The sequence below is a fragment of the Dromiciops gliroides genome, chromosome 2, assembly GCF_019393635.1.
Source record: "Dromiciops gliroides isolate mDroGli1 chromosome 2, mDroGli1.pri, whole genome shotgun sequence".
Taxonomy (NCBI): domain Eukaryota; kingdom Metazoa; phylum Chordata; class Mammalia; order Microbiotheria; family Microbiotheriidae; genus Dromiciops; species Dromiciops gliroides.
In genome coordinates, this window is record NC_057862.1 from 207,966,970 (window position 1) to 208,039,058 (window position 72,089).

The 72,089-nt window shown below is 37.0% G+C and overlaps 1 protein-coding gene and 1 pseudogene across 1 annotated transcript; one reads left to right on the forward strand and one right to left on the reverse strand.

Annotated features, from left to right (window-relative positions):
- Positions 1-31,250: 31,250 nt before the first annotated feature.
- On the reverse strand, positions 31,251-31,688 carry LOC122738119 (40S ribosomal protein S24). The gene has a single exon (XM_043980180.1). The coding sequence runs from the start codon at positions 31,685-31,687 to the stop codon at positions 31,289-31,291; it is 399 nt and encodes a 132-aa protein (XP_043836115.1). The 5' UTR covers position 31,688; the 3' UTR covers positions 31,251-31,288.
- A 1,203-nt stretch (positions 31,689-32,891) lies between these two features.
- Positions 32,892-34,276, forward strand: LOC122738118 (annotated as a pseudogene).
- Positions 34,277-72,089: the final 37,813 nt, after the last annotated feature.

Consider the following 72,089-nt stretch of genomic DNA (forward strand, 5'->3'; position numbering starts at 1 on the left):
ATGGGAAGAGTTAACTAGATGAAATGCAGTATGTCCAAAAGAAATATGGGTCAGATATCTAGTAGTCATTTTGAGAGGGATATTGAAAGTACTTAGAGTTCATATCTTAAGATATCCAACAGAAGATGAGATACCTGCAGAATAAGGGGGATAACCATTGATTATATTTCTTGCCTTGACTTGGGTTTCTACCAACATCAGATATTCCCAGTGGAGAAATTCCCTCCAGTAATGCAACTTCTTCCACTGTAACATCAGTTTGGAGAATTGCCTAAGAAGCCAAATGACTCATCTTAGTTACACAACTGGTGTGTGTCAGAAGGAGGACTTGAACATAGTTTTTTTCTGACTTGAGGTTCAGCTTTCCTTCATTATATTACTATAGAAGAGTTAATGTGAACTTGGTATACATTGAGGTCCATAGCTTTTAGGAAAAGGAAATGATAATTCACTGTAATTGTTCAGTCCTCTCCAACTCATCAAAAGTTATCTGGACTATTGTCTTAAGTTCCAGACACCTTGATTTAAGAAGAACTGGGGAGCATTCAAAGGATGTCACCAGGATGGTTAAGGGATTTGAGTCCATGACATATGAGGATCAGGTGAAGGAAATGGGAGAAAAGAAGACTCAGTGGAGATATGATCAGCTTTGTTAATTATTTGGTGGACTATCTTGTGGAGGGAGTGCTTTATAATTTTATAGGGCAGAATCAGGAATAATGGAGGGAAGTTGCAAAGAAGCAAATTTAGATATGTCAGGGCAATAAAGGAAAAAAATCTTCCTAAGCATTAGAGATGTCTAAAAGTAAAGTGTACTATCTCAAGAGGACTGGGTTCCCTCAACTTGGATGACTGAATAACCATTTTTGATGTATGGTAGAATGGGGATTCCTATTCGATTGAACTAGGTAACTGTTAAGGTCTTTTCAAACTCTCAACTTCTTTGATTCTGTGATCCCAAGCTACTCTTTGAAGCTTGTCTCTCAACTCCTTTTTAAGACCGGTTTTATTCTAGTGATGTCCTATGGCCATAGTTCATGGAACAACCTCAAAGATTCAATTGTGGATCATCCAATGGACAATGGAGAGACTTAGAATGGGTATAAATTGTTTGGCAAGCATGTTTTCTACCCTGTTATTCCTATTGCATTCTAAATTGGACCTCAAGAGACCATGGCTAGGAGGAGGCTGACGACACTCAGCTCTAAACTCCCGCGGGCCTAGATTCTTCAACTAAGCCATCTATTTTATCCCCCTTTTATAACTCTTCCTCTGAGAACTGTAATCGAATTAACTCTGCAGTTGCCTCGGGAAAGGGGTATGTCTATCAAATTCCCTATTGGAACTACTCACCATCTCTCTTTCTGCTTCTTCCCAGGCAAAACATCCTTCAGTTTTTCCTCCAATGGCCACCCCGTCTCTTATTTTTGCGGTTGTCCCCTATTAGAAGGTAGATACTGTGGCAGGCTAGGTGCACAGTGGATAAAGCACCGGCCCTGATTCAGGAGTACCTGAGTTCAAATGCGGTCTCAGACACTTGACACTTAACTAGCTGTGTGACCTGGGCAAGCCACTTAACCCTAATTGCCCTGACAAAAAAAGAAAAAAGAAGGTGTGATACTTAGGCCATGATCATCTTGCTTTTCTATTTGTATTCCCAGGGGTTTGTCAGTACTACGCCTTGTACATAAACAGTTATTAAATGATCATTCTTTCATTCATTCATTCATTCATATTACTAAAGAAAACTCTTCAAAATGTGGCATAAAAATATCATTCCAAATATGATAGATTTAGAGGTGAACAAGATCTTGGAGAGCATCTGGTCCAACTTTCTCATTTCATGGACACTGTAAATATAAGTAATTTGTTCAAGGTCACACAAGTAGTAAAAAACAAAGATAGGATTTAAACCTTGTACTTTTACTCTAAAGTAAGCGCTCTATACTGGGCTGCCCCTTAATATAAAGCATGTCTCAAAAGTCTTAGTGCAGTTTTAAACTTTAATAAATTTAGAAATAGAAATGCTACAAACTTACAAAAATATTTTAAAGTTTAATTATTTAAATTTCTTTCAGTCATTTAATTCTGTGAATTTGGGGTAAGAAAATTTTAGTTTAAACTTCAATAAGATGAGACATCCTGTCATTATGGATTGTTAGTGCAACAGTTTTTGCACCATACTTTCTCAGACCAGTCAATTAGTAGAGAAGCCTCCCCTGCCCCTTTGCTTGGCCACCTCAGACACCTGATCTGTCTCCCTTAGACTTTTTATTTTCAGATTACTTCAAAACTGTCATACATTAAATCTTGTTCTTTGGATAATATTAAGGTTACAATTACAAAGGCAATCCTTTCAGTCACTGAGCAGCAGCTAATTGAAATTTTTTTAACAAAGTTTAGAGAATCAAATAGAGTGAAATATAGCACCAGATGGTAGTGAGGATAAGAAATATGTGATATTTGGAAAATTTAAATAATTAACCTTTCAAACTGTTGTTTTCTATATGTTAGCAGATTTAAACTTCCAAAGTTATTAAAATTTAAAACAGCACTAAAAACTTTAGGGACATGTTATTTGGATAACCTAAGTGTTTGCATAAAATTCTGGACTTGGAATCAGGAAAAACTGAGTTTTAATCCTGCCTTAGACATTAGGTGTGTGACTCTGTGCAAGGCACCCAAAGTTTTCTCAGCTTCAATTTCCTCATCTATAAAATGAGAATAATAACAATAATAATACCTCTTTTAGGATTGTTGAACAGATTAATTGAGCTCTCATATGCAAAGTACTTTGGAACTCTGAAAATGCTCTATAAATTTTAGGCTATGTATTATTTTTTAAAAATTCAGAAGAAAAACTCTGGTATATCATGTGCAGTTCCTATGGAGGATTTCTGGGTGGGTGGGGGGACATAATAATCACTCAGGATGGACAGGAGGGGATGGATTCTGATCTGCAATGCTGGAGTGTATACCTTCAATAATAATGTCATAGATTCATTGAAGTGGTGAGGTATCAAAGTGTTATTCTTGTTTTCTCCTCATTATCCATATTACCTTCATGCAATCATGCTCCATAAATGTTTGTTGAATTGATGGATTAACCTACCTTTAAGCTATTGGTATGATAATCATTTCTCTGAGTCAGCACGCTATGATGGGATGATCATTGATCCAGGATCAAGACTGAGCCCAGCCCTACCACTAACCTATTGTATGAACTCATTTTCTCCCTTATGTATATCATTTTCCTCATTGATGTCATGAGGACATTGTACTAGATGAAATCAGGAATCCCTTCCATCTCTAAGATGCACTGATTCTAGAGTTTCTTACTAGTTATGACAGGGTCAGAGTTGGAAACTGCTTAAGGTTTACTTTTTTAATATCTGGAATTTATGAACTTCTTTCATGTTCCTTTGGATGTTCAGGGGAGAGAAAGTTCACTCAGAAATTTTATTCTCTTTTTAAAAAATTCAATAAGCCTAATCAAATGGCCTGACCTCAATCCCACAAAAAGTAATAGAACCAGACACATTTCAGCTCTAAATAAACCCTGTGCAAAGAAACTGATCTTCCAAATATTCACTTCTTGGAGATAAGAAAGTTTTTTTGTATTCAATTAATTGGAACTGTTGAACTAAATGCCTTCTCAAATAAATTCAAGTCCCTGCATCAATGAGTCACTTTCCAATGGCAAACTTGGCTGAAGAACTATAAACTTTTTAAACTAGTGATATACTTAATAGGGCTCTTGCCAGGTTTCATGCTTAATATATTCAAAATAAAGGTTTATCCCAAAACAAACAAAAAAAAGTGTTACAGAGTCTGGGGAAAACACAGCTGTTGATTCAGATTGTGGGAAAGCTTTGCACAGGTCTTCAATTAGAAAGCTAGTCCAGGATTTTATCTTTTGGTTATCATTGTCACTAAGAAGAGTTAGCTCAGTTGGCCACAGTATGTTGGGGAATTATGAATCTTTTGTGGATGAAGTCAGCAATGGACCCAAAGTAGGATGATTTGGATTAAGTTTTTACTTAAATCAGTGCAAGGGGCCTTGTTGTATAGAGGGTTCTATCCTAGAGGAGATAAGGTAAAGAGAAAGATGTTAGAACATAAGAACTAGAAAAGGGAGAATCTGAAAAGTATGAGTCAAAAATCAGTTCCAGGCAAAACCAGAAGTGGAAAGGTCAGTAATCAAGAGATTGGACTGGGATGTCCAAGCAAGGGGAAAGCTATGAATTAGGAAATAGGGAACCAGCTTGAAATATCTAACATAGAGAATCATTTCTAGCATGATTTCAGATACTTGTATTGTTGAATGCTTTTGTATGTCCAGGGTTTAGTTGGCAGTAGGCCATTTGAAAACACAACTTCTGTCCTTGTATAAGACTAAATTCCTTGGTTTAATTCCAGTAAAGCAAGGTAATTTTCATTACCTGGCCACTGAACATGCCCCTAACCAGCAGGTATGCAAATGTTTGCTATTAATCACAAAAAGCTTTTGGTTGAAATGGTGTGTAAGGAAGTTGTGATGTTCTGCTAAGAGTCAGTTGACAAGTATTTAAGTACCAAATACATGCCAGGCAATGTGCTAAGAAATTGAGGACACAAGTAAAAAAGCAAGGTTTTATCAAGGAGTACTATTCTTAAGGAGTTCACAGTCTAGTGAACCATCATGGAAAAAGATCTGGGTCTATAATTTATGATCTGTGAGACCGTGGAAAGTCAGTCACTCTCTCTGTGCCATCATTTTTCGCACCTATAAATTAGGGATAAAATATCTATATACCTCAAGGGTTGTTGGTGGGATCACATGGATAAGGTATGTAAAATACATTGAAAATTACCAAGTGCTATATATAGTAGTAAGTTTGTCAGTATTATAAGCTTGTCAGTATCAATCAAAATAGATTCATTAAGTTTCATATTATATGCAAAGTGCTATTTACTGGTTAGGGTAGGCAGGAAAGGAACACAACCTCTGTGTGTCTATTATATGTGGTATGTAAATACTAGGTAATTTGAGACCAGTGAGAGCATTAACAACTGCAGGAGATCAGGGAAAGCTTCCTGGAAGAGGTGGTGATTGAACTTATTCTTGAAAGAAAGCAAGGATTTGAAGAGGAAAGGGTACATGATAGGCATACTAGGTTTCTTGTGCAATTACATGCATGTATGAAAAAGCATTATTGATTACTATGTAAAAACATATTTCTAAGTGCTAGGGTATAAACAGAAAAGCCAGATAGTCTCTGTTGTCAAGGAACTCACATTCTAATAGGTGAGACATGGGCTCCAATTTGGCATTAATGTAGAAAGTGTGAACGACAACAATGTGTGGAAAGGCTACAGATGTCAGTGGAATTCAGATTGTGGTGGACTTTAGGTGCCAAGCTGGGGAATTTGTGTGGTTTTTATTGTGGAGGCAATAAGGAACCCCAGAAAATTATATGCTCAGACCTGTTCTTCAGGATGATTATTTTGATAATGTATATATAATATATAATAATGTATAACAGGATAAGCTATAAATGGGAGAGATTGGAAGCAAAAGTAAAATTAAGAGAGAATTATGGCAACCCCATGAAAGCTGATGAGGCTCTGTTCTACGGTAAGGACCATAAGAGAAGAGAGAGTGTGGCAAAGGTGAAAAAAAATTCTAGATTCAGAACCCAAATAACTAGTAAACTGGATGAATGTGATTGAATCAAGAAAGGTGAAAAGGGAAAGTGAAAAATCAGAGAAAATTCTTGCATTCCAAACCTGGATAATTGGAAATTGCCCTTGTTGGAAATAGGGAGAATTAGGAGAGGGTGAGTTTAATGGGGAAGATGAATACTATTTTAGATAGGAGTTTGAAGTGCCAACATTGCAGTCAATAGATAGAGCACAGTGGAATCAGTAAGATCTAGGTTTAAATCTGGCTCTATGTACTTATTAACTGTGTGACCCTGAGAAGTCACTTTACCTTCTTCAGCCTCAGTTTCCTCATATGTAAAATTAGACTAATAATAACACCTGCCTCCTAGGGTTGTTGTGAGGATTGAAACAACATTTTCAAAATGCTTAGCACATTTCCTGGCACTTAGTATGCACTTAATAAATATTTGTTCCATTTCTAAATGGACATATCTAGTAACAATCATATTTTAAAGACTGGAAAGATAGGAAGAGCTTTACATTTCAAAAAGCAAGTTTATGTTTGATTTATGAGATAATAGAGAGTCATTAGGATTTTTTTGTTTGTTTATTTTTTTTTTGTTTTGTTTTTTGGAGGCCAGTGACATTGTCAGATCTGTGCTTTGGTACCTATGTGGATGATTGGAGTGGTAGAAAAATGATTATAAGAAGGCCAGTTTTGAGACTATTTAAACGATCCAGATGATAAGGGATAAAACCCTGAACCAAAATGGTAGTTGTGTGGGTAATAAGTCATGAAAGTATGCAAGAGATGTAATGAAGTGACAAGATTTGGAAACAAAATGGATATGTGGGTAGAATAAGAGTGAAGAGTCACAACATCATGGTTGTAAAGATGAGAAATTGAAAGGATGGTGGTACGTGTCACAGGAATAGGGTGAAAAAGAAGATGAGTTCTTTTGGATATGTTGAATTTGAGATACCTGCAGAACATCTAGTTGAAGATTTCCAATTAGTGATGTAGGACTGGAGGTCAGAAAAGAGACTTAGGTTAGATACATAGATTTGGAAATCATCTACATAGAAATGATAATTGAGCCTGTGGGAGCTGATGAGCTTACCAACTGAGAGAAGAAAGAGAGTTCAGGATAAGCACTGGAGTAAGTTAGTTCACTGGATAATGAACCAACAAAGTAGACTGGGAAGCAGTCAGATAAGTAGGAAAAGAATCAAAACATAAGTGTAGTGCTAACAAAAATGCAAAGAGGAGAGAACAGCAGGAGGAAAGGGTAGTAATCTCTGATGCTGCAAAGAGGTTAAAAGGAATAGAAATAGGGGGAAGCTAGGTGGTGCAGTAGATAAAGCACCAGCCCTGGATTCAGGACGACCTGAGTTCAAATCCAGATTCAGACACTTGATACATTTTAGCTGTGTGACCCTGGGCAAGTCACTTAACCCTCATTGCCCCAGCCCCCCAAAATAGAAATAGATAAAATAAATTGATGTAGTATTTTGGTGATCAATGGTAATTTTAGAGAGAGTGGCTTCAGTTTGGGGATGAATTAAGATGCCAGAACATGAAGAAAAGAGTGAAAGGACAGGGAATAGAGGAACTGAATGTAATATTTTTTCAAGGTAGAAATGGAGTGCAGAAAGTTTATTATGGGCATGACGAATGGCATAAGTAAGAGCATAGAGATAGGAGAAGGCAGGGCAAGACTGGCAAATGAAAAGTAATCCAGTTTGATTGAACTTAGTATACCTGCAGAGTATGTAAAAGACTGGATAGACCAGCTAAACCTAAAGCATAAAGAGCTTTCAATGCCAGTATCAAATGATTTTTTTTTTTTTTGGTGAGGTAATTGGGGATGTGATTTGCCCAGGGTCACACAGCTAGCAAGTGTCAAATGTCTGAGGCCAGATTTGAACTCAGGTCCTCCTGACTCCAGGGACAGTTCTGTATCCACTGTGCCACCTAGCTGCCCCCAGATGATTTTTCTTTATTTTAATGAATGAATGAATAAAGCAGTTATTCAAGACTTGCTATGTGCAAATCATTGTGCTAAGTGATGAGGATATACATGAAGTAAGACAGTTCCTGCTCTCAGAGATCATATTCTAATGTGGGAGAAAACACATGGAAGGTTTCAGCTGTGAGTCTGATAGAAAAGTTCTATGGTCCCTATGGTTCAGTGACAAAGCCAATAGTAATGCCCCTTTCCATTTCTATTGATAAAATAACATCACTTTATGATATATAACCATCTAACAATGCTAAGGACTTTGGTGGTAAGAATTTTATTTTCTGAGTCTTTACTAGCTCTGGCCATATCATTTACTGGAACAGTTGTCAGGCTGAATGTCTCCATGGTTTGCCTCCCAGGACAATGACTGAGATCACTGGGATGAATCCAAAGCTCTTGAATTCAGAGTTTGGGGCTATTCTCATTAGCATCTGGGGGAGATGATGGTCAAGGCAGAGGTGGCTTTTTGATGTGCTTGGCACATACTGTTTCTTGTCTCTCTTTCAAAGTCATGTGCTGTTTCAACTGAGCTGTCTTGCCTGCATGGTGGGAGGCAGTTAATTGGCATTTGGTGGGGGATGGCAGACTCTTCATCACAGGAGTTGCTTCTCTGGATGATGGTTGGACTGGAAGCAGCACTAGTAGTCTGAAGGTCTTGCCATTGGCAGGACTTTTGTGCCTGTCTGCCTTGCCTGTTCATGGCAGTTGGTCAGCAGCACTTCACATGTAATAGGGAGGCACTAAAGATTTTTGAATAGCAGAGAGTTATGAAGATAGTCATGCACTTGAAAGATGGTAGATGGTTGTGCTCAGGATCCATGTAAGTTAAGTTCCTTGTCTCTGGAAAAAATGGTTATTAAGGAAGATAAAGGGAAGTGTCAGATATTACAAAAGGATTAAGTATTATGAAATGTCTCTATGCCACCAAGCAATCAATCCCCAAATATAAGGGAAGAATGAAATGAACATTGCGCTCTTACATTTGGCCCAAGAATATGGTAGATTTGATTAACTTTGTCAAGTATTTATTAAATCCCTATTATGTGTCACAAACTCTGTCATCAGTTCTGGTATACAAATTAAAAACAGTCTCAGGGAGCTTATATTCTAATAGGGGTAGGGGATAACACATGCACAGATAAAGAAATCGGAAATATGTATACAATAAAGGTCTATAGAAATTTATTTTTGGTGGGGCCATCCATACCTGGGGCATCAATAAACATATAAAGTATTCCTAAGAGGTAGCTAGGGGTTCAAAGAGGTGGAGGTGAGGAATAAAGAATGATAGTGTATACAAATGTAAAGTTAAGAGATGGAATGTCATGTACAAGTTTCAGCAAACTGGTCAGTTGACTGGAACACAGAATCCTTGGGGGAAAGGGAGGGAGAGAAATGTGCAATCAGCCTGGAAAGTTTAGCTGTATCCAAATTATGAGGGGCTTTAAATGACAGAAGAGTTTTGTATATTATCCTAGAGGTAATAGGAGGCCACTGAAGTTTCTTAAGCAGGGAGTAATATGACCTGTGCTTGGGGGCAGCTAGATGGCGCAGTGGATAAAGCACCAGCCCTGGATTCAGGAGGACCTGAGTTCAAATTCAGCCTCAGACACTTGACACTTACTAGCTGTATGATCCTGGGCAAGTCACTTAACCCTCATTACCTGGCCAAAAAACAAAAACAAAAACAAAAATATGACCTGTGCTTTAGGAATTTTAGTTTGGTAGCTTGTATGGACCAAGGTTTGGAACATTGCTGAGGCTAGAAGCAAGGGGACTAATAAGAGGACTTTGTCGTAATTTAGATAAGAGGTGATAAGCATCTGGATTCAGTAAAAATTGCCACAGCATAGTTCTATAGGAACAAGCTGGCAACTCACTCTGCCCAGCAGACATGAGGATAAAATGGCTCCAGGTTTGTTGGACTTAGCAGAACAACCCTATACTGTATAGAAAAGATAATTGATGTAGTTCTGCCAGTATAACTGAAACAAATGTGGGTGCTGAGGATTATTACAGTTCTGATGATGATAACTGTTCTCATGTATATAATACATTAAGGTTTGCGAAGCACTTTTCTCACAAAACCTCAGGGAGGAGGGGGGCATAGATCATGCAAAGATTAGTTTTTCCATTTTACATATGAGGAAACTGGGGTCCTAAGAGGTTAAGTGATTTATTTGTCGGTGGTCATATACAAGTAAGCATCAGAGCCAGGACTGGAACACAGTCCTACTGATGCCAGTTTTAGTGATTTTTCTACTCTAATTGAATATTATTATTATTATTAGTAGTAGTAGTAGTAGTAGTAGTAGTTGAAGCTGGATGGTATTATGTGTAGTGGTTGAAGAGATTTAGCTTACTTCTCTGTTAATTCAAAAACTGATAATTTTATATATATGGTATTACAAAAGTCAGTATAGTTTTAAGATATATACATACAGGGCAGCTAGGTGGTACAGTGGATAGAGTACTGGTCCTGGATTTAGGAGGACCTGAGTCCAAATCCAGCCTCAGACACTTAACACTTACTACCTATGTGACCCTGGGCAAGTCACTTAACCTCACACACACAATTGCCTCACACACACAAAAAGATATATATATATATATATATATATATATATATATATATATATATATGTATGTATGTATGTATGTATGTATGTATGTATGTATACACAATACATATACCCATACACAGGCATATGTACACATGCAAATATACATATATACACAATATAATATATTTATATGTACATATATCCTAATATATGTGTATATACACATGGATAATTACATACATGGATGTACTATATATCCATATGTATATATGTATACAAATGTTTGTAAAAAATATATATATAAGCATATACACAACCAAAATCCAGTTTTCTGACAATAAAATTATTATAATCTACTCAGCAGTAGGACCAATTCTGCTATGGTAAGTTAACTCCAAATTTAATCTGCTTTATAACAATAAGATAATATGCAGCTCGATTTTTTGACCTGCAGGCTGAAATCCAGCCTGGGAAGCCTGCTATAAATTTACATGGAGGTAAGAGACTTTGCTTCTATCTATCTCCTGTCACAGGCATAAAAGATGAAAAGTTTTCTCCCCAATGCTCTTCAAAGGGCAAATTGTTTTGCCCTGCAGAGCCTGAAGGAAGTAAGAAAAAGACACAAATAATAGAAGTTTAAAAAACAACCAACAACCAAACCTTTCCAAAGCAATTTTTTTCTAGACTGTAGAGTTTTAACTCCAAAAAAATTCAAAACCCAATCATAAGTTTTAGGGGCCCTCATGGCCCCTTAGAGCCTGGTTTCCTCCCCAATCCTATTACAATAAATAGTACATGGATTCTATCACTTCCAGGCCATTATGGACTTGAGTTTAAATCATGGGTTCTTTTCATGGTACTTTCCTATCTTGGCTCATTTGCCCCTAACCCAATTTGACAAATGGAAAGTTCTGAAATTAATTTAAGCTTATGTATTTAGTTGTTTACCATGCTAACAGTTGCAGATGAGGAGTAGCATTGGAAAAACAAACCATTTAATTTGGATGGAGATAAATAGACAATCAAAAATAATATGATCATATCCAACCTTCCACTTTCCACCAAAGTGGTCTGGGAAATTGGCTTCTTGAAAAGACTCATAGCCGGGTTAGAAAAACAGTTCAGGTCAGGTCCCTCTGCAGCCAGAGTCAGAGCTTGATGTTTCAAAAGAGTTCCTGTCAGTACTTCCTGTTGATCACAGCTTTCCTGGCTGCTCGTGGTCTGTAAGGTAGATTCAAACCTGGCTTAACTCAGACATTATTCCTTGCTTCCAGCTATAATCATCTTTGTCCAGGGAGTTCAGCTGGTCTCTCCCTCCTCTGGGTCACAAACTTACTGAAGAAACGTTCATTGTTAAACTTTGATCTTCCTGGTGCTGTTGCTGGTTACCATTGGACTTTGACAATTTCACCCAGAGGATGGGCAAGAGTGTGTCCTCAGTCCTCCTCAGTTACTGATGGGCAAGAGTGTGTCCTCAGTCCTCCTCAGTTACTGGTGGGAAACACACATATGCACACACATACACACAGAAACATATAAACTTTTTACACATGCCACTCCTAAATAGTGAACTTCACTCTTATCTGTCTCTTTAAGTCTCCTCTCCAGGCCTCTTAAATTGGAAGGGGAAGGAAGAGCTACATATAGCAAGCTTTGAGAGAGCTATTATACACACTAATGAAGCCATTCAATTGAGCAGCAGTGAATAGAGTACCAGGCTGAAGAGTCAGCAAAATCTGCATTCAAATGTGACCTCAGACACTAGCTGTGTAGCCCTGGGCAAGTCACTTAATCCTGTTTGCCTTAGTTTCCTCATCTGTAAAATGAGCAGGAAAAGGAAATGGCATTCTAGTATTTTTGCCAAGAAAACCCCAAATCAAGTCACTGAGAGTCAAGTATGACTGAAATGACTGAACAGCAACAACAAAAGAAACCACAGCAGCTGAACTGTGAGGGGGGTGAGCAGCACCTACAGGGCTGTAACAGTCTGTGACCCATTCTGAGTCTTCTTGTAGGCAATAGATAAAAACACAACTGGGCTGTTTTTTTAAGCCTGGCTCATTGAATTGCTTCTGATAGGGGTGGTTGGCCACAGAGGAAAGTAGTAATTCACATTTGTATATCTTTTGAAGGTTCACAAAGTATTTCCCCACCGCACCTCCCAACAATCCTGTGAGGTGGTAGAACAAACATTATATCATTTTTCATATAAGGAATCTGAGGCCAAGGAAGGAGAATTATCTTGCTGAGTATCATACAGTAAGTTTCAAAACTAGGTCTTCTGACCTGATCTATATCTAGTCCCAATGTTCTTTTTATTATACCAAAGTAAGAAGTAGGTAAAATCTCTTCCTATGGTGTTTCTAGATGGCTTTCCATGTGGGCTTGGATTGTATAACCTTCTGCTATGTATGTCAGAGAAATCTTTTGTGGTAGGTCATGCTATGAGCTGTGAGGTGCAAGCTTTCTGAGGTCTTAAGCATAGAAAACTCTAAAAGGTTAGGTGGTATTGACTATCACAAGGGCAGTGACAGCTACATCCTGGACAACATTCTCTGAGCCTTTCCCTTTACTCTCAGGTATCTGTGTTTTAGTTAATGGGGCTCTTTCAGTTAGAGGTCATGGATTTCTGTAATATCTCTCTCTCTCTTTTTATTTTTGTGAGGCAATTGGGGTTAAGTGACTTGCCCAGGGTCTGTAATATCTCTCTTGAGTCCCCAACCCCACCTCCTTAAAAAAAAGGGTGGGGGCTTCATTGAGCTTAGGACATTTCTCCAAGTCCCTTCCCCTGAAAAAGACTAGATTAGAACCGTAGTTAGTAGATATTGTCTTGGGAGATTTTCAACTATAATATTTCTAACTCCTTACCCTGATCCCAAAGAAAAATGTTATCCTTAGCCACTTCGATGTCTATCTATGCAGTAACATTTTGGTGATATCACCTTCCCTCTCTTCTTCTCCTCCCCTTCCCCAACCCCCAATAATTTTCTATTCTAGGTGAGGCACAAAAGCACCATCCCCCCTATGAATTATAGCAACAGAGACTCTCTATCAATATTCATGAGTTGCTACATACACTTCTGTACTGTGTAAGATATCATATATCTTCTGATAGCATCTATAAAAGGATATTAACTTTGTTAAGCCTCCCTAAGAACAAATCAACTAGATCAATTAATAGGAATTTATTAAGTACCTATAATGTGTCATTTTACTAGGCACCAAGGATACAAAAGTAAAACAGTTCATCCCCTCAAAAAGTGCACATTCTGTTGGAGAAAAACATGAATAGACATACAAAGTCCAAAATTAAACAATCTCTGCTCTTACTCCCCACTAGTTGGATGTAATAGGCCTTCTTAATTTTATTTTCATTTAAAAAAATAGATCTCCTTTTGAAGGAATATGCAAACCAAGTCCTCACATTCCAAGTTCAATACCCTTTTACTGACTTATTATGAGAAAAAAAGGGGAAAGTGACTATTTTAAACTATTGAAGTTATAGAAAGGTTGATCCCTTCACTGTAATTCCTTACATGAATCTAAGCTTTATGGTTTTTAAAGCATTTTTATACCCAAGGTGTCCCAAAAGTCATGGTGTAGTTTAAGCTTCAACAACCTGTATGTCTTTTTATTTGTTTCTCCCAACAATCCTGGAAAGTAAAGTTTTCCTTTGGTTTTTGTTTGTTTGTTTTTGTGTTTGTAGGACAATGAGGGTTAAGTGACTTGACTAGGGTCACACAGCTAGTAAGTGTCAACTGTCTGAGGCCAGATTTGAAAGCAGGTTCCCCTGAATCCAGGGTCAGTGCTTTATCCATTGCACCATCTAGCTGCACCCCCCCACCCCCCAGGAAGTAAAGTGGCAGGGTCTATGAAATTGGGAAGTGATGTGACATAGTATGGTGATGTATCCCATGTAGGAAATAGTAGCTTTTATCTCAACTCTCTTTCACATTGATAAGTTCAGTCTCATAGAGCAAGTCTATGCTAGGTATAGTCCTGAGGGACTGTAGGGTCCTTTTCTAATGCTTTTGGCTCAATCTCTGATTCCAGTGAATTTTCCCAAATATCATTGTCTAATGCCAGTTAATATCTTGTCCACATCATCCATATTTTTGACTGGCTCTACAGTATCATTTAACCAATTAACATCAGTTAGCTTTTACAAAGGGATATTTTTGGAAAAAATATAGCAAAAACAGAAGTACAAAATATTCCTCCCCCAATACTTGGGGCACACTCTCCCTAACACCACTCCAGTTCCCAGAAGAGTGGGTTCAAACTTTTTTTTTATTTTTGGTGGGGAAATGGCAGTTAAGTGACTTGCCCAGGGTCAGACAGCTAGTAAGTGTCAAGTGTCTGAGGCCAGATTTGAACTCATGTCCTCCTCAATCCAGGGCAGGTGCTTTATCCTGGGTTCAAATTTAATGTGTATGCTAGTAACATTTCCCCTACCAAGTTTTCTTCCAAATGGTGCATTGTCAATAGATAAAATTACTGCCTTGATTATAGGACTCAACATTTTGTAGTGGAGCCAGTCCACCACATGGGCTAAGTCCTGGTTGGTTTCTACTTGGTTCTGTGCTGACTTAACAAAAAATAGATCCTCAATAAATATTTATCAATTGATTGTTAACAAACTAGGCTCAGTTATTTACAAACCCTGGTGTGGGCACTAACTCCCAGACCTCTAGAAGCTCCCAAGATTTGTAGCCTCATCCATTCCATCCCAAATATTTCTTCCCCTGTGACAGAAAAGAATAGTCACACCATGGAGAGAAGCAGTATTATGTGCTCATGGCTTCATGTTGTCCTAGGAAAAGAGATAGACAGAGGGTAGGAGGAAGCCACTGCTAGCCCTTCTACTACTTCTCTCCGCAACAACAGAACATGCACTCTAAATTTCATGGATGAGAGCAGACTGGGGGCCTGTATCACATGTGGGGGCCCACAGCTTGTTTTTCTTGCTTACTACCAGGGAAGGCAAAGCGTAAATTGTTCTTTGATGCACAGAGAAGAGAAGGGAAAGTCAAGAATGTAGTGGAGGCATAGAGAAAGGGAAGACATGTCATGAACAAAAATGACAATCCTATCCTGATGATCTGAATTTAGATAGAAAATAGGAACAAGTATCAGAGCCAGGCCATTGTCATGGAGCTGGCATATTGAGTATTGATACTGCCATCTCAGTAAACAGCTTGATCTCTAGGGCACTAAAAAGGTACAGATGGAATCATTTCCAGGTTTTTTAAACATTATGCATTTTGTGTGACCAATAGAAAAGGGCTGGCTGCATGGAGATTCCAGCTGCCATTGAGTAGCCCACCCCAACAACAACAAAGTGAATAAAAATAGCCTGCTGAATTTATATTTGAAAGATGCAATGTGTGGTGTTATTACTGAAGCTTCGATGATCACTAGAAACCTAGGGTTCATTGGATATACTCCCAACTCACATCATAGGTCAGAATCCAAATGCTTTTGACCAAAGGCCTTTGCAAAGATTCTTGAATAAGTTTTTGCTAGTTCCATAGGCTGATAACCTTCCTACTTTCTGTATTTGTCAGGGTACATTTACTAGTGGTGGATGAAGTAGATGTGGGTAGTTGAGTCTACAGGATGCCCGGGAATAGAGCTCAATTACAGACTCCAGTCACAGTTAGATAGTTCTCATCCATCAACATAGGCAAGCATCCAGATTGCTTGGAGCAAGTGAATGGCTGTGTGGTTGGCCCCATCAAAGCTTCCTGAACATTAAAGTTCTCATTGGAAGTACCTAGATTGTTTTTCGAGTATGGCAACAGTTTAGGGTATCTCATATCTCTCCTTTGCCAGCTCTGTAGTTAATAACAATCCTGACCCTCTGAACAGGCAACCATCTGCTTGGTGAGATTTTTAGTAACACTGAGGATTTTTTTGCTCCCTTGAATCTTCCTTATGTGTGTTCTCTGAAGCCTCAATTTCCACAATTAGAAATTCATTCCTTTGGCTTATATCTTCTTGTTCCAAGCTAAAAGTAAAATTCCTTTGGTAGTTTTGTACCATTCTCTTATGTACTTATTATGGTTTGTTTTGTTTCATAACTGTCTGTTTGTATCATATGACCCTACAAGACTTCAAGTTCCCATGATGACAAAGACTGTGTTCTTTTTCTTTATATTTCCCTAAATTCAGCACAAGTATTCTGTATTTAGTAGGCATTTAATGACTATTTCTTGAAGGGAATTGAATTAAAAGTATATCTTATCATGAATGTTAATTAGATAATTCTCTAATATTAAACTTTAGTAATATAAAATGCATTAGCATACTGGGTGATAGAGGAGAAGTATAGAATGCCACTAAAGAAGCAGAAATAATCAGAAAAACTTCATCTATTTCAGCTATTTGCGTTTAGGGCTATCTGCAAACAAGACTCATTCATTTTTCCAGTCCTGCACCTACTAAGCATAGAGCACTTAGGGAATTGTGGAGGAATAAACAAAGTTTACAAAACAAACAATTGCTGTCCTCATAGAACTTAGAATCTAGTGGGGCATAAGACACAGACCCAGGTAGCAAAAGCAGATAGTATTATATGATCAGGACATTCAAGAGGAATAAAAGAAAATACCAAATAAAGGAGATCAGACTGAAATGGTCATTAGAATCAGGGAGGCTTCCTGGAGAAGGTGGCAGAGATTCAAGATTAACAGTGGATTATTTGGGGGAAATCCTGGTATTTGGGCATCAAACTGCGAAAAGCAAACTTAGAAAGTCATAATATCATCCAAAGTTATCCATTAAGTCCTGCAATTGCTAATCCTTTCTCCTAACAAGGAGGGAAGGAGGACAGGCTTGGGATTTCCCCATGTTGGAATCAGGGAGAAATGCTGAAACACTGAAATGCTGGCAGATAGTAGGATTATCATTACTTGTATTTGGGTCCTGCCTCATGCATTTACTAGTTTGTGTGTCCCTGGGCAAATTACGTAATCTCCACTTGCTCTGGTTTCCTTCAACTGCAAAATGGTGACAAAAATAGTAACTAAGTCCTGGAGGTGCTCTGAGTATCAAATGAAGGGGCTTTGCAAACTCTAAAGTGCTACATAAATGTTAACTATTATTATTGAGATTGTCTGTGCAGTTGGAGGGAGACCCATTAATATTGTTGAGCTGATATAGATCCAAGAGTGTTGATTATAGCCATCAGTTAATCAGAAGCCCCAGAATTGTACCCACTTTGAATAGGACAGGGGTAGAAGTGATAAGATCACTGGGTACATTTCACGGCTGAATTAAGTAGCTGTTATTGTTTGTGGGCAACACATTGTTGCTACTAATCCCTTTATGCCCACTCAGTTTAGTTCAAATAATCAAATTAGTTGTGTGTGTAGACACAGTGAAGAAAGACCCTGCAACAAAGGCAAGACAATTAATGTTCTTGAATATATTTTATGTAATGAAACACAAATTAGGTGCTAGATTTTTTGGCCACAAATACAGACAGGAAGCATAATACTTGCAGTCTTATAGTATAAAATATTTCTGATATTTGAAAATGAAGGGAAATTATCATTTCCTTCCTGCATTTGAACACAATTTTAAAATTACCCAAGTGTTCATTAATAAAGCCTTGGTGCAGTAAACAGTGATGTAACATCTACTGTTAGAAGTATGCCTTGGTGTTATCAGCTGATTGGAGGTACACAGTTAGCCAGTCACAATGTCCCAACTGATTGTGCAGGTAAGTCAGTCGAGCCTGACATTCTGATAATTACAAGGAATGAATGGCATCAAATAAAATTCAGTAGAGAAAAGGGAAATCATTTACCCTTGGCATTTCGTTTCTGATTTTTACAAAGGACTTTTGCTTCCTAAGAGTTGCTTGAATTGTAAAATAAATTTCTATCACCACTCCCTGGAGCACTTTGGGTTTTAATTTAATTCAGGACTCAAAATGAGAATTATTTCCCAACTCTCCCTTCCCCACTCTGTTAACTGCACTTGGATGCTAAATAGGTTTGGTAGCAGAAGGGTGATAGCCCCCCAGCCTCTGTGGCAAAGCAATCCATCAGAACTTTATTTTGGAAACTCCATTAATGTTCTTTTCAACTCTTCACCTTTTCTTTACTCCTTTCTTCTCCCCCGCCCCTCAGATTTTAGCTCATTCAAGTATATCTCCCCTCCAAACTACATTTTCATATTTCAAAGGTTTCAATAAATTACCCTTTGTCTTGGCCACCTGGAGCAATACAGGGACTAGTTATAAGTACTAGATCGAACCATCTTTTCTGTCACCTTGAGATGAGACAGCTGCAGGCTTTTGAACTTGAGAGTTTGCCCACCAGAGTGGGGGTCTCTATGGCAATCGGTCCTCTCACACTCCAATTCTACATTTGGCTCCATGAACTATAAATCTGTTTATCTTAACAGTTGAGACATCTTGACAACTATTTCCTGTAACTTATGCACAGTACACATGCAAGATGTTAGCAAGCGATTTACCCCATAGTGGAAATCGTTAGCACACAAGTGGTTTCAACTGGAGCTATGCATGCTTTTCCACTCATTTATAATCAGTTAACATTATTTAATTGTTCCTGCCCCCTTTTTGCTGTAGCTCATTTGAAAGTATGATGACTGCCATTCTAAAATAACAAAAGCTGTGCAGGGAATTCATCTGTGAACGGTAGCTGGAATTTTTAGTTGCTATATTAATTATCCTTATGCAGAGGTTCAGGATGCATTGGCTCTGGCTACACTGTTTTGTAATGTGCAGTGTTAATAAATACAGAAGGGTTTTCACCTTTTTAAAAAGAGACCATATGCATGCAGATTTTTCTTCTGTTTATTACCTGAAATTTAATGGGAGCTTCATATGTTAAATATGCCTATCCTGAGTTTGGAAAAAAAAAGCTAGATAACCATTTTCCAAAATTTGGACCACCAATTATTTACCCAGTCATCTTCTTCTCAGTCCTACTGTGATTCTAATGACTTAACTTCTGGCAGCCATCTCTATGAATACAGCCAGGTGAAATGAAAGAGAGAGAGCACATCTGTCTACTTGTCAAGAATCCCAGCTTCTGAAATCCATACCTCATACCTGGCACATTGTAATTCTGCAGAGTAAACATCATATCATTGGTTGTGATCTAGGAGCAGGGACAATGCATTCTTTTTTTTTTTAATTTTATTTAGAATTTTCCCCAAGTTACATGTAGAAATGTTTTTTTTTTATATAGATTTTTTTAAAACTTTGTGTTCTAAATTTTCTTCCTCCCTCCCTCCTCAACCCTCGCTATGAAATCAAGCAATTCAATATAAGTCATACAGGACAACGTCTTCTTAACTTGCTGTATGCAATACCTGTGTAGTCAACGTGTTCATGAGGGTGCTAAATACATATTTCCTAGGAGCAGGATAAGCAATTATCATAATCAAATCCTAGTTGTGCTGACATCTGTAGGTAAAAGTTATATCCGCCCTCCCATTGACTTGCTGTGGATCAATCAAGACTATGGCATGTTTTCCCACATTTGCTAAGACATACACACACACACACACACACACACACACACACACACACATGCTTGCACAAATGTTCCTTCTTCAGACATAAATGCATAGCACATTTGTGAGATAGGTGCCCAGAATGAAGCCTGTATTTGGTCTTCATGACAGAGAATAAAGCTGATTAGTCCATACAGGAAAGAAAGCTATTCTCTACCCAACTGAGCTAATCCATTAGACACTATTATGATAGCGAGTGCCTAAGATTTACATATCCCCTCCTCACCTGGTTAATTAAAGCATTTCCCAAATATTCTCTTTATCATTATTTCCCAGTCCCAGTCTGCTATAACTGCTTTGGAACTTAAAGTCTTTCAGCACAATGTCTGTCACATAATGGGTACTTAATAAATGCTGTTGATTGATTGATTTTTGCAGGAGAGGCAGACTGGACAGAGATGATAAAAAGAATAAGCCATAATCATTGGAACATTGAAATTCATGCAAGGACAGTCTTGAGACCTAGATAGACACACAGGAGACATGAGAGAGGAGGGGCAAGGGAAAGCAATATAAGCCCAATAAAATGCAATTTTAATTAAATTAAATGTATACCAATTGCCTTCTATGTGCTAGGCTCAAAATACAAAGATGTTATATATTATAGTTCCTGCCCTCAAGGTACTTATTGTAAAAGTGAGAAAAGCAGAGTGGTAAAGGGGAAAGAATTCAATTTAGTAATAGGATCTGGGTTTGAATCCTGCTTTTGCCACTTAATCCCTGTGTAACTTTAAGCAAGTCATTCAAATTTCTGAGTTTTAGTTACCTCATCTACAAAATAAAAGATATATATGGTCTTGATGATCTCTGACATACTTTCAAGCTTTAGAGTTATGATTTTATGACTATATGTACAAATAGGTATGATATAACATAGTATGTCATTAGCCAAAAGAAAGTTCTTGACCAGTTAATATAAGAAAATTTGAGCAGGAAAAAAAAATTACTTGCATTGGAGATCAGGGAAAGATTCATGGAGGGGGCGGGGCCTGGAAGATCACAGGATCATAGATTTAGAATTGAAAGGGATTTAAAATACTGTTGAATCTAACAGTCAATAAACCAATAAGTATTTATTAAGTGCCTACCAAGTATTAGGTACTGTACTAAGCACTTAGTAAACATAGATAAGAAGAGTAGATTCCAGGACATTCACTGTTGGACAGAGAGAGAACAAATAAAGATTGGGGAACAATTTGTAATCCAAGATACCACTTTGGCAGTTCTCAGATTATAAAATTCTGTAGGCAGCCTAATGTAGTGTATAGGAGGCCAGCTTTCAGGAAGACCTGCCTCTGACACTTATATGGCCTTAGGCATATGACTTAATTTTTCAATGCCCTAAGCAACTCTAAGATATTAAATGGCGGAAGTTGGGAATCTACCCAGAGGGATTTCTATACTCCTGGTACTAGCTGTGTGATTCTGGGCAAAACTTTAAACCTCTGTCTGCCTCAGTTTCCTGAACCATAAAATGAGGATAATAAAAGCAGCTCCCTCGCAGGGTTGTTATGAGGATCAACTTAAATTAGATAATATTTGTAAAGTGCTTAGCATATTACCTGGCACATTGTAGCTGCTTACGAAATGCTTATTCCATTGGAATTATAGACAGATTTCACAAGAGAGATAGACACACACACACACAAAGAAGACAAAGATACAGAGGATAGAGAGGAGAAAGACAGAGGGAGAGATTTTCTGACTTGTGATTATGGAGTCAATAAAATACAAGTATAGAAATTAGAAAACCTTGGTTTTTGGACCAGCTTTGCTGGTGACCTTGGGTACATTATTTCAATTTTCTAAGTCACAGCCTTCTTATTTGTGCATGAGACAGATGTCATATTATGTGTTTATAGAAGCAGTTAGTTGGTGCAACTGATCTGGGACTGTGATCAGAGTCAAGAAGACCTGAATGCAAATGCAGCCTCACACACTTATTGTTGTTGTTCATCCTTCCTTTTTAAAGGGTACCAATGACATCATGAGCGGTTTTACCTCATGTATAAATTGGAATTAAGTGAGGCAGAGTTGCACAAAGTTGTCAACCTTACTCTCTAAGAGTCATCAAAGTCCAGTGGCAAGATAGAAATAAGGATGACTGACTATGCCCTAATGATTCAGTGAATGACCTTATCATCTTCTATGTCTGAACAAGCTCTAAATGCTCCACAATGCCTGCTTCAGCGGCCTTGATGACTATTGTAACAAATTGTTCTCATTCACCCATTGTATCTTCACATGCTTGGGTAGACACATCCTGTTAACTCACTGATGTGTTTGAGCCCTGGTGATTACCCTCAATCCATCTACCTAGATGGCTTATCAGGGTGTGGCCTTTGGCCAATCTACAGTTTTTTGGAGTCACAGGTAAGAGTTGAATGTCAGGTGGACACCAAAGGTAGATGAGCAGCCCTAACAAGGGCTCAGCAAGCCCTCACACCAGAGGTGCTAGTCCTCTTTGAACACCCCATGTACCACACTCGGACACTTTCTTGCTGTGTGATCTTGGACACATCACTTTACCTCTCTCTGTCTCAATTTTTTCAGCTATAAAATGAGGATAATGATATCATTTTCCTCCAAGGCTATTGTGAGGTTCAGATGATATGCTAGTTGTTAAGTGCTTAGCACAGTGCCTAACACATATTAGGCACTTAATTAATCCTTATTTCCTTCCTTCTGTATATAAAAACTATAATGGAAAATTGAAGTAATTATATAAACAAAGAAAAATATAAAACAAATATTATTTCAAATGATTTTTCTCTTGCATTATCTAGATATTTGCCTCAATTTTTATTCTACCAAACTAAGATTTTTTTTTGAGAACCTATGTTCAAGTCATTGCTTTAGGCATATATAGTGATGCAAGATAAACACACAATTCCTGGTATCTATTGCTTACAATTTAGTTGAATATATGACTTGCAAACATAAAAAACCCCTAAAACTAACAATATTAGCATTAAACAAGGCAATCAATAGGGATGTCTTTCTTTAATTCATTTTGTAGATAGTCTTTTCTTTTTGTACTTACCTGAAGCAATTTGAATGAATTAACTGCAGAATTATACTTAGGAGATTGCTTTTGTTTTGGGATGTACATACATACACACACACACACACACACACACACATATCCCAAAATAAAACAAAACACCTGTACCAGTATAGATGCAACAATCTACACATAGGATAAATGTTATAAAACCCTCAGATGGGAGTGGTGGTGAGATAGAGACACAAGGACACTAGTAGGAAAATATAGGGTGGAGATATGAGTGGGGGAATGGGAGAAGGCATGAGAGAACTCACCCCATCCTGCCATTTGGAAGCTTCTAATTAGTCTTGTTAATTAAATGCTAGGCTTTATTTTTATTATTGTTCTTTCTGTTATTATTTGGATTGCCAATGATCTTAGCATGTCCTTTAAGTTTAATACCCTTAGTCAAAACTACAGCCAACCTGCTCTAATTATAACCATTGCTGAGTAAACAAAAACTGAAAAGTAGTTACTAATTTCAGTGATGTGATCTAAATATCTGCATGATGCCAAATTCAAATATTGTTCTTGCATTGTGAAGACATACGATAATGTGTTTAATTTTGTATTTAACCAGCAGGTTTTTTTTTGCTTCTAAAAAGCTATTAATGTATTCGTTGGGAGAAATGGATTGAATCCTAACTTTATGTTTGGGAAATATTCAGGTAACATATGTCTCTCTTTCTCACTCTCTCTGCCATCTTAGTGTGAGGTGATAAAGACCTGTACCACTTAGGAGGCTATCATAGTAGGCAAAGTTGGAGGTAATGGAGTTTGAAATTTTCATGGTTAGAGTGGGAGTGAAAATAAAGAAAAAGAAAAGGAAGAGGAGCTGAACGGTGGGTAAAGAAAAGTTTAATTTTGGGTATATTGAGGTTCTGCTGCAAGAAAGATATCCAGATGGAAATGTCCTGAAGGCAATGGGAAATATATATCAGGAGCTTAGGAGAATAGATGTGACTAGAGATAAAGATTTATAGGCTTTCTACATAAAGGTTATAGTTGAAGATGTAAGAGTGGATGAGGTTTCTGGAAAAGTATACAGAGAGATAATGAAGTGCAAAAGATAATGTCTTGGGAGATGATTTCATTTAATGGTGAAGAGAAGAAAACCAATGGCAAGCAAACCTACATTCTGCCATTGTGGCTTTCTATGCTTTTACATGTAATAGTTTTAATTCTTATCACCAGAAGTTCAGAAAGACCATTAAATGATTTCTGGATTAGTGAATGTCATATTCAAATAATCCAGAATGTCATATCAGTGAGTTGAATGTCAGGTGGATACCAAAAGTGGATGGGCAGCCATGACAAGGGCTCAGCAAACCCCTCACAATAGAGGTGTTAGTGGTCCTAAATAGGAAGTGAAATTAACAGTAATGGGTAATAGAGAGGAAAACACATTTTAAGGAAATAGTCTGCAGAAAACCCAGAGAATCCTTTAAATTAACACAGATCTGATGGTGGGAATTTTAGACAGTTTCCCATGGCAAGGCAAAAAAAAAAAAAAAAAAAAGACCATATCAGATGACATGTGAAAAGAAAGAATTGTGCCAGCAGTACTGACAAGAAGGGAATTAAGCTGAATAGGGAAGTGTGTCTTGAGGACTTTGGTCTTTAAAAATTGATATCATGAAGGAACATTTCTTAACTCCAATTTAACATTGTATTTCCCTGCATTTGATTTTATTCATTCCTAATGACTTCCATGTTTTAAATGAAACCTTATCAAATGGGTTGGGATAGGAAATGTGGAGAATTTTTACACGGATTTTCTGTGAAAACAAATAGAACCTTGAAAAAATGGGACATAACCATTTCAATCACTACTACCAATACTACTACCCCCACCACCACCAAGATCATAATCTACTTAGCTAGCACTTAACTGTTGCCCACCTATTGTATGGAAACCTTGTTTTAAGTTGGGCTCTGCATTGATTTAGAAAGGGCATTATACTTTTATACTACTGTAATCAGGGAGGGCAGGTCAGTTGAGCAGTAGGGTCAGGAGGCAACCCCAAGATCACTACTTACACGGACTAGTATGCTAGTGTTTCTCTTGCCTAGAACCACATGTGGCCAGCAGATAAAAGCAGGGAAACACCACAATTTTTTCATTCATATTAAACATTGGTACAGTGTGCTGCCATTGCAGAGCTGATATTCTTTTTTTTTTTTTTTTTTTTTGGTGAGGCAATTGGGGTTAAGTGACTTGGGTCACACAGCTAGTAATTGTCAATGTTCTGAGGCTGGATTTGAACTCAGGTACTCCTGACTCTAGGGCTGGTGCTCTATCCACTATGCCACCCACCTGCCCCCAGAGCTGATATTCTTTTAAGGAGAAGGAGATAGTAAACCAGGGGAGATTTTTTCCCCTAGAGAGGCAGTGTTGGTATAGAACTCTGGTGATCCTCGGTGGTTTTCTCTTTGCATCTTTATGTTTGCCTTGGACCTGAGGGAAAAGTGTTCCTGGGTCATACTATATACTGTTTGAGGTTTGGGAAACAACACTGCTGCTTCAGCCATAATACTCTGTCACAAGGTTAAATTTGTGTTTGTTAACACCCTCCTGAGCCCTTCTTGTTCTCCTGAGTCTGCCTATATCATGGTACCTTATTGGTAAGAAGTCATAGAACATTTATATTTCAGGGCTTATGTTTATAAAACAAAAATGATACCACAAATTTTAAACTGCTTAGTCATTAGCCAGCAAATATATACCTATTACTAATCACTTCAATTGACATCCAATCTAACAAGCAATTACTCAGCCCTTATTATGGGTAAGCACTGTGTAGGCACTGGGGACACAAAGAGAAAAACATAACAATTTATATCTTCAAAGAACTTAACATTTCCTTCTAGGTTAGAACCTTCAAGGTGGAATGAGAAAGGAATGCATTTCAGGCATGAAGAACCATTTATACAAAGGAATGAAAGCAGGAGATGGAATAGTATTTCACTTTATGTACAAAAAGCCAAACATAGATGATCGAGGAGGAATGTATGGCAGGGGAGTAGCTTGATTTTAACATTAATCCACTGTAGGCATCAAAGAATCCATCATTCCTTCTCATTAGTCTGAGAAAATTTCATAGAAGGAAGTGGGATTTTAGAAATGGTAAAGTAAGATGAGGAGCATACAGTTTATGCTGTCCTAAATAGGAAGTGGGATTAACAATAATGGGGAATAGAGGGGGAAACCTATGTTTGTTTCCATATATGTAAAAACCTCTGGGGAAAAGAAAGAAGAAACAAAGCTAAAAAAAAAAAAGTGTTGGAGATGGAAAACTGAAGATGAAACAGAAAGACTACTAATGACAATGAAAATCAAAGAAGACCCAGAGTGCCAAGGTAATATCAGAGGCAATAAAAATGGATCTAAAGGATTCATGAAACAACCAGTAGAGGACCAATTTGGAGTGAGAAACAGCTGAGTTCAGGTCCTTTTTCACTCACATATTAGCTGCATGACTGTGGGCAAGTCACTGAGTCACTTAACTTTTCAATGCTCTGGGAAATGTTTTAAAACAGCAGGTTACAGATGAGTTGCCATTTGCATCTGCCCTTCAGAGGGGAGTTTTTATACTGGAATTTTCCATCACGTCATTTCAGTCCCTCCTTTCCCATTCAACTCCCCATTAAACCCTCCCCCACGCCACCAAAGTCATAGGTTTATATAATTTCTAAGGAACTGATTGGAGAATGGTAATGGTGATGGATAAGTAGACATATTTTGTATAATGTAGATTTTTTAAATCATAAAAGTATTTTGTTGTTTTCCAGTTGCATGTAAAGATAGTTTTCAACATTTATTTTCATAGGATTTTAGTTACAAATTTTTTCTCCCCACCCTCCCATCCGCTCCCCCTCCCCAAGATGGATAGCAATCTGATATAGGTTATATATGTACAATTTATAATGTAGATTTTTAAAAAGCCCTAATGACTATTTTTTCTAGTTTTCAAGTGATTGCTTGATGTCATCAAAACAATTGATGGAAAAGTAAACCTTTCAATCAGCTCTCCTAAGTAAAACATTTGATGATTTGTTTTCACTGTTCAGTAACTATTTTTTCTTTTTCTTTCTTTCATTTTTTTTTTGCTGATTCAATTTGTTATATTGATACCATGTACCCATAGCCTAAATGTTTACAATATCAGGCCTCAGAAATGGAGTCATTTGTTTATCTGCTTTATTTTTCTTATTTGTTTTCTGTGTTTTGAGGAAAGGAAAGAAAGAAAGGATTGCTTATTCCATCTGGGACATGATTCTGATATAATATATTTTATTCATTATGTATAATGTGTACAATATGTAATATCTATTAGATAAGATTTCTACTTCTGGAATGGGGCTCAGACACTCATATTAATATTTACAGACTTGAGAATAAGGCTTGGTGAAAAAATGGGTTACAAAAAAATAATAGCTCATCCATCCCATTTCATAAGTAGTAAAGCTCTATGGACGCTGGTTTAAATAGTAGAAAGGGAAAATATATCAATGCTGTTTCAAATGTCACCAATGGAATAAACCAGGACACAAGACAGAAATGGCATGCTACGTGCAAACTATCAGAGCATATCCAATGCTGTAGGGTTATATCTATAAATAAACACAGAGATCCACACAGCTCACACATGATGGCTTTCCTTCAACATGATGGAGTGAGTTGGATTTTCCCTTTCCATATTTCATGAATGTCACCAAACTCTCAGAAGTTCAAATAAGTTTCCTACCTCAGAACTGCTAGTGGAATGCCCAAGAGGAAAGCATACCAGGTTTCTCCACCCCACTGACACAACAGAATTAGAACTTCTCTTCTCAATTCCATTTGCAACCTTTTCCTCCTTCCCTCAAAATGAACCCTTACTGAACTGGTTTGGGCTCTACTCTATCCTTTACTTTTGAATAATCTTATTTTTCTTTTCCTATTATGACTCCATTTTGGCAACTATTGTATTAACTATTTCAATAATGCTTCACTAGGATTCTAGGAAGACAAATGCAAAGAGATGTAAGTATTGTGGAATGACAGAGAATAAGGGGGGAAAATGGAAAGACTATTGGCACTTTTTACCTGCGAGAAACTCACTTAAGCAATTCTATTGCTTAGATGTAGATAAAAGGAAGCAATTCTTAGAAAACCATAGTCTACAAAAGAATTATGTGGAAGGTCACCAAAAGGGTAATGGAGAAGAGTCTGATTGTCATGAAATAGACTAATCAATTTCCAGACAAGAATTATGTAAGAGATGTGGCTGGAAAAGTGTATGAAGAGTCATGTGCCAAGAATGAGGAATAATTCTAGGATAGCTTGGAGGTTTCAAGTAATGTAGAGAGATATACTAAGGTCCCCAGTATGTTTAGGTGGACCATCTGTAGAGCATTTATGAGAGGATGTGGATAAGACTTGTATAGTTGAGAGGTTATGAATGGATAGCTAGCTCCATCATTGGAGGGAGTATTCACACTTTTCAGCTAATGTATTGACATATGCCTAGTGGAGAGTATAAAGACATTTTGCTTTATTTTTGTTTTATACAACTAGGACTTTTTTGTGTTCCATGAAAACAAATCAAAGGACTAAATATCATCCATTCTGATACATGGTGGGGGAAGTTGTTTTTTGGAGAGGACCAGATTTTCATAAACATATATAATCCGTGAATTGAACATTATTATTCATATAGCTTCTTTAGGACTTACTCAGGATGAAATAGTTGGAAAATACCTGTTTTCCTACACATTGTTGAAAACAGAGCTTCTGTTAAATATATGGGCAAACTTAGGGCAATAAGTATTTTGTTCCATCTGAACTTGATGCCATTGCAGGTGAAAAATCAGTGTGTGAACATCAGTAGAAAGTACTACAAACAACACTGCACATAGCTCTTTCAAAAATTTTTAATATCTAGGAGGGAAGCAGCATGGGTCAGTGAAATGAGAACTGGCTCTAGAGATAGAGACATTAGCCAAATACCAGCTTTGACCTTTTGACTTAGACAAATTCATTTGATGTCCCCACAAATACCCTAACTTCTCAATTTCTCAATCTACACAGCTCTATCTTTTCCTTTTCAGATACACAAATGGATAATTAAACCTGAACTTAATGTCACATACAAGTTTTGCACTTCCATGTTTAATAGCATCTAACCTTATCTCATCATAATCCTCTATTATTTCATCTTTCCCCTATGACTCTTCCTCCCCCATATAGTCTTAATTCTCACCATGCCTCCAGTTCTCCCAGCCCTTAATCATTTTCCAGGATATCACCTCTGTTCTTACTATACTCTTCTCCCTTCCTAAAACTGATTCCTTAGTGAACCAGTTCTGCTCTTTATCTATCTACTTTAACTCTTGAATTCCTTTGTCTCTTTTTCTATCACCAGCTCCCATTTTGCCAAACTCCAATGGTGACCACCATCACCTTCTTTGTTCCAATTTATATACTACTAAATAGACATGAAGAAGGCTACATAACAGTGTTCACTGAATTCACTACACAATTTAGGCCATGTAATTTCAACTGAGATTTTATTGCTGCAGCAAGGTATCCCTTCAGGGACAGCTGGATGATTCAGTAGATAGAACACCTATCCTGGAGTCAGGAAGACTCATCTTCCGAGTCAAATCTTGCCTCAGACACTTAACCAGCTATGGTAAGTCATTTTAACCCTGTTAGACTCAATTCCTCAGCTGTGAAATGAGCTGAAGAAGGAAATGGCAAATCACTTCAGTATCTTTGCCAAGCAAACCCCAATTAGGGTCATGAAGAGTGAGAAATGACTGAAAATGGATGAACACACCCTTCTATATTTAATTACTTATATACTATTTGCTCACCAAAATGGGCTATTCCAAAACTTTCTCTTCTTTCTTTCAGTCTCCCACCACACTATCCCCCCAACCCTCTCACTAGAATATATTAATAAAACTCAACAAGAAAGTCAAGGCTATTTGCCAAGAACCTCCCTCTTCTCTAATTCTGTTCATCTAACATCCTCTAACATGTCCACTCTTCTCCTTTACTTCACTCTGTGATAGATAGGTAATCTTTCCACTCTGAAGACTTATAAGACCTTCACTTGATCCTTACAATGATCTCTTCTGGTTATTGTCCAACATCTCTCATTACCTTCTCAACTAAACTCATTGAATAGCTGTCTAACTCTATTCACTCTCTTTTAGACCCTTTGCAAATCTGACTTCCAACCTCATCCCTCAAATGATGTCTTTCTCCAAATTTGCAATTGTATCTTAAATGCCAAATCTAATAAATAATCTTTTCACAGTCCTCAAGCCTTTTTGACTTGTCTTTAATATTTGACAAACCACTATAGTCCTTTCTGGTTACCTTTTTTTTGTTGTTCTATCATTTTCCATAATACTCCTTTCTCTTGGTTCTCCTCCTACATCCTTTCCTATCTTTCTCACTCTCCTTTGATCCATTGTCATGCCCATTAACTGTGGGTGTATCCCAAGGTTTTCTGTCCTCAAATTCATTCTTGTTTTGCTCCCTACATCCTAATTTGGTGATTTCTTTAGCTCCTTATATTTCAATTATCATCTCTATGCAAATGATTCCCAGATCTATATATCTAGCTATATTCTCTCCTTTGACCTCCAGTTCCACATTATCTATTTATCTCTGGGGATTTATAACTGGATGTATCCTAGTCATCTCAAATTCAACATGTCCAAAACAGAACTAACTCAAGAACCTTATAACTTTTCTTCAATTCTAATTTCTCTATTACCATCTATAGCAGCACCATCCATCCAGCTCTTGCCCACTAACTGTGGTGTCCCACAGGGCTCTGTCCTGAGACTTCTTCTCTTCTCCCTCTAAATCATTTCACTTGGTGATCTCTTCAGCTTTCATGGTTCCAATGATCACCTCTATTCTGATTATTCTCAAATTTATATATCCTGCCCTAACCTCTCTGCTGACTTCTAGTCTTCAAGTGTGTATTACACATCTTGAACTGGATATCCTATAAATATCTTAAACTCAATGTTTCCGAAACTAAACACATCATCTTTCTTCCCAAGCTCTCCCTTCTTTTAAACCTCCCTGTTGCTGACCCTCTTCCCCAGTCACTGAGGATTTCAAAATAGGTATTGTCCTCTATTCCTCACTCTTTCTCACCTCCCATATCCAATCTGTTGCCAAGGCTTATTGACTTTACCTCTGTAATATCTTTCTTATCTGTCCCCTGCTTTCCTCAGAGACAAACACCATCATGTTTCAGGACCTTAATTACCTCATACCAGGACGTTTGTATTAGCTTACTGGATGGTCTGTTTGTAAGTGATCTTCCTAAAGTGCAAGATCTGACCATGTCATTCTTTTTTTTTTTTAAAGTTTTTTACATAGTTTATTTATGCTCTGATGAAAAAACATCTTCATGAATAAACATCCTCCATAGTGCCTTTTATTCCTTCTTTTTGCCAGCACCAACATTTGCCTTTGCAGTACCCCTGACTTTCTTCATTCTGTTCTTGCGTTCCTTTCGCTGCTTTCTTGACGTCTTTTTCTTCTCATACAGGCCATGCCTTGCAAGTCTGTGCTTTGGTTCATTTTTCTTTGCATAATCAAGGGAATCATAAATCATGCCAAAGCCTGTTGTTTTGCCACCACCAAAATGGGTTCTGAATCCAAAGACAAAAATGACATCTGGAGTTGTCTTGTACATCTTGGCCAGTTTTTCTCGAATTTCAGTCTTGGGCACTGTGGCCTTTCCAGGATGAAGGACATCTATAACCATCTGTTTACGCTGAAGAAGTCTGTTTGTCATGAACTTCCTGGTTCTGATGGTTACAGTGTCATTCATGGTGGTGGCCGGCTCCTCAAGCAGCAGGAGAGGGAAAGGGGGTGTCATTCTTTTATGAATAAAATGTCGTGGCCCCCTATCAATTCTAGGAACAAATATAAAATCCTCTGTCACCCAATGCCTTTCATGACCTGGATCACCTCATGGACACCTTTCCATTCTTATACCTTATATACTCTCACATACTCTTTGATTCAGTGACATTGGCCTCCTCACTGTTCCATCTCCTAACTCAGCTCATTTGCTCTGGCTTCCCACCGTGCAAGAAATGTTCTCCCTCCTCTCTCCCTCCTGGGTTACCTGGGTTCCTTCAAATCACAATCAAAATCCTTATTTCTATGCAAACATTTTCCAATACCTCTTGGTTTTAATGTTTTCACCTCTTGATTATTTCATTTTATGCTGTTTATGCCTTCTTTGTTCATAAAAATACAGGTTGTCTTCCCCCTCAGATTAGGAGCTTCTCAAGAGAAAGGACCATCTTTTTAAATTTTTTTTTTGATCCTTAGTTCTTAGGACAGTGGCTGATACATAGCTGGCTCTTAATAAATGCTTATTGCCTGACTGACTCGGGTTTTCAACAATGATTATATACAACTCTCATATTCACTCATTCAATATATTTAATATCTGATCAATGTTGTTTATACCTCCTTTGCACACATGAAGCTTAGTTTAGAATCTTATCACATCTCATGTAGACTATTATAATAGCGTAATACTGGTCTCCCTGCCTCAAATTTCTCCCCACTCCAATACATCTTCCATATACCTGTCAAAATGCTTTTCTTAAAGCACAGGCCTGACCGTGTCATTCTCCTACTCAATAAAACCTCCTGCCTTGATGATCAAATACACACTCTGCTGAAATTTCAGATCCTTTCAGAACTTTTAAAACTTTTCAAACTCCTTACACATATTCTCTTCCATATTGTCTATGTTCCAGCAATGCTGGCCTCCTTCCTGTTCCCTGCATGTGACATTCTTTCTCCTGTCTCTCTTCCTTTTTACTGTCACCCATTTTTTTGAATGACACTGAGATCCCTGATTTCTTTCAAGACTCAACCTAACTGGGGACCTGCCTGCGCCAAGCTGAGGGTGAGACCACTGCCGAGGAGCCTCTGCATGCCCCCCACCACTCCCCACAGTCCCCTGGGCCTCCTCTGTGTGCCATGGGAGTGGCTGCTTTCCTCAGGAGGGCGCCATGGGCACCGTACACTCGCAGAGCTTGGAGCCTCTTCTTGTCAGTGGGCCTGACTTTGGAAGTTTGGGAGAAGAAGATGAACTTGTGGAGGTCAAACCTGAAATCAAGCTGAAGGTCTTGGAAAACAAACATGTGGTGGTGCAGCATGTCCATTTTGATGGCCTGGGAAGGAACAACGATGACATCATCATGTATGAAATAGGACATTTCTTTAGGGCTAAAAATCTCATTGATGTGATGAGGAAAGCTCACAAAGCCCGGGAGAAGCTGCTCTGCCTCGGCATCTTTAAGCAGGTGGATGGGCCAAGGAGATGACGCCCTCCCAAATGGCTTATATGTCACCTTTGAAGTCACCAAACTGAGGCAGCTGACAGGCAGCTACAACACCATGGGGGGGGCAACAACGAAGGCAGCCTCAAGTTCTCCAAAATTTTGGCCAGGAAGAGAAGGTGACTTTTCAGTTCTCCTATGAACAAAGGAAATTTCTTAAGGCCTTAAGGCCTCTCCTTCTTCAAGCCCCAGCCTGGAAACTTCGACAGTAACTTCTCAGTTAACCTGTATAAAGTCATGGGCCAGTTCCCTTGGAGCTCTCTTCGAGAGACAGATATGTCAGCATGTCAGCTGAGTACAGTTTCCCATATGGAAGACAAGCCACACGCTGAAGTTGGAGGGCATGTGGCAAGAGCTGGACTGTCTTGCAAGGACAGCATCGTTTGGTGTTTGCAAGGAGAGTGGACACTCAGCCAAATTATCTCTCTCACACACAATGGTCATTGATTCCTGGAACTCTTCCATCTTGCCAGCAAAGGGCGCCCTGCTCAAAGTGAACCAGGAGCTGGGTGGCTTCTTGATGGGGACGTGAGCTTCCTGGAGTACTTTGAGCTTCAGCTGAATCAGCAGCTCATTATGGATACAGTGGTGTCAGCCTCCCTCTGGGGCAGGATGTTGGTGCCTAATGGGGAGAAGCATCAAGCATTGCTGATTGGTTCTATCTTGGTGGGGCCCACAAGTGTTGTGGCGTCAACATATACAGCATTGGACAACAAAGTGAAGGTGACTACCCGGGAGGAGAAGGCTACTGGGCCAGCGGCCTGCACTTCTACATGCTGCTGCCCTTTTGGCTGGGCCAGGGCAGCTTTGGGGATCTCTTCTGGACCCATTTCTTCCTCAACGGCGGGAAACCTTTGCAACCTCAACTACAGGGATAGTCCAAAGCACATCTTTGTAAACTGGCGTGTGTCCGCTGGTCTTAGGGTGCTGGAATCATCCTCAGATTGGGCAACACTGCTTGATTGGAGCTGAATTACTGCATCCCCATGGGAGTGAAGAGGGACAATAGGATATGTGATGATATTCAGTTTGGAGCTGCGATAAGATTTCTGTAAGTTTGAAGAAAAACCTGATCCTGTTACAGCCACACACAAAAGCTTTAGAATAAATCACTCAATGCTATCCTTTTTTTTTTTCTTACAGCCTCAATCTTTGTGTGATGATTTAACTGCAAACTTAAAGGAAACTACATAATATATATTTTTTTAATTTTAAAAAAGGCAACCTAACTTTCATCTTCTGGAGAAGGTCTATCCTCAACAATCCCCTACTGACCAGCAACTTCCATAAGTTTACCTTGTTTCAATTTTATGTGTCTTGCATATACCACATATGTGGTCTTCCCTGTTAGAATTCAAGTTCATTGAGGGTAGGGGCCATTTTGCTTTTGTCTTTGTAAACCCAATGATTAGTACAGTGCCTAACACATAGTAAGTACTTAATAAATGTTCATAGTTTTGATTGATTGACCTCCTTTTGCTTCAATTTTCTCATATGTAGGATGGTAACATAAAACTAGAGGACCTTTGAGGTCCCTTCCAGCATTAAATCTATGTTCCTAGGACCTATAATGTTGTCTCAAAACCTGAAGCAGCAAACAGAAAAACTAGGTTTTCTATATTGATTGTATCAATAGGTGCTATCCATTATTTTCCCTAGACAGAAAGTATTTAGATATAAAAGGTCCTTTGAAATACATCAGACTTGTATTAGTTGTCGGAATCTGTTATTTATATGTCAATAAAAGAAAATATGTGATATAAGGGGGTTCCCAGATTTCAAGTTAGAGTTTAAGCATATTATCAAGGATAATACAAATTCTGGGGGAGCTATTGTTGAAAAATCCTGTTTATGGGACATATCTTTGGATTAAAAGAGAGATCCTTAATGCAGAGGAAATCTCTAAAAAAGTATCAAATTTAAAGACCCCTAACTTCTTCTTTGAAACTTTAAAATATTTGCCATAACCAAGTTTTTAATATAAATACAAAAAGATACCCCTCTTTGGATAGGGACTACTTTTAAATTTAAAAAGCCAATTGAAATTCAGTGGAGGGCAGGCACTAATCCAGCAACACCTTTAATTGAACTTCATTGAAATTTACTACTTTAATCCCCAAATGTGCACAGCTATAAGGATGTCTACATACAATGCTTTGTTATGGCATGTTATAGATTGGTATTGACTTTAATAAAACATTTAAATGGAAATTGAGCAAAGAACTAAATGCAGGGCATACATTTGCATGGATATATGCATGAAAGCATGCATACACATCTGTATACATATGCGTGTTTATATGTATGTGGTCCAGGTAAATGACATTTAATGTATGTATTTTAAATGTGAATATTTAACATCTGCTTTTGATATTTTTGACTGAAAGTAATATTTTCATCCTCATCCTATTGTGTCACTATGCATTTTTTTCAGTTCTTGAAAGCATATCTCTATATATTTATAATAATACATTCCGATTTTTAAAAGGACATTTTAAAAGATCAACGAAGAGGCAAACAACCAATGAGAAATTCAGAAGAATGACACCAAACTCTAAGGATAACTTCAAGAAGAGTAAGCTCAAATTGAAATGAATCTTATTAAGAATGAAACTAAATGGCTATTTCAAAAAAATAAAGGAAAATCAAGCAACAAGGAAAGAATGGGCCCAATTCTTAGAAAATATTCTAAAACATTCAAGAGACCATGGAGTCATAGGATCACAGATTTAGTGCTGAGAGGGAATTAGAGAATATTTAGTCCAACTCGGTCATTTTATAGATGAGGCAATAAGGTTCAAAGAGGTGACATGATTTGCTAAGTTGCACAGGTAGCAAGCAACAGATTTGAATCTTTTAATTTAAAATAGTACATCATTTAATATTGGATCATCTTACTGATAAGAGTTGAATATTATTTATCTTCCATTTCCCTAGGCAGGAGAATGGATTTTGAAAATACTAAAGTAAACCATGTAAAGGAAACTATAGATCAAGATATGTTGATGGGTGTTAAGGGAACAGCTTGTTGCTTGAGGTAACTTCAAATTTCCCAGCTTAGAAAATTACATCCAAGTCTATGGAATAACTTACAGATGTGACGGTAGAATTGATGTCAATTTTATCTTTGAAATATGATGAAGGATGGGGACAGATGACAAGAGGCAAAGTATGAAGAAATGTTTGGATTTTCATAGAGGAGAAAAGTTAGGTTCGAGACTAGCCAAATAAGATGTCAATCAGAACAATTCTACAATAGATTATTCAACAATTTGCAAGAATTTACCCCAAAAAAGTAATGATCATCGAGAGAGATGATATCACTAAGGACTAGTCACAGAAAATTATTCTCATTTTTTGACAGTAAAAAAAAAAAGAAAAAAAAGGAGGGACAACAAGGTGGTGCAGTGGATATAGCACTAGCCCTGGATTCAAGAGGACCTGAGTTCAAATCTTACCTCAGAAACTTGAAACTTACTAGCTGTGTGACCCTGGGCAAGTCACTTAACCCTTATTCCCCTGCCCCCCAAATGGTAGATCCTTTTCTGCTACCATTTTAAATATAGCTCCATACAACATGCTGTCACTGTGACTCCCTCTCTGCTGCACTTGTCTGCAGTCAACAGCCCTGATGCCATGGAGGATGAGGAGAGCACAGCAATATGGAGGACTTTGCCAAGGGCTGCAAAATCAATGGGAGCAAGAACTAGCAGGACAATGGTAAAATGTTTATTGGAGGACTAAGCTAGGTTGTAGACTATACAATTAAAACGGATCTTATATTCTCCCCCTAAAAAAAAGTATTTGCTGGTAGACTGAGGCCCCAGATACATCTGAAGATCAAATAAAAGAATATTTGGGACCATTTGGAGAGATTGACAATACTGAACTTCCTATGGCTACAAAAGCAAATGAAAAAAGAAAATTTTGTTTTATCACATATACAGATGAGGAACCAATAAAGAAATTGTTAGAAAACAGATATTGACAGATCGGTTCTGGGAAGTATGAGATCAAAGTTATTCAGCCCAAAGAGGTATATAGGCAGTAACAGCAAGAACAGGAAGCGGGGGGGGGCAGTGCAGCTGTCCAACTAGGCGGGACTAAGGGTTGAGGTCAACAAAACACATATGGCAAAGCATCCCGAGGGGGTGATAATCACCAAAGCAATTACCAGTCATATTAAAGAAAGACTAGGAGAAAACAGGTTCAGATGCTACAGAAGCCCATCTTGCAAGATGATGACATTGAATGGAGAGTGGTCTTCTATGATCTAAGAATGACTAGTTTATAAAGACGTCTTGTGTATGTGACACAACTATATCCAATAGTATATAGTAGCCTATTTAATTTTCTTGTTTTTGCTTTGTCCTTTGCCATCTGTGTTAAGACAAATGTGGGTTTGTGTTTATACAAATTTTATTTGTAGAATTTCATGTTAAATGATTCTCAAAAAATAAATTGTGAAAAAAATGTGGTACATCTGGAAGATGACCTAGTGCTAGATTGCACTTTTATTTCAGTATAAGACTTGGAAATTTTTCCTGTATCCTCTTGGAACTCATAAAGGAATTATAGGGTGTTGACACATATTGTTTAGACATTAAAATTTCATTACATGAGACTACATTCTATGATTACTTCAGCTGAATTGGAGGGGGAAAATCATATGCCCCTTTCCCCCATAAGCTTATCTTCAAAGTACTTAATTAAAACATTAATAAATTAATAATTGTTCAAAGATATTGATGGGGATTCCTCTAAGGAGACTTTATTTTGACATAAGCTGTTTTTCACCCATTCCTATCCATTTACCCATGCCTTCTTTTTCTATTTTAATTTGTTGATTAATCTAATAGTACCTAACACAGTACTTAGAGAAAAAAATATAGACCATGCATTTTTGATCAACCTTAGTCATAAAGCTTCCAAGGTAGGTATGTCCTAAAAATTTATTATAGGAAAATAACTGAAAATGATGGAGAAACAGTCTCTGTGCAATAAAATTGACTTGGGATTCAAGGATTTCAAGGAATAGAAGCAAGAGGACTCTTGCCCCATGCTCTGGCCAGCCTTTGGGCCAATTCCACCATCCTACTAGTCATGAATAAACAGAAAAGAGCAATTAGGCTCCTACACAGTCCAGTTGCTGTGACAGCCATGTTGGGAAGCATTTAGAGGGCAGGACTGATTATTTGAGTCAGTAATGGAGTAAAGAAAAAAAAAGAAATAGAGCTGGAGGAACAATCAGTACTGGGTCCTGAGTTCCCTTAATTGATTATACCTGTATCTCTGAGAGATCATTAATCAAATAGCATGAGGGACAGAGAGGTTTGAGTCTATATATCTAAACTATGTCCTTTGGAAAACTTATTGTGTAGAATAGGCCTATAGATGTAAGGGCCACCTGCCTTTGGAAGAAGTAGTGGGCGAAAGGGAAAGTAATATTTTTACTTTTGGTGTCTATGCATACAAGGTTAGAATTATATACTGATTGCATATACAATCATTATATTGTAATCTCCTTGCTTTTGGAAAGTTGGTAGTTCTAGCCTGACCTCAGACACTTCCAGCCATTTGACCCTAGACAAGTTACTCTGCTTGTCTCAGTTTCCTCATCTGTAAAAGGGGGATAATAATAGCACCAACTTCCTAGGATTGTTGTGAGAATCAAATAAGATAATTGTAAAACATGTAACACTGCATAGCACACAGTAAGTACTATGAAAATGTAAATTATTATTATCATTATTATCCTTTTGGATTCCACAGGGCTTGGCACAGTTCCTGACACTTAATAGGCATTTAATAAATCTTTATTTATTGATTAAAATGTTTATAGATTTAAACTGTTAAAATAAGCATTGTGTGCCATTGTTATGCCAGCATGTTTGAACAATATCAGAAAAAGGAGAATGCCTTTCTGCTGCAGGAGCCTGAACCAAGAGTCTAATTGAGTATATCCATTAAGGCCATGTCTAAACACACAGCCTGCACATATCTAAGTAGGGAATGACCAGATTAAAATGTAATTGGGAAATATTAAACAAAATAAATAGAAACTACAATAGAACATAGTTAAAGTGTATTTGTGGTCTTCTAAGTCAATAAGGCCAATAGGGATCTTTATATATGGTTTAGTGACCCTTTTTCTATTGGAGTTTGACATCACTGCCCTAGACTACAAAGGAGAGGACTGCTACCCAATGCATAAAAGTAATAATTAGCATTTATATATTGTTATAAGGCTACAAAGAACTTTACATAAATGATTCCATTTGAGCCTAACAATTTGGTGAGGTAGGTGCTGTTATTTTTTTCATTTTAGAGGCAAGGACTCTAAGAATGAAGGAGGTTTAGTAACTTGTTCAGGCTCACACAGCTAGAAAGAATCTAAGCTGACATTCAGAGTTAGTTCTTCCTGACTCTAAGACCAGTGCTCTATTGACTATGCCATATAGCTTCCCTATCAAAAGGATAGACCTAGTGGTAACCAATTCTTAGAACCATGTCAGGCTTGGTGTTTTCCCCAAGCACTGGTCAGGGTTAAATGGAGTTTATAATCCATGCTGAAAAGAGGATTGCCTTATCCTAATTGCTGAATTTTGTTGTTCTTGTTGAGCCTTTTCAGTATCCAACTCTTCATGACCTTACTTGGATTCTCTTGGCAGAGATACTGGAGTGGTTTGCCATTTCCTTCTCCAGCTCATTTTATAGATGTAGAACTGAGGCAAACAGGGTTAAGTGACTTGCCCAGAGTCATACAACTAGTAGATGTCTAAGGCTAGATTTGGATCCTAACTCCAAGACCTATACTGTATCCACTGTGCCACCTATCTGCCTAGAGATTACGACTAACATCACTTTGAAATCCAAAACTTTCTGATCCCTTGATCATATAATGAAATATTGTATACCACATACACAGATGATGCTACTGACTTAACATCCCTGAGTGTCAGATTAGTCTCTCCTCTACCAAGGTAGGGAAGATACTGTACCAGGCATTAGTAGAAGATTCAATCAGAATGAGCCAGTAACCTCAGGGGAAACTATATGATTCACATACATCTATCATTTAAAATGTGTTGATAAAAAACCAAAGCAACAAAAACTAAGTGGTTTTGACAACAAATGGTAGAAATCTATGAGAGTAACATTTTCATCGGTCTAAAGATTTTGATCAAGGTCTGAATATGAAAGCAATATGAGGTGAGGAGTCTGATTCAGTAATACAGTGTAGTCAGTGAAACATAATGGAAAGGGAAACTTGGAGCATCACATACATCTGATTTGTTTTCATGCAGAGAAACCATAGAAGTTTATATCCTTTTATGATGGAAGTGTGTTCACTCTTTTCCTTCCAGCTGGAAACACATTGAATTTGGGTACAACCAATCAACAGAGGCTGTGCTGTGAGTCAATTTGTGGCAATATATGCATATCAACCAATATTTGTCAGAAGCAAAACTGTGACATAGGTTTCTGACTTTCCAGTGAATTTTCTATGCATTCTACCATGCTGCCTTTCCATATTCCAATATATCCTTCAAATATAGTGAAATCCCTTGATAAGCCTGGCCCTGGGGGTATGGTAATGTTGGCCTTTTATAGTCAAGCAATATTTGATCAGGGCTTTGTCAAATGTAATTGTTATGTTTTAAAGGATGGTATCATGTCCATTATATACTTGAAATTATGTGATAACAAATCATGTTACAACAAGGTTCAACCACATGTGGGGGGGAGGTTGGAATTATAGCCATTCTATTGTATTTCTTCTGCTACCCACTTTCTCACATTTTTGAATGTATTTTGGCTCTTCTTCAGCTGACTTCCCAACACTACCTATCATAAAGTTCCACTTTTCACACTCATTAACTTTCTGCTCTAGCATTAAATGCCAGTATCTTCTCTATCTATAATAGGCTCCTAACTCATCTGGAAATGAATTCAAAAGAAGAATTTGGCTGTAAAGTGGGACAGAGCAGGAGCTGGAGTTTTCAATGTCATTATACAGTAGTTTAGAGAAATCAGATTTAGGGCTATCAAATAACTCATCTCCACATTAACATTTGATCACCAAAAGGTGAGAACAGGGACAGAATTTCATGCCTCCCCAGGCCTGGGGCAACTAAATGAATTTTTAAATGGTGCTTCTAGTGAAACCTGACTGCTGGTTTTATTCCATTTTCTTTATTGTACATAATATAATAAAAAAAAACAATCCAATCTAAGGAAAGTGAAATCAACTTGGAGTGATACAAGTCTGGGCTCTACATAGTAAAGAGCCTCTTGGGAATTCTAAGACATTCTTATAGGTCTTTAGAACCCAAGACTCCTGACATTCCAGAAAAATGTGTGTTAATGCAATATAGCACATCTCTGAGGCTAGAAGTTTTGAAAATATTTTTAGGGTATTAATGTCATGATTCCATCTAAACCTTGCTGTTTAGTTTTGGGTTTTCCAGGATCTCAGCCATTATAACATAAGATACTTGAGGCTATTTTCATTTTTCTCTTTGTAATCCTAGCATTAGGCAGCTAGGTGGCACAGGGGATAGAATGCTGGGCCTGGCATCAGGAAGACTCATCTTTTTGAGTTCAAAACTTGCCTTACACACTTATTAGCTGTGTGATCCTGAGCAAGTCATTTAATCCATGTGCCTCAATTTCCTCATATGTAAAATGACCTGGAAAAGGAAATGGCAAACCACTCTAGTGTCTTTACCAAGAAAACCCCAAATGGGGTCACAAAGATTTGGACACAACTGGAAAAAACAACTGGACAACAATATTCCTAGAACTGTGAATGATGCCTCATAGTAATAGACATTTAAGAAATTATTGTTGAATTGAATTGAATTCATATAGGCCTTCCTGGGAAATACTGAAGGTTCAGTTCCACACTATCATAAGGCAAATATCTTGCTAAAGATAGTCACATGAATTCTTGGTTTCCTAGTGAATATAAAAGTTATGTTTATACTATACTGTAGTCTGTTGAATGATTAATAGTATTATGTCCAAAAATCTACACACTTTTATTATAAAATACTTTCTAAAATGCTAACCATCATCTGAACCTTTAGCAAGTAGTAATAGTTTTGATGGTTGAGGGTCTAGCTTTATTACTGATGGCTGTTGGTTGGTCAGGATGGTGGTTACTAAAGGTTGGAGTGGCTAGGGTAATTTCTTAAGATAAAACAACAATGTCATTTGCTGCATCAATTGACTCTTCCTTTCACTTGAGCACTTAAAGGCCATTGTAGGGTTATTAATTGGCTTAATTTCAATATTGTTGTCTCTCAGGGAGTAAGGAAGCTTAAGGAGAGCAAGACTGGAATGCTTGTCAGTGGAGCAGTCAGAACAAAGATAACATTTACCCATTAAGTTTGCTATCTTATATGGGTGTGGTTTGTGGTGCCCCAAAACAATTACAACAGTAGATTCTAATATCATTGATAACAGATCACCATAACAGATCTAATAATAATCTAATGAAAAAAATGAAACATTGACAGAATCACCAAAATGCGACACAGAGACATGATTTGAGCATACGCTGTTGGAAAAATGGCACTGATAGACTTATTTGATGCTGAGTTGCCACAAATCTTCAATTTGAGAAAAAACGAAACATAAACTCTGTGAAGGACAATAAAGCAGGCAAGTGGCACAGAGAATAGATATCATACTGATGCCCCAGAGTTCAAATACTCTACAGAACTTCTAGAATATGGTAGGATTCAGATTGAAATATAATTAGAAAATGTTCAATGAAATATAATACGATATAGATAATGTTAATTTGTGATTTTCTGTGTATAGCCTAGCAGGATTCCTTTCTATTTGAGTTTGATGATGCTGGCTCAGAGTTTTTGTGATCCTACCTAGACTTTATTGCTGTTTCTGTGATTGTTCCTTCTAAAGGGAAACCCAACACACTCAATACTGCTTCTACCAATACAACACTCCCTACTGTGCAGATACAACAATTCTGAGAGTGCATGGAGAGAGAGCTCACAAGTTGTTTCCTGTTCTGCTACCTTATGGTTCAAGACTGAAAAGTAGAAGCTTAGATAACTTGCAGCCTACATCCTCTGGAAGTTTAGAATGAGGCTATTTGGAGGGAAACAGCTAATGAGATGCCTGCTGTCGAATTAAACTCTCTTTATTTGCTGCCTATTCTATTGTAATCAAATGGTCTTTCACTACTGTACTGTGTTGTCTTGTGATTAATATAGTGGCTGCATATGCAGAAAAGATTCTGTAAAAAGGAGAACCATGATGGAGGTTCAAAGAATTAATCTGAGCAGATGTGGATTTTAATATAGTTAAGGTAATTTGATGTAATAGAAGGGACATTTTACAAAAACGTGTACTTAAAACAAATACCATTGTGAAGAAAGTACCATGTGAACATGAAAGTGTTTTTTAGATGTGAATTGTCATTATTACTATTACAATAGGGGTATATAGGGTGTTAAGGGAGGATTAGTACCTCTGGTGTGTGGGCTCCCTGAACCCTTTGCTGGGCTCTCATTTGTGGTTCCAAGAAGCATAGCATGCACAGCAGTCACACTCCAGCAAAACTGTCTCAGCAGACAATCTAAACCAGGTTGAGGGTGACGGACAGGCCTAAACCCCATCAGTGAGTTAGGGGGATGTCTGGCTCAGCATATGAAGACATCCTCCTGGGGGAATGGGAAGATGAGAACAATTTGTTCCAATAGCCATGAAAGGTGCTGAAGCAGGAATTGTGGAGTGCTTAGAGCTTGGTCAGACAGAGAAGATGCCAAAGTCATTCTCTGCAGCCCAGGCCATTGCCAGTCATCTTGACTTTTATCCTGACTCTTAATCTTGATGACTCTGGAAGAGAGAGTGTGGCTGAGGATTGTGCAACTCTACCCTCCTTAAATCCTATCCACATGTAAGTAAAGACATCACCCATTGATGCCATTGGTCCTCTTTGAAAATAAAGGACAGACAACAACAACAATTAGTACCACCTGACAGCAATTGAACCTTCTTTGGGGGATTTTGATCTGTCAACTGATTCCCCAAGCATAGCTCTGAGGCCATCTTGGGAAAACAGGATTATGAATGAGGCAAACCTAGAATTTGAAGCTGACCATGGAGGCATTCTGAATGTAACCTGGTTAATCCCAGACTAAATAATATACACCTCCCCACACACATATGCATATATATGTATGTCTATGTACATATGCACATAGACATATAGTTTATATTAATATAATTAATGTGGTTTATATTAATATAACAATATAGTATATATATATATATATACGTACATACACACAAACTCCTTTAAAAACAAACCTACCTTCACCCTGGAATGGATCAGAATTCCTAGATAGATGGAAAATCATTTCAATTCATTTAAGAAGGCTTTTTATTCTTCAGGGTCCAAATTGGGGGTGGGGGTGGGAATTGGGTGATTTAGGAGATTCTCAGAATTACTGGATCCCAATTTGTACTTCTGCAGATATTATCTTCCCAGAGACCAGGAGTACCTACTGCATAGGTATACACATTGACCTCCAGGTACTCAATTGGCCTTCAATTGTCTTGGCATATAGCCACTTATCTATAACCCAATGATCTTAAGTTTCATAATATTGGGGATAGAATTCACACAAAAGGCTTATTCTTCAGTCACATGACTCATGTCAGAAAGTAAATTATTATCAGTATGTCACAATGGGAAAAATGAAGATGATGGATATAAAGGAAGGTTTTTGATGAAGGTTATTCCAATAAGCATTTTGGGGAAAAAACAACTCTGAGCTTCTGGTTTGAGATTAATTAGGGCAGGGGTTTTGAGAGAGAGTCCCTTAGGCTTGCTCATGTGAAAGTCAACATGCAATGAGAAGTTGTCCTTCTGAATGTTTCCATTGGGCAACTGGAACATGACCCTGACTAAGACAGATAGCTAATGACAATGCCTCAAACAAATAGGACTAAGAAGCGTTTTGGGTTTCTTTTTTTTTTTTTTTTTGGTCATTGTTGTTGTTTTTAAATCATAAGATCATAAGGTTGGAAAAAAACAAATATTATAGAGTCCAACCTTATTTTTACATATGAGGCTTTGGAGACCAAGAAAGAAATTTTAAACGTCTTCATTGTGCATGGCCCCAGTATTTAATTCCTTTTCTATTTCATCATTTCTACTTATTATTTGAATTTATTCTTTGAAACTTAACAGAGAAAAGTGACTTATAAAAGAAGCTACTCCATGTAAAATGATTAAAAGGCTACTCAATGTAGATTGATTAAACAGATTTATTATGATGTGCAATGTATTAGACTAGATAGTAAAATGTTGTGATATAAGAGGGAAAATTAATTGGGGTGATAAGGGCATGGACACATTGTTGGTGAGGGTTACAGAGAACAGGACAGGCACATGACACAGTCTGAGCTTAGTCAACTGTCTCACAAAGTCTTCAGACCACACACCCTGGTGATGGATTGAGGGAAGAAGTACCCCACATATTGAAATCCATGTGTCACATTCACCCTGTCTTCATACCCTGGTTATGGCTCTGAATAACATCTATTTTGAGTGTTATTTTTGAACACCCTACTGATATGGCATTTTAAAATTTAGCAGGATTTCTTGTTTCTTTTTATAATCCAAGGAGGAAAGGATTAACTATCCCTATTTTATAGATGAGGAAACTAAGATTAAATGGATTTGAGGTAAAATTACTTGCCTCTGCTTACTCAATTAGTAAGTGGACAAGGCAGGATTCCAATGCAGGTTTGTTTGTTTTCTAATTCCAAGAATAAACCATTCCCATTTATATAATAATATATAAACACATGTACACATATACACATGCACACATCCTTTGCCTTAGCATTATTAGCATTGTAACATAAATGTCAAAGCAACTTCTCACAACGACTCTATGGGGGAATGAAGAAATAAACAAATGTTGAATGAATGAATGAATGAAAAAAAAAACAGCTTTAAGAACTTCATTTGTTCCAGGGGTTGCGCTGAGTACCAACAATACAAACATTTAACACATATTGTATAAGAGATTGTCAGGTGTTTGAAACAACACCATAAGCTTCAGAATCTCCTTTGAAATATTCTCTCTGCTTTCTCTCTTCTCTCTTTAGCCACTATATCCTTACCTTAAAATTAACATTAGCTGGGGAAGGTGGAGGGAGAGAGGAAACAATGTACCTCTAATATTTTAAGAAACAATGAGCTTTTCCTCTCACCCTCCTCCCAGTAGCATAAACTAAATTGTGCTGCCACAAAGCTATTTTGAATACGAAGCATATACAATCCATTTTTTACAAAGAAAATGCTTTTGTTCTCTCTTATTTGTCACTGTTTATTTTCATAGGACCATAGAATTTTAGAGCTGGAAGGGACTTTAGCAATCATCTAGGTCAATCCTCTCATTTTACAGATGGGGAATCTGAGGCTCAGAGGGGGCAAGTGTTTTGCCCAAGGTCACACAGCTGGTTGGTTGTAGAGCCAACTATATCTCCTGATTCCAAATCCATGGCTCATTCCATTGTACTGGGTGATCTCCTAAACAGCAGAAGCTAAATGATGTTTAAAAATAACACAGAGGCACACTCAATGCTGTTTTTATACAGAAAAAAAGTTTTCCATGAACTCAGGTTTATTATATCAGGTAGCAAATACCTTAAAAAATAGTTCATTGGATCATAGAATTTTAGAGCCAGAAAAGACTTTATTCTATCTTCCCCCATACTAACACCCAGTATTTTATTAAATAAAAAACATATGCATAATATGCCACATGAACAGATTGTAAATTTATTTGGTTTAACAAGGTATTGAGTCAGCCTCCTCTGCCATGTGTCTAAATCACTCCCCACTAATAATTTAGCCACTTGGTGAGTCACATTAACTGTTTCAGGTCACTAAGCCATGAACACGCGTCATTGCCGTGACAATGAGAAGTGTGGAAAGGGACAGTGACAGTTTTGGAGCCTGTCCTATTTGCTCTCTTATGTGATTTATGTGATGTCCCTGTCTCCTAGGATGCTGAGGGAATTTATAAATCTGAGTAAAAGAACAGGGACCCATAATTCAAAGAGGATGAGAAGGGCCAGACCCTGAGGCTTGGAATGTACTGGCTTCAGCTAGAACTTGGTTCCCTCGTGAATACTGTTTGATATCAAAGTGGCTGCAGGTTACTCTGCCTCAAAGGAGGGTCATGATGAGAATACATGACATGATACCCAGACTGATTGTTTGTGTCCTGGATCTGTTGTTCAGTTGAGCCAATTATCCATTAAGAACAATGGAAGCTCACTGTGTTTGGTATTACCCGGTTTGGATTCTCCTTTGTCATCTACAAAGTATTATCCCTTTGTTTATTTATATGCAAGGCTAGGCACCTCTCAGTGGGGGTTACCAAGATGAATAAACCAAGATCTTTACCTTCAGAGAGGTTATAATCAAATTGAGGGGCTGAAATATGTATGTGAAAAAATGACTTTGGCAAAAGGCCAATGAAAATAGTGATCCCTGTGGCTAGAATTACCAGAGAAGTCTTCCCAGAGGAAATGGGATTTGAGTTGAGACTTGAACGATCAGTCCAAATTTTTCAGCAGGTAGATTTAGATGGAGAGGGAATTCTAGGCAAGGAAAACATCATGGGGGGCAGCACCAGTCCTGGATTCAGGACGACTTGAGTTCAAATACGACCTCAAACACTTAACACTTACTAGCTGTGTGACCCTGGGTATGTCACTTAACCTTCATTTTCCCACCCCCAAAAAAAAGACAAAAAAAGGAAAACATCCTGATTAAAAGGAAAGAAGCACAAAAGAGCTCAGGATAAGGATATTATTGTAGACCATTTTAACAACAATGAGAAAACAATAAAGTTTGGGTATGGAAAACTCTGTTTTCTGTAAACCTTTAGGAGGGTTTGAATCTTAGGATCTTTCTAGATATTGGCCCTTCTTCAATATGCTTATAGTTAAAAAATCCTCTTTGTCTTTCATAATTATATATAATTAAATATACTTACACATATATATATACATATATATAATTAAATATACTTACACATACATATATGTGCATATGTACATAGATATATTTGTACACATGAATATACAATGTCTATAAACAAAAATGTTATTACTCATATTTCTCTTTCCCCTTCTAACTTTCTTTTCTTTTATCTATATTAGGCACATTTTGTTGCTGGTGTTATTGTCACTATTGTTAGTTATTTCCTCCTTCAATTTGAACAATTACTGCTACAAGTTCTACCAATTTTTACCTGTATGACTTTGTGTAAATCTCTCAACCTTCCTGTACTTCAATTTCCTTATCTACAAAATTATAAGGTGAGCCTAAATGGCATCTAACCTCCCTTATGATTTTAATTCTTTAAGAGAGACAGTATAGCATGATTTAATTCAACCAATCAACAAGTATGTATGAAATGACTATGATGTGCTAGGCAGTCTAATAATGACTAGGAATACAAGTACAGAGAATGAAACAGTGTGTACTCAGAAACAAACAAACTAAAACCCCTTACATTCTAATAGGGAATACGGCAATCATATACAAACATGTGACAACATAAATAAAGTGAATAAATATAGCATATATAAAGCAAATATAAGGAGGCTTTGGAGAGAGGATACTAATAGTTTGAGGCCTCAAAAAAAGACTTCCTGCCTAAGATGGTAATTAAGCTGTATCTTAAAGGGAGAGAGGACTTTTAGGAAGCAGAGATAAAGAGGGAGTGTATTCTAGGCACAAGGGATTGACCACTAGTGCAAAGTTACAGAGATAAAAATAAAAATATTGTATGGGGGCCAGCTAGGTGGCACAGTGGATAAAGCACTGGCCCTGGAGTCAGGAGTACCTGACTTCAAATCTGGCCTCAGACACTTAACACACACTTACTAGCTGTGTGACCCTGGGCAAGTTACTTAACCCCAATTGCCTCACTAAAATAAATAAATAAGTAAATAAAAATATTGTGTGTGAAGAATGGAAGGAAGGCCACTTTGGCTGGATCAGAGTACAGGAAACCAAATAATGTCCAGTGATGCTGGAAGGATATATTAGGTCCATGTTGTACAGGAATGTAAAACCTAAATATAAAAGTTTTAAAAACCTAATCACAGGCTCTTTTATCGTAGAGGCAATAGGAAGCCATTAGAGGTGACTGAGTGGGGCATTGCAAAGCCAGATCTGTATTTAAGGAAAATTACTTTGGCAGCATCGTTTGGGGTGGCAATGGACTTGAGGCAGTAAGACCTTTTATAATCTAGGTGAGATATGTAAAGGGCCTGAAATAAAGTGGTAGCTTTGTGAGAGAAGGAATCAGAGGAGAGACATGCAGTCAATGTAGAAATGTATGTCCACTGATTAGATATGTGGCATGAGGAAGTTTGAGAAGTGAATGAAAATACCGATATTCTGAACATGAATGTTCATGATGGTGTCTTCAACAGAAATAGGAAAGTTTGGAAGAGGGGAAGTTATGGGGGGAAATGTATTTAATCTTAATTAAATTTAAGATTAAAGTTTAATCTTTAAACTAAAGAAAATGAGTTTCATGACTTTGAGATATCCCATTTGAAATGCCTGATAGGTGATTGGTTATATGGAATTGAAGATAAGGCGAAAGACAGGCTGGTTATGTAGAACTGGGAGTCATCTACATAGAGATGATAGTTTAACCTGGTGCAGGTCATGCATTTACCAAGAGAGAGTGTGTAGAGGGTAGAGAAAAGAAGGCCTAGGAGAGAGCCAGGAAGAATACCCACAGTTAGAGACCATGGTGTAGATCAAAGCTCCTTAAACTGTGGGCCATGACCCCATATGGGGTGGTAACTGAATGTGGGGGTTGTAAAAAACTTGACAACAGTAAAAGGTTATGTATACCTATTTTATATACCTATACATGGAGCCATGTAAAAATTTCTCAGTTTAAAAGGGGATGTAAGGAGAAAAGATTTAAGAAGCCCTGGTATAGATGGAGAAAATGAAAAGAACCTGAGGAAGTATGGGATAGAGAGGTAACAATATGAAAACCTAGAAAGGAGACATTATCCAGGAGGAGAGGGTCTTCTGCAACTTGTCATCTTAAAATGATTCCTGTAGTATAGAGTGATAAGTGACTTGACTAGGATCACACAGCCGGTATGTGTCAAAGACAAGACGAACTCAAGTCTTCTTTATCTTGGGTTTTGTTCTCTATTCCCTATGTCATGCTATCTTTTAAACCCTAACAGACAATATGAATAAGTCAATAGATCAAGTGAGGTTCTGATCCTGCTACGTGCTACACCCATTAGACCACATCTGAGTATCACAACCAATTCTAAACATCATGGTGTAAAAGCATTTAAGGGACAGCTAGGTGTCACAGTGGATAGAGTACAGGTACTGAATTCAGCAGGGCATGACTTCAAATTTAGCCTTAGATACTTAATAACTGTGTGACCTTGAGCAAGTCACTTAACCCTGATTGCCTACCCCAAATAAATAAATATAAATAAAAACATTTTAACATGTATAGCAATCTCTGGCAACACCCTAATATGATCATCACTAAGTCCCAATTTTGATGCATGGTTTTAGAATAAAGAAATGTCTCAAGAACTTCCATAATGACACTTTTATGAGATTTAATGAGAGAGTAGAGTCTTTGGAACTGAATATGGTATTTTACAGGAACACTCACTTGGAGGAAACAAGTTAGCAGTGTGAGGAAATACTTTCTAAACATTTGTTTTAAACCAGGCCTATGATTTCAATCATCTAGAGCACTCCCAGGAAGGGAAATTCTCTCAACCAATGTTCTCTTTAAATATTAGACTGGTTTTCTTGTGAAAGGGGGATAAACCTTCTTTTACTTGGCCCCATAGAGAAGAATTCAAACCAACAAATTGAAATTGCAAGAAGGAAGAATTCAGGTCTACAAAAGCAAAGACAAAAACAAAAATTTAAGGACAGGTAGGGTTTAAGCCAAAGACCTTTTCATGTCCCTTTAGGCAGCCTGGTTCCCCAATTCCACCCCCACTTTTACCATGAGAGGATCACCATATTAATGCTGGACCTGGTGTGGATGACAAATCAATTTTAGCCCAGCTACAATACATAGCTTCTGAACTCAAGTTATTCATGAGCCTCAGCCTCCCCAGAAGCAGAAAATGCAGGGGTATATGATCATTCCTAACCAAAAGTCATGTACATATTTCTTTCTTTCTTTCTTTTTTTTGCAGGGCAATGGGGGTTAAGTGACTTTCCCAGGGTCACACAGCTAGTAAGTGTCAAGTGTCTGAGGTCGGATTTGAACTCAGGGCCTCCTGAATCCAGGGCCAGTGCTTTATCCACTGCGCCATCTAGCTGCCCCTACATATTTCTTAAATGATATATAAAAGAGTAGCATGAATATCTTACTGGCCCATATGGAGACTGTTCTCTGAAATAGTGATTACATTTGAAACAGATACTAGGCATTTAGAAATGTCCTTAAAGAAGCAAAAACTAAAATCATAACAAGAAACCAGCCACTGGGGGAAGCTATTAACAATTTAACATGTGGGACTGTGAATTCCATTTGTCAAAGAGAATATTACAGGAATCTTTGATATAAACTGCAACTATCACAGTAGAAAGGGGTGGGCATCTCAGCTGGGCTTTTTTCTTGATCTTATTTCCTAGCAGCTTGCACAGAGACCTCTCACAAAGCCTATAGATCCTTTTTACAATGGTCATATATGTTATTTTAAAGAAATAAATCAGATTCCCTTAATTGACTTGACAATGGATACTTTAATATGAAATGGATATGAAATAAAAGAAGCCATGGAAATTTTGAAATGCCGAAAGATTATTAGGAAAACATCTAAAAGCTTCAAATCTAGTTAACATATCTCAGAAATCAATCTTCAACCCAATCACCCAAGCAGAAGATTTGAATTTATCATAGGTCTTAGATCTGAATGGAGTCTTGAATATGATCCAATGTTACTTCCTCACCTTTATAGATGAGGAAACTATCACACAGAGGACAAGTGACTTCTCCAAGGTATCATAGTGGGTAAGAAATAGAGCCAAGTTTGTTTACTTTTTCCCCTTTCCCTTCCTGGAAATTCAATTAGTGGAAAAATCCTATTGATTTAAACTCCTCAATGACTTGTATCTATCCTCTCCTTTATACCCACACCACAACCATAACTTTCCATTACCTCTCACCTGGAAAATAGCTTCTCTCCTCTCCAGGTCACAATATTTAATTCCATCAGAGTAATTTTCCTAAATCATAGATCATGTCACTTTACCATTCAAATGATCCCTAATCACTACCTGCCAGTTAAGATTCATGACAATGTGAAACAAAACTTCCCTTTTAACCTACACACAACCTTTGGTTTAGCCCAACTGAACATCTCACCCTTCCTTAAACTTTTTTCATTCTTTCTTGATTTCCTGCCTTTGCTCCTACCATCTGCTACTACACCTGGAATAAGTACCCTCTATACTCTCTACTTGATAAAATCCTACTCATCCTATTGGACTATCAGCCATTCACCAAACTTATTGTGCACTTTCTTATTCCCTTCTACTTCCATCCAGGCAGCTAGATGGTACAGGGGATAAAGGGTTGGGCCCGGATTCAGAAAGCTCTGAGGCAGGGACAGCTAGGTGGCTCAGTGGATAGAGTACTGGCCTTGGATTCAGGAGGACCTGAGTTCAAATCCAGCCTCAGACACTTGACACTTACTAGCTGTGTGACCCTGGGCAAGTCACTTAACCCCAATTGCCTCATCAAAACAAACAAATAAACCAGAAAGCTCTGAGGCCTCAGACAATTATAAGCTCTCTGACCCTGGACAAGTCACTTAACCTCTATATGCCTCAGTTTCCTCAACTATAAAAATGGTGATAAAATAATTCTTGTCAGAATCAAATGAGGTCAAAGGATATGAATAGGCAGTTTTTCAATGAAGAAATCAAAGCTATCTATTACCATATTAAAAATGTTTTAAATCACTGTTTATTAGAGAAATGCAAATTAAAACAACTCTGAGGTACCACTTCACACCTATGAGATTGGCTAAAATAACAAATAAAGAAAATAATACATGTTGGAGAAGCTGTGGAAAAATTGGAACACTAATGCATTGTTGGTGGAGCTGTGAACTGATCCGGTCATTCTGGAGAGCAATTTGGAACTATGCACAAAGTGCTATAAAGCTGTGCATACCCTTTGACCCAGCAATACCACTATTAGGTCTTTTTCCCAGAGATCATAAAAAAGGACACACATCTACAAAAATATTTATAGCTGCTCTTTTTGTGGTGGCAAGGAATTGGAAATTGAGGGGATGCTCATCGATTGGGAAATGGCTGAACAAGTTGTGGTATATGAATACAATGGAAATACTATTGTGCTTTAAGAAATGATGAGTAGACAGATTTCAGAGAAACCTGGAAGGACTTACATGAACTGATGCTGAGTGAGATGAGCAGAATCAGGAGAACACTGTGTTTTGATCAACTGTGTTAGACTCTTCTCAGCAATACAGTGGCCCAAGATAGTTCAAAAGGGACTCATAATGGAAAATGCTCTCTCTCCAAATCCAGAAAAAAAGAACTGTGGAATCTAGATACAGACCGATACATACTAGTTCTACATTGTTTTTGTTTTTTGAGGTTTTTCCCATTTGTTCTGATTCTTTTTTCACAGCATGACTATTTTTTTTTGGTTTTAATAAAGTTTTTTATTTTTTCCCATTACATGTAAAGATAGTTCTCAACTTTTGTTTATACAAGCTTTCCAATTTCAGATTTTTCTCCTTCCCTCCCCTCCCTTCCCCCCTCCCCTAGACAGGGAATCTGATATAGATGTTTATATATATATATATATATATATATATATATATATACACATACATACATACATACATACACACACATATATATACACACATATATGTATGTATATGTGTATATGTATGCATATGTATATATATATAATAACATTAAACATATTTTTGCATTAGTCATATTATAAGAGAAAAATCGGAGCAATGAGGAAAAACCTCAAAATAGAAAAACAGCAGCACCAAAAACAAAAGAAATAGTATGGTTCATTCAGCATCTATACTCCACAATTCTTTTTTTTCTGGGATTTGGAGGCCCTCCTCCATCATGAGTTCCCTGGAACCCTTCTGTACCACTGCATTGCTGAGAAGAATATAGTCCATCACAGTAGATCAACACACAATGTTGATGATCCTGTGTACAATGTTCTTCTGGTTCTGCTCATCTCACTCATCATCAGCCCAAGCAAGACCCTCCAGGTTTCTCTGAACTCCTCCTGCTAATTGTTTCTTACAGCACAATAATATTCCATTACATTCATATACCACAACTTGTCCAGCCATTCCCCAATTGATGGGCATCCCCTCCACTTCCAATTCCTTGCCACCATGTAAAGAGCAGCTATAAATATTTTTGTACATGTGGGTCCCTCTCTCCTTTCTATGATCTCTTTGGTAAAAAGACCCAAAAGTGGTATTGCTGGGTCAAAGGGTATGCACAGCTTTATAGCCCTTTGGGCATAATTCCAAATTGCTTTCCAGAATGGTTGGATCAGTTCACAGCTCCACAAACAATGCATTAGTGTTCTAATTTTTTCTACATCTTCTTCAACATTTATTATTTTACTTTTTTTCTCATTTTAGCCAATCTGATAGGTGTCAGATGGTAACTCAGAGTTGTTTTAATTTGCATCTCTCTAATCAATAGTGATTTAGAGCATTTTTTTTCATATGGAATAGATAGCTTTGATTTCTTCATCAGAAAACTGTCTGTTCATATCCTTTTACCATTTATCAATTGGGGAATGACTTGGACTCTTATAAATTTGATTTAGTTCCCTATATATTTTAGACACGAGGCCTTTATCAGAAGTACTGGCCATAAAAATTGTTTCCCAGCTTTCTGCCTCCCTTCTAATTTTGGCTGCATTGCTTCTGTTTGTACAAAACCTTTTTAATTTAATGTAATCAAAATCATCCATTTTGCATTTTATAATATTCTCTCTCTTGTTTGGTCATAAACTGTTTTCCTTTCCAAAGATCTGAAAGGTAGACTATCCCTTTCTCTCCTAATTTACCTATGGTATCACCTCATGTCTAAATCATGTATCCATTTTGACCTTATTTTAGTATAAGGTGTAAGATGTGGGTCTATGCCTAATTTCTGCCATACTATCTTTCTATTTTCCCAGCAGTTTTTGTCAAATACTGAGTTCCTATCCCAGAAGCTGGACTCTTTGGGTTTATCAAACAATACATTACTAGTGTCATTTACTACTGTGTTTCCTGTGCCTAGCCTATTCCATTGATCCTCCACTCTATTTCTTAGCCAGTACAAGATAGTTTTGATGACTGCTGCTTTATAGTAAAGCTCCAGGTTTGGTACTGCTAATCCACCTTCCTGTGCATTTTTTTCATTATTTCCCTTGATATTTTTGATCTTTTGTATGTCCATATGAATTTTGTTATTATTTTTAGCTCTATAAAATAATTTTAGGTGGTCTGATTAGTATGGCACTTAATAAGTAAATTAATTTAGGAAGAATTGTCATTTTTACTATATTAGCTCTGCCTATCCATGAGCAATTGATATCTTTCCAATTATTTAGATCTGATTTGATTTGTGTGAAGAGTGTTTGGTAATTGTGTTCATAGAGTTCCTGGGTTTGTCTTGACAAATAGACTCCCAAGTATTTTGTATTATCTACCGTTACTTTAAATGGAATTTTTCTTTCTATCTCTTGCTGCTGGCCTTTGTTGGTCATGTATAGAAATGCTGATGATTTATGTGGATTTATTTTATATCCTGCTACTTTGCTAAAGTTGTTAATTGTTTCAAGTAACTTTTGAGTTGATTCTCTAGGATTCTTTAAGTATACCATCATATCATCTGCAAAGAGTGATAGTTTTGTTTCTTCCTTGCCTATTCTAATTCCTTTAATTCCTTTTTCTTCTCTGATTGCTAAAGCTAACATTTCTAGTACAATATTAAATAATAGGGGTGATAATGGTCATCCATTCTTCACCCCTGATCTTATTGGGAAGGCCTCTAATTTATCTCCATTTCATATAATGCTTGCTGATGGTTTTAGGTAGATACTGTTTATTTTTTTAAGGAAAGCTCCACCTATTCTTAAACTCTCTAGTTTTTTTTTAGGAATGGGTGCTGTATTTCGTCAAAAGCTTTCTCTTCATCTATTGAGATAATCATATGATTTTGGTTAGTTTTCTTATTGATGTGGTTGATTATGTTAATAGTTTTCCTAATGTTGAACCAGCCCTGCATTCTTGGTATAAATCCCACCTGGTCATAGTGTATTATCCTGGTGATCACTTGCTGTAATCTCCTTGCTAATATCTTATTTAAGATTTTAGCATGAATATTCATTAGAGAAATTGGTCTACAATTTTCTTTCTCTGTTTTTGCTTTGCCTGGTTTTGGTATCACTGTCATATTTGTATCATAAAACGAATTTGGTAGAACTCCTTCTTTGGATATTTTTCAAAATAATTTGTATAATATTGGAATTAATTGTTCTTTAAATGTTTGATAAAATTTAATTGTAAACCCATCTGGCCCTGGGAATTTTTTCTTAGGGAGTTCATTCATGGCTTGTTCAATTTCTTTTTCTAATATGGGTTTATATTAGGATTTTATTTCCTTTTCAGTTAACCTGGGCAGTTTGTATTTTTTAAAATATTCATCCATTTCATTTAGATTGTCAAATTTATTGGCATACAGTTGGGCAAAATAATTCCTAATTATTGATTTAATTTCCACTTCATTGGTGGTAACATTGCCCTTTTCATTTTTGATACTGGTAATTTGGTTTTCTTCTTTCTTTTTTTAATCAAATTAACCAATATTTTATCAATTTAATTGGTGTTTTCATAAAACTAGCTCTTAGTTTTATTGATTAATTCTATAGTTTTCCTGCTTTCAATTTTATTAATTTCTCCTTTAATTTTCAGGATGTCTAGTTTAGTATCTAATTGGGGATTACTAATTTGTTCTTTTTCTAGCTTTTTTCTTTCTCTTTTTTATTAATGTAAGCATTTGGAGCTATATATTTTCTCCTAAGGACTGCTTTGGTTGCATCCCATAGATTTTGTTATGTTGTCTCATTATTATCATTCTCTTGGATATAGTTATTGATCGTTTCTATGATTTGTTGTTTGACCCATTCAGTCTTTAGAATGAAATTATTTAGTTTCCAATTGATTTTCATTCTACTTTTCCCTGGCTCTTTCTTACATGTAATTTTTTTGCATCATGATCTGAGAAGGATGCATTTACTATTTCTGCCTTTCTACATTTGACTATGATGTTTTTGTGCCCTAATACATGGTCAATTTTTGAAAATGTGCCATGTACTATTGAGAAAAAGGTATATTCCTTTCTATCCCCATTCAATTTTCTCCAGACATCTATCATGTCTAACTTTTCTAGTCAGCTATTCACCTCTTTCACTTCTTTCTTATTTATTTTTTTGGCTAGATTTATCTAATTCTGAGAGGGGGAGATTCAGATCCCCCACTAGTATAGTATTACTGTCTAATCCCTCTTGTAACTCATTTAACTTCTCCTCTAAGAATTTGGATACTATACCACTTGGTGCATACATATTTAATATTGATATTACTTCATTATCTATAGTACCTGTTAGCAAGATGTAGTTTCCTTCCTTATCTGTTTTAATGAGATCTATTTTTGCCTGTGCTTTGCCTGAGATAAGGATTGCTACCCCTGATTTTTTTACTTTAGCTGAAGCATAATATATTCTGCTCCAGCCTTTTACCTTTACTCTGTGTGTATCTCTCTGCTTCAAATATGTTTCTTGTAAATAGCATATTGTAGGAATCTGGTTTTTAATTCACCCTGCAATTTACTAGAGCAGGTACCTTTTTTATAGTTATGGGAAGAGGAAAATTTCTGAAGCAAAAAAGAGATAGAAGATATTACAAATGAGCATATGAAGTTGGAAACATTTTCTGTAAACCAAATAAATGAAATTATGATAAGAAGAAAAGTTATCAATTAGTGGGGGGAGCATTCTTTGTATCAAATATCTTTAAGAATAAGCACAAATATATAAGAATAAGTATCATCAAAGTATTTGAATACACGGATCAACAAAGAATAATTACAAAATAAACAATATAAGAGATTAACCTAAATTAGTAGTAACAAGCTATATTCATATCCAAATAGCTTTATAAATTCCTCTCACATCTAAAAAATTGGCAAAGATAGCAAAAGATAAGAATAGTCAATGTTGGAGAGATTGTAGAAAGACATACTCACTAATAAAGTGTTGCAAGAGGGGCAGCTAGGTGGCGCAGTGGATAGAGCACCGGCCCTGGAGTCAGGAGTACCTGAGTTCAAATCCGGCCTCAGACACTTAACACTTACTAGCTGTGTGACCCTGGGCAAGTCACTTAACCCTAATTGCCTCACTAAAAAAAAAAAAAAAGTGTTGCTAGAGCTGTAAATTGTTCCAAGCATTCTTCAAAGCAATTTGTAATTATAATAGAAAAATTACCAACATGGCCACACTGTTTTCATCAGAGATCATACTATTAGTCATGTCAAAGCCACAATGAGTAGTATCACACACCTCAAAATATTCATAGCAGCACATTTGGTAATGGTAAAGAACTAGAAACACAGATACTCACTGATTAAGGAATGGCTAAACAAAAAGTGGCACTTGAATATGATAGACTATTACATCATTCTAAGAAACAATTCATTTGAAAAATTCAGAGAAGGGGAAGCTAGGTGGCACAGTGGATAAAGCACTTACTAGCTATGTGACCCTGGCCAAGTCACTTAACCCATATCACCCCACAAAAAAACAAAACAAAACAAAACAAAAGAAAAATTCAGAGAAGCTTGAGAATATCTCATGCAAAGTGAAGTAAGGCTATGAATGACTAGAGCAATACAAGTAGAAAGAATGACAACAACAAATCCCAAACTACATGGCATGAAATTATAAGGATCACACTTGGTCCTGAAGAAGGGTGGGACAAAGGTAAATCCATCTCTCTTCCTGCTTTGCTGAGGTAGGGGATTCTGGGTGAAGAAAATTACATATACCATCAGCCTTAATAGGTATATTGATATGTTAGTTATTTTTGCTATAGTGGTTCCCATCCCCCCTTTTTAAATCTTTCATATGAAGAATACCTTTCTAGGGTGAGATAACGGATATATTTCTAAGGGCAGGTGATAGAAAATAAAATATATCCAAAATTTTTAATTCATTTCTTTTTCTTCAAAGCCCTTTTCCAATGTCACCTCCTTTATGAAACATCCACTGTTTGCCCCAACCTAACAATTATCTTTTCCTCTTATCTCAGAATTTATCATATTTTAATATTATCCTTTATTGTATACATGTTTCCTTTACAACTAGGTGACACAGTGAATAGAGAACTAGAGTCAGGGAGAACTGAGTTCAAATCCAACCTCAGACACACTAACAGTGTTTCCCTGGACAAGTGATTTCACTTTTGTCTGCCCCAATTTCCTCAACTGTAAAATGGGCATATGCTGAGAAATCTGAAACCTACCAGCACTCTTGTGTGAAAACACACCAGAAGACATGGAAACTAGAGTGGTAATGCCCAAGAATTGAGGTAAGGATCAAACAGGGTTTAACTACACCATTCAAAAATACTTGAAAGGTTAAATCCTAAACCTGACCAAAGTTCCATTTCAATAATTAAGGTTAGGAATAGGAGTAAATGATTAATAATCTGAATCTTCTTCAAGAATTGTTATAGTTCAAGAGAAACCCAAAAGATTAGTCCACAAGAAGAGAATAATCACAAGTATAAGCAGAACCTCCAACACTTAAACAAAACAAAACAAAATTGGCTTGTCCCCAAAGAGTACAAGGGCACTTAAAGGAATGAAGTGAGGCATAAAATGAACTAATAAGTAAAATTAGAGTTCTAGTAGAAAGAATTTGAAGAAATAATAGTTTAAAGCAGAAGTTAGAGAACTTTATCAAGGTAATGAACTGTGAAAATTAAAATGGAGCCGGATTGATAGGTTCTTAGAGCACATGACAACAGGTTAAAATTTTGTAGAAATGCTTTTGCAACAACAAGTCCTCATGTCACAAAGGTATGGTAAAGTTGACAACAATTATAGAAAATGTTATCAAGTGTTTTGAATTTGGATGTGGTTTATGAAAAAACTAAGATCCAAGAGTAGAATCCAAAGGAAATCATTGGGTGACATTCACACTCACTCAGGAAAACACCAAGATAATAAATAAGCAGCTGAGTCATACATATTTTTTATGAAAAAGGTGGGGTTTATGATAGACATTGGAAATCATGTCATTGCCTCCATAAATCATGTAAAAATTATCTTCAAGGAGCCCAGGCTTTATTAATGCAGGTTATTCAATGAAGAGGTAGAAACTGTGAAACATCAATTCAAGATTCAGAAATATAGCACCAACTGGATATGTAGAAAGACATGATGACATGACTAGGCTAATACACCAGAATCTTCTGCTCCTTTATGAAATAACATATGGCAAGTCACCATACTACAAATAGTAATTCCACAATATCTTTGAAGATTCAACATATAAACTGTACTTGAATCAGAGCATTGTCATAGACAAAATTATTGCTCACAACCACTGAAACATAACACTGGTCCATAAAAATTTAAGAGCAACATTTTAAATAGATGTTGCCATACCATATGCTCATAATCTCTGAACTACATGGCACAAAGAAACTTTAAAAATATGGAGTCTTCCCAAAAGAAGTTAAGATCATGTGGGAACAGGAAAAAAAATAAAGACCTATAATCCCTGTTATCTTCTTTGCTCCTAGAGTTATCCTGAAGACTGAAGAGGCTCTCAGTAAACTATAGAAGACGTGCATCTATCCCATTACTATTTTTTCAAATACGAAAATGTACTTTTATCTACCTGTGTGATAGTCCCCAGTATATTAAATATGCAGGAACAGCAGGATAGTGACCTCCTTGGCCCATAGATAAAACTATTGAACTTGTTTTGGTGGGGAAAGATGTAGAGGCAAAACCACAGAGATTTGTAGACCAACAGAAGACACTATTTTCCAAAACAAGAGGGGAGGGGGAATCTTGGATTAGACATGATAATTGAAACATAGCAATTTTTCTGTCTTGTACTTAAGAGCATTCATACATTTCACTTTCCTTGTGTATAGGCATGTACTGGTAAATATTTATCAACCAGATTTTAAAAAATGCGTATGGAATACACTTTTAAGTTTCATTTTTGTTATTGACATTTTCTCCATCACTATCTTAAATCTAAATAATCAACAAAACAATGAATCATGTCTTTTAAAATTTTAATTTTTTTGGGGGGGCGAGGCAATTGCCTTGTGTCACACAGCTAGTAAGTGTCAAGTTTCTGAGGCCTGATTTGAACTCAGGTCCTCCTGACTCCAGGACTGGTGCTCTAGCCATTGTGCCATTTATCAAGTCTTGATCGTAGTTTGCAGAGATGTAAAATCACACACTGTACATTTAACAAGTTCTCCTGAATTTCTTTGAGCTGGCTCTAGCACCCCTCTGCTTATGCAAATTACTTGGATATTAGAAGAAAATGAAAGGATATGAAAACTCCCCAAATTATAATCGACTTTAACAAAGTTTCTTGTCCTGCCCATTGTAAACTGAAACCAGGCTGTTTTCTTTGGCTCTAGACCCTGATATATATTTTTGAGAAAAAAAATAGTGTGTCTTGCTAAAGGGCGTGAAATGATGAATGATTTGAAAAGTGTGAAGGGGGAAGGTCTAAAAGAACAAAAAGAGCTCAAGAAAAACTGTATTAGCACCTTGAAATTCTTAGTAGATCCGATTGAAATTTCCCCTTTCCTCTCTTTCTTCAGCACCTAAGGAAGTAGATGTACTAAATAATTCTTTGTATGTATTGCTGACTTGCTTCTTCGTGAAACTTTTTTATTAAAATTTGAAGGGACACACAAAAAGAAGCAGGCACAATGACAGAATGAATTCGCTAGATGAACTATATGTCTCACAGACAATACATCTTAAATGGTATAATGAAATTTTGAATAATGAAGTATAATGAATGAGAAATATATATATGCACTGAGATATTAACCAAGGAGGGTCATGAATCAAAGTTAGATTTACTCTAAGGCAGGATGAATGCATATCTGTGTGTGAAGTATATTTGCCCTATCTGAATATTACTCTTTGTAACCAGGCTTTCAAAAGGACGCAAAGAACTAAATTATTTTTTTTAACGTATGAGTTCCAGAAACATGATTTCTTCTTCTATTCTCCAAAATGCAATGCTAGTGAGAATGACTATTATTTTTAAGTCATTTGTGTGATCTCTCAGGCAATCATAATAATCCATAATACCATATGACTCCAAAGCACCTTATTTGATTCTCACAACAACTCTGTGTAGTAGATAGTATAATTGTTGTATTATTATACTCATTGTACAAGTGAGGAAACCTGGTGTGTCTCTTTCTCTGTCTTTGGGTTTCTGTCTCTCTGTCTCTGTCTCTTTAAGTCTGTGTCTTTTCATGTTTGTCATTCTCTCTCTCAATGTCTCTTTCAACAAGCATTTATTAGGCACTTACTATGTTCCAGGCACTGTGTTAAGTGTTGAGGATATACATATGTATACAGAAAAAAAAAATGGTCTTTGAGAAAATCACAGAATTTGAGAGTTTGAAGGGACTTGCATTGCTATCAAGCCTGACACACATCTGGAAAAGAATCCTCTAACATACCCAAACAATGGTCATCCGGTCTTTGTTTAATGACCTCCAGTGACCATGAAACCACTAACTCATAAAGGAACCCATTTTACTTTGGGAATATTCTGCTCATTAGGAAGAAACTAAATACCTTGCTCAAGATCATGTAGCTAGTATACAACAGTTGTTCCTCCAACTAGCTCTTTCTGTTTTCAGGTTCATAATTCTTTCTACCTTAACACTATTTTGTTGTTTTTCAATCATTTCAGTCATGTCTGACCCCCTTGGGCTTTTTCTTAGCAAAGATACTGGAGTGGTTTGCTATTTCCTTCTCCAGCTCATTTTATAACTGAAGAAACTGAGACAAATAGGGTTAAGTGACTTGCCCAAAATCATACAGTTAGTATGTGTCTGAGGCCAGAGTTGACTCCAGGCCTAGCAGTCTATCCATTGTACCATCTAACTTCCCATATAATGAAACCAAGCCTTTCAAATAGACTGGGAACTTTGTTGTTCTGAAATAATGTGCAAATTCGAATTGACCATGGTTATATTATGACTTGCACTTGTACACATGATGTGGATGTGCCTCTATTTAACTGAACAACCAACAAATATTATTAGACTTTAATTTGGCTCTCCATGACCTTGCTGTAGGCCAAATGCCATTAGGCAGAATGAGGTATGAGTGAGAAAGGCAGAGAGAAACCATCAGATACTTGGACCATCTTCAGACTTTTGCTCCTGAAGCATCATTATGGCCAAATTGCACTATCAAGAATCTTCATTTTCTACATGCTTTGAGCCTCACATTACATGAGGAAAGGAGAAGGGAAAAATCTGAATTACCTACAGAACAACAGTTTTCATTCACTGCCTAATGATGGTGAGGTTCATCACTGAAAACCCTGTCAGATAATGTGATTTAACACATAAAACACTGGCAATATTTGAGCCAAATGCTGTTGCAAATGCCAAATTTGGTTTGTATTTCTTTAAATGAGATGGCATTGTTATTAAATGGAATATTTCTTATTCTGTCCTTTTCTTTCTTCCCAATGCCTCTGGTGAAAAGGTTTCTTATCTATTTTGACAAAAAAGGTTAAATCAAATTGACTCTGCCACGGAAAATGGGAGCTGAGTATTGGAGGGTTAAATAAGCTCCAGAAATGCTAAGATTATTATTTTTTCCCCTAGGAAATAAATGTAAGCTTGACCGCTTCCTAGGCTATTAGGGTTACCATGGTAATTATTACTCTTAAATGGAGAGGTTTGTTGAGGAAGAAAAAATATCCACCAAACTTAGTGTCTGCCTTTTGCAAGTTAAACCTGGCCTCTGGTCATCTTCAGGATATACTCTAGGAAAATCAGGTCCTGGGGATTAGTTTTATCAGGGTGTTTATATTTGTATAAGTGTTGAAAATAGCCAGTGAGACCAGATTTAATGGGCTATGCTTTAGAATGTTGGTTGATGCAGAGAAAGAGAGCTAGGCTTTGTATATAGTTTACCCAACTTGGAATCAACTCTCTTTTAGTTGAACTGGCTTGTTGGGGATATTCTAAAGATTATTTTATGCAGTTGATTAGAATGACCTTCATCTATTCTCATTATTAAGCTGTCCCAAAGAACCAAGTCAGTTATTTTTGAATATGCTATTTTTCACTTTCTAAGAATGTCAATAGAGATAATCAATTCCACAAACATTTGTTAATTTCCTATTATGTGTCAGCCTCTGTGCTAGGTACTAAGGACACAGAGATGAATGACAGTACAATCCTTCTCAGAAAGAAGTTTCTAGTTTATTGAAGAGGGTATGAGGAAATACACACACACATACACAGATAAGAATAATAAAATTTAGGGTAACAGGGCAAAAGAGAAATCTAGAAAAGTACACTAGGATAATTCAGAGATAGAGAACAATGCTAGCTGGGGGAGAAAAGGGAATACCATCTGATGTTGGTTATAAAAAAGGAAGAAGAAAAAAAGAATAATTTTAATAGAGATAAAGGAGGAGTACTAAATTCTTTGCTGCCCAAATTGACTTTAGTTAAAAACCTAATAATCTAATTTCATTGGAAAAGTATTATGGCCTAAGAGAAATAATTTAAATATTTCTGGAAAGATAGGATGGGATCAGATTTTGTAAGGACTTAGAAGTCAACCTATGGATCTTTTACTTCATCCTATAGGAAATGGGAAGCTACTGAAGGTTTTTTAGCAAGGAAGAGACAGGGACAGACTCTCTTGCCTTAGGAATATTGTTTTGGCAGCTATCTTAAGTGTGGATTGGATATGTAGGAACCTATAATATTAGTCCAGATGAGAGGTGATGAGGGACTGAAAAAAGTGCAGTTGCAATATAAATGAAAGTGTCTTTTTTTTTTTTTGGTGGGGCAATGAGGGTTAAGTGACTTGCCCAGGGTCACCCAGCTAGTAAGTGTCAAGTGTCTGAGTCTGGATTTGAACTCAGGTTCTCCTAAATCCAGGGCCAGTACTTTATCCACTGCACCACCTAGCTGCCCCCAAAAGTCTTTCATAAGAAAAAAATAAGGGGAAAGGGAAAAAATATTTATATAGCACCCACTGTTTTCCAGGTACTGTGCTAAGTGCTTTACAATGATTATTTCATTTGAACCTTCCAACATCTCTGGGAAGTAGTTACAGTCTTGACCCCCATTTTACAGATGAAGAATTTGAGGAATATAGAGGTCAAATGGTTTGCCTAGATTCAATAGCCAGAAAGTGTCTGCGGCTTGATTTGAAATCAAGTCTTCCTGATTCCAGGCTCAGCATTCTATCACCTGCAACATCTTGTGAATTGCATAACATGTGAAAAATATTGTAATAGAGGTAGAATTAAAAGTACTTGGCAATTGATTTGACATGGGGAAGGGCCAGATAAAAAATGAAACAACACAAAATGTCCTTGATTTCAGCTTATTTGCCTAAGAAGATGATAGTACAATCAACAAAAAGAAGAGGGATAAGCTTAGCAAGAAGCATCACGATTTCAATTTTGAACAAGTGGAATTGGAGGTGCTGATCGGACCTTCTTTAGGATTTGTCCAACAGGCCGCTAAAAATTGGCTGGATGGTACAAAAGGAAGAGTTTATTTTTTTGTTTTTGTTTTTTTTGATTTTTTGTGTGTGTTTCTAATCAGAAGGCATATGTTCAAATTTCAGCTCTGCAACTTATTTCCTTTGCAATCTTGGGCAAATTAAGCTCTCCAGACTTCACTTTGCTCTTCTGTAAAATAAGATTGGGTTAAATGGCCACTAAGTGAACTTCCAGCTCAAAGTATAATCTGCTGATCATATAAGATTACCTGGAGACATGGGACTGGGATCCCTATTGTTTCTAGAATCAAATATAAACTGCTCTATTTGATATTCAAAGCCCTTCATAACCTAGACCCTCCTACCTGAAAGTCTTCTTAAATCTTACTTCCTGACATAAACTTTGATCCTGTGACATTGACCCCTGAAATATTCCATGAAAAATACTTTCTATCTCTTCAAATCTCAACTAAAATCCTACCTTCCACAGGTAGCCTTTTCCAACCCTTCATAATTCCAATGCCTTCCTTCTTTTAATTATTTTCTATTTATACTGTATGTAGTTTACTTTGTAAATATTTGTTTCCATGTTGTCTCCCCCATTCAGTTTCAAGCTTTTTTTTCAAGAAAGGGACAATCTTTTGCCATTTTTTTGGTATCTCTAGCAATTGACCTACATAATAAAAACAATAAATGTGTATTGATTCATTGAGTAGTGACTGGATATATATATTGGGAAGTAATATGTATATTGGTGATAACAAAACTTGGGGAAACACAAATCAACTAACTGCTAGTTAAGGACTGATTAAGGGAGTCTAGAAAGATTTTTTTTTTTTTTGGTGAGGCAATTGGGGTTAAGTGACTTGCCCAGGGTCACACAGCTAGTAAGTGTTAAGTGTCTGTCTGAGGCCGGATTTGAACTCAGGTACTCCTGACTCCAGGGTCAGTGCTCTATCCACTGCGCCACCTAGCTGCCCCTAGAAAGATTTTTTAAAGAGGATTTAGGATAGGAACTTGAGAAACACCCAAATAGTGGGTGGGAGAAATTTAAGCTGAGGGAGAATTATGTAAGAACAATACCAGAAAAGCCAAAAGAAGCAAAGAAACATCGGTCAAGAATGCCAAATGCTTTAGAAAGTTCAGGGAGGATGAAGAATGAAAACCATTATACTGAACAATCAACTGGGGTAATTGATTACCTTTCAGGATATGTTTTCAGTAGAGTGGTGGGGTCAGTGGTAAGATTACTAGAACCTGAAGATTGAAACTCTCATGAAGCAAAGGCAGCCCAGTATAGACTATTCTTTAAAAAATAATAATAATAAAGGCAAGAGAAAGATATATTAGTAGTTGATGTGAGGGCAAAGCCAAAACAAGTGTTTTGTTTTTAAATATGGAAAGGATGTGAAACTGTCTGTAGTCAGTGAAGGAGATAGTAGAAAGAGAAGTTGAAAATTATAAGAACCAGAATTGAAAGCTAGGCTTCATGAAAAGTGTAGGAACATAGGATACAGAACAGATTACTTTAATTAGAGAGTCCTAAGGCTTATTTCATTCTTTATCTTTCTCCACCCTCTTCTTCTTTGTAAAGTGGAGCCTGGAGAAAGAGTGGAATGAGTACAAAAGGAGACAATAAATGAATTTATAAAATGGAGGAGAGATCCAACAATATTTGGTTTACAAGAAATATGCTTGAAACATAAACATTCACACCAAGTTACAATGAGGGTCTGGAAATGAATTCATTATGCTTCAGTCACTCAAAATAGAAGAGGTAGCAATCATGATTGCAAAAAAAGTAACAATAAAAACAAACACAATTAAAAGAGATAAGTAAAGAAAACATATTTAAAGACACAATAGATAGGGAAAATAATATTAATCCTTACTATATATATATACACCTAGTATTATAGAATATAAGTACTTAAAGAAAAAGTTTATTGAATTACAAGGAAATAATGGACATAAAAAACAAACAATAATAATTGGGCATCTCAATTTGCCCCTTTCAGATATGAATAAATATATATAAAAAGATAAGCAAAAAGAAATTAGGTATCTGAACAGAATTTTAGAAAATTTACATTCTCCTGTTATTTTGTGATTACTAAAAGGAAAAATTTTAAAAACCACAAATCCTATGGTTATATCAATAGATGCATTTTACTTATTTTTTTTTTGGTGGGGCAATGAGGGTTAAGTGACTTGCCCAGGATCACACAGCTAGTGTGTCAAATGTCTGAGGTAGAATTTGAACTCAGGTCCTCCTGAATCCAGAGACAGTGCTTTACCCACTGTGCCACCTAACTGCCCCCATTAGATGTATTTTTGAAAAAGCTTTTTGACAAAATACAACAAATTTTTATGCTAAAACATTAGAAAGTAGAGAAATAAATGGGCCTTCTCTTTCCATGGTAAACAATAATTATGTAAAAAACAATAGCAATAATCTTCTATAATGGATAAATAATAGAGTACTTTTCAATAAAATCAAGATTAAATCAAAGATGTCTGATGCTTATCATATATGTTGTTGTTCATCCTTCATTTTCGAAGAGGACCAGTGACATCACTGGTTGACGTCTTTACTTATGCATCAATTGGATTTAGGTGAGACTCTCTCTTCCGGAGTCATTGAAGTCCAGTTGTAAATCAAAAGTCAGACCAGTGATGGCTCAGGATGCGGTATATGACCTTGGTCTCTTTCAAAGTCTGATCAAACGCTGAGCACCCCACAGCTTCTGCTTCAGTCACTTTCACGGCCATTGGAACAAATTTTTCTCATCTGCTCATTCCAGTAGGGAGAGGGAAAAGTCTTCATATGCTTGGGGGTAGATATCCCGCTGAATCACTGATGAGTTTGAAGCCTGTACGTTACCCTGAAACTGGTTTAGCCCATCTTCCAAGATAGTTTTCCTGCATGCTACAGCTTTTTGGAGATACAGGTAAGAGCCGGGTAATTGGTTAGACACCAAGGGGGATGATCAACATTGAAAAGTGCTTGGCCAGCCTTCACACTATAGGTGTTAGTCCTCTCTGAACACCCAGTATATCCCACTTAACATATATAAGCGTATGTTACTTTATACACATATACACATACACACTTTATATATGTATCCATTAAATACAAATAATAATTGTCCACTAGAAGATAAGCTATTGAATTCAACAGTATTGTGATTAAATCAAATATACTTGAAACACAAAGATTCACCATTAGGTTATTTTGATATGAAAAAGATACTCTAAAGCATTGTATATAATGAAAATACGAATTAAACATTTTTGAGCTTCTGCCTCATATCTATCATATTGACAAATAAGATAAATCAGGAAAATGACTTTAGTTAGAGTGACTACAAAAACAGCTATATTAATGGTACTTATGGGTGGTGCTGATAATTGAGCCAACTCTTCTGGAAAGGAATTTTGAACTACACACACTAAATCCATTAAAATATGCATATGCTTTAATCCCACAATACCATTACTAGGCATATACTTCAAAGTGATAAAAAGAGGGAAAAGATAGAAATGTATTACTCAAATGTGTGTGTATATACATACAAACGTATACTTTTTTTGTTAGCAAAGAATTGCAAAGAAGTAGGGACCATCTGAGCAATCATATATGGATGTGTAAGAAATGATGAAAGCTGGGCAGCTAGGTGGTGCAGTGGATAGAGCACCAGCCCTGGAATCAGGAAGACCTGAGTTCAAATCTGGCCTCAGACACTTAACACTTACTAGCCGTGTGACCCTAGGCAAGTCACTTAACCCCAATTGCCTCACCAAAAAAAAAAAAAAAAAGATGAAAGCTGTCAAAGTGATGTTCCTAAATTTCAGCTATGACCATCTTACCCTCTCCCCCTCCCCCACTCAGAAAGTTCCAGTGGCCTCCTATAACTTGCAAGATCAAATATAAAATCCTTTGTTTGGCTTTTAAAGCTCATCACAACCTGGCTCCTTCCTACCTTTATAACTTTCTTACATTTTGTTTGCCTCCATGTATTCTCTGATCCAGTGGCAGGGGCCTCCTTTTCTTTCCCTGAACAATAAACTCAATCTCCAGACTGTGCATTTTCTGTGGCTGTCTGCTATGCCTGGGATTCTCTCTTTACTCCTATATATCTCCTGGCTCTCCTGACTTCCTTCAATTCATGGCTTAAGTCTTACCTCCTGCTAGAAGCCTTTCCTCATCCTCTTTTACTTCATTACCTTCCCTCTAAGCTTATCTCCAATTTATCCTGTACGTGTCGTCTTCTTCTTCTTCTTCTTCTTCTTCTTCTTCTTCTTCTTCTTCTTCTTCTTCTTCTTCTTCTTCTTCTTCTTCTTCTTCTTCTTCTTCTTCTATTTTGGTGAAGCAATTGGGGTTAAGTGACTTGCCCAGGGTCACATAGCTAATAAGTGTTAAGTGTCTGAGTCCAGATTTGGATTCAGGTCCTCCTGAATCCAAGGCCAGTGCTCTATTTACTGCACCACCTAGCTGCCCCTACATGTCTTATTTGTGAATAGTTATTAGTATATTTTCTCCCCATGAGAATTTGTTGCCTCCCCCTAGAGGCAAGTAAATGCCCCAAGAATAGAGTACAGGGCTTGGACTAAGGAAGTCTTGAGATCAAACCTGGCTCAGACACTTACCAGTTATGTGACCCTGGGCAAGTCAATTAACCTCTATCTACCATAATTTTATCAATTTTAAAGTGGGGATTATAGCACCTACCTCCCAGGCTTCTAAAAACCTTAAAACCATCTACACATGTTTTCTATTATTAGTCAATTTGTTTAATATCAATAAACCTAATTCATCTTAATCACAAAATGGGGGGTTTGGACTTCTAAGGTCACTTCCTAAACTCTAAAACTTTGATTCTATCCTTACTCACTGTGTACAGTATCCAGAGCACTATGATAGGCTTCTACAAAAGCCAGGAGTCAGGTAATAATAACCTTTATAGAGAATGTAAGGAATGGATTTGCCTGAAACCCACTAAGAACCCTGCTTAGCTTCACTAAGTAGTCCCTGCAGTATCACCATGATATCCTGAGAATGGTACCCATAGTCATATATAGTCATACTTGTATTCAAGTCCTGCCTTTGACCCATCCTGGCTGTGTAATGCTGAGGTAAGCCTCTCTACACAAGGCATTGTTCTAAGATTACACATTGTAGAGCAGGTGATGATCTGCATTGGTATAGTAGAGGGAGTTTCTTCATAGAACTTTCCTTATGAAATCACAGTTATGGTCCAAAACTTAAAACAAAACTACAGTCTTTTTGTGAGGTTAAAATGGAAATCACTTATGTAAAGTGATATAACATTTAGAGTGCTACATAAATGTCATTTATTGTTCTAGTTCAGGGGTTCTTTACCTTTGTGTGTCACGGCCCTTTGAAAGTCTAATGAAGCTAATGGACCCCCCTCAGAAGAATATTTTTAAATTCATAAAATACATAAAATTTGAAATATGATAAAAGTAAAAATGCAATCCCCCCTTCCCCATTCTAAGTTCATGGACATCTATAATCTATCCAGAGATCCCTGGGCAGGGTAGGGTAGGTGGATCTATGGACCCAAGATTTAATATTTCTGTTGTACTATCATAGAATTGGAAGAGATTTTATAGGCCATCTACTTTGATGTAACCTTCTCAAGAACTGATCACCCAACCACTGTTTAAAGACTTTGTTGGGGGAATTCTCTTACCCTCAAGGGGAGGCATATCCATCAGTAGATTGCAACTGTGAGTAGACTGTGAGTCAATGATAGGAGACAAAACTGAAAGTAAAGAGATTTATGTTGCATGCTAAGGAATCCACTTTTGTTGTTATCAGATTCCTAAGATAGAAATTTGGCTTTTATAATCTTTTGGACCTACTTAGAGAAGAGAGCCAATAAGCAGCATTCATCAGCAAGTTA

Coding starts and splice junctions, on each gene's coding strand:
- LOC122738119 (XM_043980180.1), bottom strand. CDS start 31,687: ATGAATGACACTGTAACCATCAGAACCAGGAAGTTCATGACAAACAGA.